The sequence below is a fragment of the Oncorhynchus keta genome, unplaced genomic scaffold (genome assembly GCF_023373465.1).
Source record: "Oncorhynchus keta strain PuntledgeMale-10-30-2019 unplaced genomic scaffold, Oket_V2 Un_contig_1587_pilon_pilon, whole genome shotgun sequence".
In the NCBI taxonomy this organism is placed as follows: Eukaryota; Metazoa; Chordata; class Actinopteri; order Salmoniformes; family Salmonidae; genus Oncorhynchus; species Oncorhynchus keta.
Genome location: NW_026279572.1, coordinates 1 through 72,089, shown reverse-complemented (window position 1 = coordinate 72,089; position 72,089 = coordinate 1). Strand labels below are relative to the sequence as shown.

The window sequence follows — 72,089 nt, the reverse complement described above, 5'->3', positions numbered from 1 at the left end:
AACGTCAGTCGTGTATTGATATTATTTTCTGAGAGCAGAGGCTTCTTCCATCCTGACCTCCGATATGTAGGCCAAGTTTGTGCACTCTTTCTGACAGTTGACTCATGCACTTCAACATTTATTGTGGCAAGAGAGTTAAATTTGGTGGGACGATCTGTCCTAGGTAGATTGCCAGTGGTCTGGAATTTTCTCCATTTGTAGATGAGCCGTCGGACAGTGGAATGATGTATTTTGAATTGCTTGGAAATGGATTGGTAACCCCTCCCAAACTCATGGGCATCAATAATCTTACTTCTGGGGGCCTTGAAGGTCTTTTGATCTTGGCATGATGTGTTACCACACACCCATAGGGTTAAGACCAAACCATTTCAAGTTTCTAATCTATGGAAGGCTTGACCCTCCTAACTTTCTCACGTATGATTTTCTAATCATTTGCACCTGCTTTGGTGCACCTGATTCTACTTGTAGCCATTTTATGTGATGGTTAAGGTACAGGTGTACTAACTTTTTCTGCATAAGGAAAATAGATTTTTGTTTATTTTAATTGCATAACGTTTTCAAAGTAAACATTTTTGTGTGTGTGATTTGTTAATTGGGTTACCTTTATCAATGAATGTGTCGGGAATTTAGCTCAAATATCCATGTGTCCAAATATGTAAAAAAGAAATAAAAAGAATCCAGAGGGTGAACTTTTTCACATGACCATATTTGGTTGGATTTTTTAAAACGTTCACTTTCACTTAGTTAGCTTCAGAACAGATTCTTATTCACAATGACGGCCACGCAGTCATGATATGAAGGTTTTGGCTTGGAAAGGTTTTTTCGCCTGGTCACAGACAGCTGATTTGTCCACAAGTGAAGGGAAAAGATGAGAGGAGGAGAGCGCGTAGATACAGTAGTTGTGAGAAGGAATTATATATACAAGGAGCAAAGTGATCATGCTGTTTTTATATGGCTGCTGTGAGTATTCATTCTGCCGATTCTGTTGAAGAACGTTTCTTAACCTTTGTGCTGTCTTAAGTCAAACTGTGTTTAACAGCAGAGAAAACCCCCTCAATTATATTTTTTCAACTTGAAATTTGATGACTTTTCCTAGAGTGACTCCAACATTAGAAAAACTGAAACATCGCCTTTGTTCATATTTCCATGAAAGCTGTACACAACCGGGGTACAAAGACTGTCTTAGGTTCATTTTTGACCCAGCAGTTCGAAAATAATTTACTCAGCACAAAAATCACAAAGACACACACACACACAACACAATGAGAAATGTAGATTATGTGTGCTACTGATTGTACTCAGACAAAACTAAAACTTTCTTCTGCATGTGCAGCATCTCCCCTCCACGACCCCACACATGTCTCAAGTTCACAGACAAAATTAACAACATTTCAGACAAAATAAATACATTTGAAAGCATTGTTTACTACTGGGGAATGCAGTCAGAGGCCATAACTGTGCTGCAGATGACAGGCTCTCTTTGCTGAAGCCATGAGGACACGTTTCAGTGCCCAACAGGTCGTACATCAGATTTTTTCAGATATCCAGGAGGAACAAGAGAACAATCATTTAGAAGAGCGGGTATCTGAAGAAGAAGATGGGGAAGAATACAATCCAGAGCACAATTCATCATCTTCAGATGAATAACAAATCCCCCAAGCTGAACGAGAGACATTTTTGTCAAACAACAGCAAAATAACATGGTCCTTGTCAACATATGACAACCAGGGCAGACGGCAGCACAAAATGTCATAAAGATGACCCCAGGGCCCACAAGGCATGCAGTTGCCCATGCCCAGGACATCGCCTTAACATTCTACATGTTAATCACACCAGCCATCGAACAAATCATCCTGGAGATGACAAATTTGTAGAGTTTCCGTGAATATGGAGACAACTGGAAAAGGATGGATGAGATTGACCTGCATGCCTACATAGGGCTGCTAATCTTAGCGGGTGTGTATAGGTCCTGAGGCGAGGCTACATGTAGTCTCTGGGATGTAGAGAGTGGAAGAGCAATTGTCCGTGCCACGATGCCACTGAAAGTCTTTCACACTTTCTCAAGAATGCTACGATTTGATAACCGTGACTCAGGACCTGCAAGATGTGTGAGAGACAAACTGGCAGCCATAAGAGAGGTCTGGGAGAAGTGGGTGGAGCATCTGCCATACCTCTACAACCCTGGGCCTGAAGTAACAGTGGATGAGCAACTGGTTCCATTCAGAGGTAAATAATGTACATTTTATTATAATTTTGATTTTATTATGTATTGCTGTAATATCATTGATTTATGTGACTGTTTTCTGTGACACTAATACTAATTACTGATAGTAATCACTTTTGTCAAAAGGTCGCTGTCCTTTCCGGCAGTATATGCTCGGCAAGCCAGCAAAGTATGGCATCAAGATATGTGTGGCCTGTGACGCACAATCCAGCTACGCTTGGAAGATGCAAGTCTACACAGGGAAGCCGACCAGAGGAGGCCCGGAGAAGAACCAGGGGATGTGGGTTGTGCTTGATGTGACAGATGGGCTGAGGGGGCACAATGTCACATGTGACAATTTCTTCACCTCTTATGAACTCAGCCAGCAGCTCCTGAAGAGGAAGTCACCATGGTTGGCACAGTTAGAAAGAACAAGCCTGAGTTCCCCCCTGCACTCGCAACAATGGAGAGAGAGGCCTTCTCATCAAAGTTCGCCTTCACCCCCACCACCATTCAAGTTTCGTACCTCCAAAAGAGGAACAAGAATGTGGTCCTCCTGAGCACACAGCACAACACGGCTGATATCAGTGATCGTGAGGACAGGAAGCCATCATCCTGGACTACAACCACAACAAAGGAGGTGTGGACAACCTGGACAAGGTTATTGGAACTTACAGCTGCAGGAGGATGACTGCCCACTGGCCCATGGTCATCTTCCATAACATCATTGATGTGTCCTCATACAATGCCTTCGTGATATGGAACAAGATCAACCCTACCTGGATGCCTAGTATGCGGAACAAGAGGAGGGTGTTCCTGGAGCAGCTGGGAAAGGCACTTGTAACCCCACACATTCAAAGAAGGGAGAGCCTCCCTTGCACAGCAGGTGAATGGAATATGAATGACAGTCATCCAATATGCTGTGAAAGAAATAAGGCCATGCTCATAAAAAATTAAAAAACATCCTCCCTCATCTTAAACGGCACCGACCGCCACTGCTGCCTACAGTTAGCTACCATGTGGGTGGCTGCAAAATGGAGAAAAGGAGCAGAAACAGAGAGGGTGATCAAAACAGAGTGTTGTATAAAATCAAATTGTATTTGTCACATACACCGTTTACATCAGGTATAAAAGGTGCAGTGAAATGCTTGTGCACAAGCTCCCTCAACATTGCAGTACAATAATCAATATCTGTGGCAGCCCACCCATTGGGGCATTAGAAGCGACGCCCCACTTGTTTATTTATTTTAAATTTTACCTTTATTTAACTAGGCAAGTCAGTTAGACCAAATTCTTATTTTCAATGACGGCCTTAGGAACAGTGGGTTAACTGCCTTGTGATTGGTAAAGGTGTGTTAAATATCTACATTTTCCTCTATCACAAATATACTGTTCAAAACAAGCTGCTAAGTTACTTACTACTCTGCCCCTCAGTGACTGCCAGCAGCAGAAGCTCCACTCCCATGGGCACATAGGCATGCGAACATTGTTTGGATTGTTTTGCCAGCTATTTGATATGAGGGAGCACTGCTAGCACACTAGCTCTCATGGCGGATCTGGTAGGACAAAAAAGCATGACGGTGGCTTATTGTTTTCCCCCATGTTGTTTATCAGGTTCTACTGTAGCTAGGTGACAGGGCGACATGTTGTTTATCAGGTTCTACTGTAGCTAGGTGACAGGGTGACATGTTGTTTATCAGGTTCTACTGTAGCTAGGTGACAGGGCGACATGTTGTTTATCAGGTTCTACTGTAGCTAGGTGACAGGGTGACATGTTGTTTATCAGGTTCTACTGTAGCTAGGTGACAGGGCGACATGTTGTTTATCAGGTTCTACTGTAGCTAGGTGACAGGGCGACATGTTGTTTATCAGGTTCTACTGTAGCTAGGTGACAGGGCGACACGTTGTTTATCAGGTTCTACTGTAGCTAGGTGACAGGGCGACATGTTGTTTATCAGGTTCTACTGTAGCTAGGTGACAGGGCGACATGTTGTTTATCAGGTTCTACTGTAGCTAGGTGACAGGGCGACATGTTGTTTATCAGGTTCTACTGTAGCTAGGTGACAGGGCGACATGTTGTTTATCAGGTTCTACTGTAGCTAGGTGACAGGGCGACACGTTGTTTATCAGGTTCTACTGTAGCTAGGTGACAGGGCGACATGTTGTTTATCAGGTTCTACTGTAGCTAGGTGACAGGGCGACATGTTGTTTATCAGGTTCTACTGTAGCTAGGTGACAGGGCGACATGTTGTTTATCAGGTTCTACTGTAGCTAGGTGACAGGGCGACATGTTGTTTATCAGGTTCTACTGTAGCTAGGTGACAGGGCGACATGTTGTTTATCAGGTTCTACTGTAGCTAGGTGACAGGGCGACACGTTGTTTATCAGGTTCTACTGTAGCTAGGTGATAGGGCGACATGTTGTTTATCAGGTTCTACTGTAGCTAGGTGACAGGGCGACATGTTGTTTATCAGGTTCTACTGTAGCTAGGTGACAGGGCGACACGTTGTTTATCAGGTTCTACTGTAGCTAGGTGATAGGGCGACATGTTGTTTATCAGGTTCTACTGTAGCTAGGTGACAAGGCGACATGTTGTTTATCAGGTTCTACTGTAGCTAGGTGATAGGGCGACATGTTGTTTATCAGGTTCTACTGTAGCTAGGTGACAGGGTGACATGTTGTGAGGACTAAAACAGCGTAAAACCTGGTGTATCACAGAGCATGATCAAATGAATTAGCCAGATACAGTCATTTTGAGAAACAGTGAGAAATTGTTTGGTCAATTTTTTGTTAAAGTTATCTACCTTTGATAAGCAGCTAGCTACTGTAGCTATAGCTAGCTGGTAGCTTGCTAGCTATTTATATCCCATGCCAATTTCAAGTCTTTCAAGACTAATATCTGTCTGACCCAAAATGAAAAGCTAACTGGCTAGCACATCATGCTTTTTGACATTCTGTTAGCTCGCTATCCCCAGTTAGATAATGTGTTTTCACTTATTGCATCTGCATGCTTGTTGCGTTCTCACTGGTGCACCCATTCAATTTTGACCTGGCTGCTCGTTCTAAATAGTATAATATAATCTGTTCAAAACAGTGGAAGCATGTGCAGCAGTGGTCATTAGTAAAATAGGTGTATTTATGTTTTTTTTCACATGCACAGATCGCATATACACACTAACATTCAAAAGTTTGGGGTCACTTAGAAATGTCATTTTTTCTTAAGAAAAGCACATTTTTCATCCATTAAAATAGCATGAAATTGATCAGAAATACAGTGTAGACATTGTTAATGTTGTAAATGAATATTAAATCTGGAAACAGCTGATTTGTTATGGAATATCTACATAGGCGTACAGAGGCCCACTATCAGCAACCATCAGTCCTGTGTTCCAATGGCACGTTGTGTTTGCTAATCCAAGTTTATAATTTTAAAAGGTTAATTGGTCATTAGAAAACCCTTTTGCAATTATTTTAGCACAGCTGAAACTGTTTTCCTAATTAAAGAAGCAATAAAACGGTCCTTCTTTAGACTAGTTGAGTATCTGGAGCATCAGCATTTGTGGGTTTGATTACAGGCTCAAAATGGCCAGAAACAAAGAACTTTCTTCTGAAACTCGTCAGTCAACAAGGACATTTCTAAGCAACCCCAAACTCCAAACGGTAGTGTATATTCTCAAAGACACTTACAGTAGTTCGAAAACCTGGCATCATATTTCTGTCATGCTGCTTTGTTGACAACTCCAACCACCTCGCGCCCTGTGTATTCAGCCAACCAGCGGTCGCAACTGATCAATATCAATAATAAGAGTCAAAGCAAATAAAGTAAAAATAACACTAAAATTAACAAGACTGCAATGTTGGCTAGGAACAGTGAAACCATGTCTGTCAGAGCCATCTTGTCATCAATGTTTAGCAAAACATTTATAGGCCTACTGTGCAATGCTATTTGGAGGAATGTACCTGGCTGTACATATGGAAGTGGGGAAACAAAGACAGTCTACAAACATGATAGACCAGAGGCCTGGAAAACATCAGTCAATACACAACCAGACAGATGTTTGGACAACATTATACTGTAAATCCACCATCTGACAATCAAGCAATGAAATTACAGTTGAAAACAAGCTCATAAGCTTTCACTGTTGCACTCTCTCTCTAACCCCAAACCCACTCAACCCCCCCATTGTGAACACCCTATTTCTAGTCATCCACCGACCCTCTTTTCCCTCTTTACACTGTGATGCAGCACACGTCGCCTAGCTCTCTCCCTCTTCCAGGACGCTGGTGGAGAGGAGAGGGCGTGGGCCTCCGGAGCCCAGCGTTGTGCTGCGTCTCCCCCCAGCAGGCTCTCTGCCTCTCTGTGGGCCTCCCCTGGGGCAGAGGGAAGATTAAAACAAACAGGAGTTTAATCAGTAGGGCCCCCGCTCTCTCCTCCACTCAGCCGCCAACAGAAGAAACCCCTCTCCAGGAAGGCTGCCTCAAATCAAAGCTTCCTGCTCGCCACTCGCTGCTTTGCCGATCCGTATCACAACAACAAAACCAGCAGAAACAATTATTTATTCCTTTTGATGTGGGTTTTTGAAGTTACCCCATCTCCCCTCCTCCCTACCCCTACCGAGTCTGCTCCCCTCCTCCCTCTCTTTACCCTCCTCCTCTCTGCTCTCTCTCCGTTTTTTTAACTCCAAGGAAACAAGGTCACACAGAAAGCTTCTCAAGAGAAAGGAGGAGGCTTCTGCTTCTTTTTAAAGAGGTAGAAAGTCAGGAATTATCATCCACCCACACATCTCTTCATGGAAAGAGCAGCTTTCTTGTTCGATCCAGTTCAATTAGAGAAAACATGTTTCTGTGCAATGCTCTTCCTTGTAATGGGGTATGAAGCAGGCTGATGGACTGCTTTATTCAGGCTGTCGTCTGCACACATCCTGCAGAGAAAGACTAGAGACAGTCAGACAGATGCTGCTGGGGTGCGTGTGTGTTTTTTGGGGGAGGGGGGGGGGGTTGATATGCTTCTATGGATGTGCATGCCTGGGGGTGTAATTGTGTAAAAGTGTGCAGGAAAAGAGGGACCCAGTTATGGCTCAAAGCTTCAACCAAACCAACAGTAACGCCACCTGATAGTGATGACATTAATAAACAAACAAAAGATAGAAGAAAAAGGAGTTGCAAACAATTGATCCTTTTATTACATAGTTGTACATAGTATGACAAAAAGTGATGTGAAAAAAAATGTATACAGTTACATATCACAATATTAGTAGATACACACTGAGTGTACAAAACATTAAGAACACATTCCTAATTTTGAGTTGCACCCCGGGCATGGACACCACAAGATGTCGAAAGCATTCCACAGGAATGCTGGCCCATGTTGACTCCAGTTGCGTCAAGTTGGCTGGATGTCCTTTGGGTGATGGACCATTCTTGATACACACAGGAAACTGTTTAGTGTGAAAAACCCATCAGCGTTGCAGTTCCTGATACACCTACTACCATAACCCATTCAAATGCATTTAAATATTTTATCTTGCCCATTCACACTCTGAATGGCGCACACACAGTCCACGCCTCAATTATCTCAAGGCTTCATTTGATGTTTTACCTGTCTCCTTCCCTTCATTTACTCTGATTGAAGTTGATTTAACAAGTGACACAAGGGATCATAGCTTTCACCTGGATTTATCTGGTCAATCTATGTCATAATGTTTTGTCCACTCAGTGTATATATTGTTTTACAGTTCAGGTCAGAAGTTTATATACACCTTAGCCAAATAGATTTAAACTCAGGTTTTCACAATTCATGAAATTTAATCCTAGTAAAAATTCCCTGTCTTAGGTCAGTTAGGATCACCACTTTATTTTAAGAATGTGAAATGTCAGATTAATAGTAGAGAGAATGATTTATTTCAGCTTTTATTTCTTTCATCACATTGGGACAGAAGTTTACATACACTCAATTAGTATTTGATAGCATTGCCTTTAAATTGTTTAACTTGGGTCAAATGTTCCAGGTAGCCTTCCACAAGCTTCCCACAATAAGTTCGGTGAATTTTGGCCCATTCCTCCTGACGGAGCTGATGTAACTGAGTCAGGTTTATAGGCCTCCTTCCTCGCACACACTTTTTCACAAACTTTCTATAGGATTGAGGTCAGGGCTTTGTGATGGCCACTCTAATACCTTGACTTTGTTGTCCTTAATCCATTTTCCACAACTTTGGAAGTGTGCTTGGGGTCATTGTCCATTTTGAAGACACATTTGCGACCAAGCTTTAACTTCCTGACTGATGTCTTGAGATGTTGCTTCAATATATCCATATAATTTTCCGTCCTCATGATGCCATCTATTTTGTGAAGTGCACCAGTCCCTCCTGCAGCAAAGCACCCCCATAGCATGATGCTGCCACCCCCGTGCTTCCCTCTGTTGCAATGGTGTTCTTCGGCTTGCAAGCATCCCCCTTTTTCCTCCAAACATAACGATGGTCATTATGGCCAAACAGTTCTATTCTATTCTTAATCCCAAAAGTACGATCTTTGTCCCCATGTGCAGTGGCAAACCGTAGTCTGGCTTTTTTTAATATTGGTTTTGGAGCAGTGGCTTCTTCTTTGCTGAGCGGCCTTTCAGGTTATGTCAATATAGGACTCGTTTTACTGTGGATTTAGATACAAGGTCCTTTGCTGTTGTTCTGGGATTGATTTGCACTTTTCGCATCAAAGTACGTTCATCTCTAGGAGACAGAATGCGTCACCTTCCTGAGCAGTATGGTGGCTGTGTGGTTCCATGGTGTTTATACTTGCGTACTGTTGTTTGCACAGATGAACGTGGTACCTTCAGGCATTTGGAAATTGCTCCCAAGGATGGACTTGTGGAGGTCTGTAATTTTTCTCTGAGGTCTTGGCTGATTTCTTTTGATTTTCCGATGATGTCAAGAAAAGAGGCACTGAGTTTGAAGGTAGGCCTTGAAATACATCCACAAGTACACCTCCAATTGACTCAAATTATGTCAAATAGCCTATCAGAAGCTTCTAAAGCCATGACATACTTTTCTGGAATTTTCCAAGCTGTTTCAAGGCATAGTCAATTTAGTGTATGTAAACTTCTGACCAACTGGAGTTGTGATACAGTGAATTATAAGTGAAATAATCTGTCTGTAAACAACTAAAAGGAAAAATTACTTGTGTCATGCACAAAGTCGATGTCCTAACCGACTTGCCAAAACTATAGTTTGTTCACAATAAATTTGTGGTGTGGTTGAAAAACAAGGTTTAACCTAAGTGTATGTAAACTTCCGACTTCAAATGTATATACACACTATATATAACACTATATTTACAAAAGTATGTGGATTTGGCTATTTCAGCCACACCCGTTGCTTACAGGTGTATAAAATACTCAATCACTTTTTTTAGCTACTGTTTACAGGCCTCCTTGGCCATATACAGCATTCCTCATTGAGTTCCCTGAATTCCTATCGGACCTTGTAGTCATAGCAGATAATATTCTAATTTTTGGTGACTTTAATATTCACATGGAAAAGTCCACAGACCCACTCCAAAAGGCTTTCGTAGCCATCATCGACTCAGTGGGTTTTGTCCAACATGTCTCTGGACCTACTCACTGTCACAGTCATACTCTGGACCTAGTTTTGTCCCGTGGAATAAATGTTGTGGATCTTAATGTTTTTCCTCATAATCCTGAACTATTGGACCACCATTTTATTATGTTTGCAATTGCAACAAATAATCTGCTCAGACCCCAACCAAGGAGCATCAAAAGTAATGCTATAAATTCCCAGACAACACAAAGATCCCTTGATGCCCTTGCAGACTCCCTCTGCCTACCCAAGGACGTCAGAGGACAAAAATCAGTTAACCACCTAACTGAGGAACTCAATTTAACCTTGCGCAATACCCTAGATGCAGTTGCACCCCTAAAAACATTTCTCATAAGAAACTAGCTCCCTGGTATACAGAAAATACCTGAGCTCTGAAGCAAGCTTCCAGAAAATTGGACCTAGAAATGGTGCCACACCAAACTGGAAGTCTTCCGACTAGCTTGGAAAGACAGTACCGTGTAGTATCGAAGAGCCCTTACTGCTGCTCGATCGTCCTATTTTTCCAACTTAATTGAGGAAAATAAGAACAATCCTAAATGAATTTTTGATACTGTCGCAAAGCTAACTAAAAAGCAGCATTCTCCAAGTGAGAATGGCTTTCACTTCGGCAGTAATAAATTCATGAACTTCTTTGAGGAAAAGATCATGATTATTAGAAAGCTAATTACGTATTCCTTCAAAGCTCATTTGTCCTGAGTCTGCACAACTCTGCCAGGACCCAGGATCAAGAGAGACACTCAAGTGTTTTAGTACTAAATCTCTTGACACAATGATGAAAATAATCATGGCCTCTAAACCTTCAAGCTGCATACTGGACCCTATTCCAACTAAACTACTGAAAGAGCTGCCATGCTGTTGCTCCAGTTTCAACTGTTCTGCCTGTGGCCATGGAATCCTGACCTGTTCACCGGACGTGCTACCTGTCCCCGACCTATTATTTCACCATGCTGGTCATTTATGAACATTTGAACATCTTGGCCATGTTCTGTTATAATCTCCAAGTGGCACAGCCAGAAGAGGACTGGCCACCCCTCATAGCCTGGTTCCTCTCTAGGTTTCTTCCTAGGTTTTGGCCTTTCTAGGGAGTTTTTCCTAGCCAATGTGCTTCAACACCTGCATTGCTTGCTGTTTGGGGTTTTAGGCTGGGTTTCTGTACAGCACTTTGAGATATCAGCTGATGTACGAAGGGCTATATAAATAAATTTGATTTGATTTGAAAATTGGCAGTAAAATGGCCTTACTGAAGAGCTCATTGACTTTCAATGTGGTATCATCATAGGATGCCACCTTTCCAACAAGTCGGTTTGGCTAAAGCTGCCCCAGTCAACTGTAAGTGCTGTTATTGTGAAGTGGACATGTCTATGAGCAACAACAGCTCAGCCACGAAATGGTAGGCCACACAAGCTAACAGAACGGGACCGCTGAGTGCTGAAGTGCGTAATGCGTAAAAACTACCTCTGGAAGCAACGTCAGCAAAATAACTGTTAGTCGGGAGCTTCATGAAATGGGTTTCCATGGCCGAACAGCCACACACAAGCCTAAGATCACCATGCGCAATGCTAAGTGTTGGCTGGAGTGATATAAAGCTCGCCGCCATTGGACATACTTTGGTCATGTAGTGTATATATGCTACTGTAGGTAGCGTTATCTAGCGCTAGCCAGTTGTACCTCTGCCAAAACTTCAGCATAGCTTCATCCTGTAGCTTGTTCTCCATATTCTTTGTAAATAGTGAGCCTATTTATTTCCCTGACAGATCAAAACTTGTTTTCTCATGCTTTCTCATCTCTCTGAATCGCAGTATCGAATCGCAATACATATAGAATCGTGAGAATCCCAAAACATAACGTATGTTACTTAAGTATCATGACAATATCGTGAGGTCCCTGGCAATTCCCAGCCCTTATGACAAATGTACACAGAGGGAGAGTTTGTATACGTATTGGCTTCAACAATGGATCTGTCACCCAGGTGTAAAAGAAAGCTGTTTTTCCAAGAGGATAAAAAGTTCTTAGATTTGCCTTTGCCAAAGTCTTCCCAGTTGAGTATACCACAACATCTGCTAGAGGTATTAAATGGCTCTGTTGCCTCATCAAAAGGTTTAGCAACGACCTCTTCAAAAAACAGATGGTAATCATGTTTTTATCATTTGCTGAAAGTTGTGATACACTAAATATAATTTGTCTTTAGTTAGGCACTACACAATTCAAACCTTAACAACTGTTTATCAAACATGTTTTTTTAGGTAAGATTTTATTATGCCAGGAAGAAACATCATTCAATATTCATACATTTAGACTGATATCCATATGGCACATATTTTCATGGTGTCACACCCTGACCATAGAGAGCCATTGTTTCTCTCTGGTGTAGTAGGTCAGGGCATGACTAGGGGGTGATCTAGTATATTTATGTCTATGTTGTGTTCTAGTTTATTTTTCTATGTCGGTGTTTTGTATGAATCCCAATTAGAAGCAGCTGGCAATCGTTGTCTCTAATTGGGGATCATATTTAAGTAGTTATTTTTCCCACCTGTGTTTGTAGGTTCTTGTTTATGTGTAGATGCCTGTGAGCACGCCATTGTCGGCACGTTTTGGTCATTCTTTATTGTATTTGTGCGGTTCAGTTAATAAACATGTGGAAACCATATCACGCTGCACCTTGGTCCGATAATTCTTACGAACGTGACACATGGTTGGGTGGATCGGTTTCATATTTAAACCACTTTTAATGAGTTGAGAGATTAGATTCAAATCAATTCTGATCTAAAACTGAGGGGAAACAGCCAAGATCTGCACATTGTCTGGCTCTGTGTTGCAGAACTGTACATCTCTCTATTGAACGGGCCGCCATTCCTCAGAATTAATTCATAATTTTAGGTCCAATATCTATTTTATTTTGTCAAATTATTAATTTCAAGAGATTTGGGCAGACTTTCCCTGTCTCAGGACACCAAAAAACAATCGCTACATATCTCTGAACGTATGCTCCCCAGTGGCGCCCAGCTCAGAGCCTGCCCAGTACATGGAGTGATGACAGGCTCACTATATCTTTGACAGGAACCGGACCGGCTGTGGCCTGCTGGCCTCTCTCAAGTGAGTTCCCGGAGCATGTTCATGCAACACTGCTGTTTGTCCAGTGAGCACTGAGTGCTCGTGCGCAGACATAGTAATCCCAGTAAGAACAATTGCAGGAACCTCGAAATGGCGTATGCGAACGTGAATAGATTACGTTGAAAACAACGGTCGGCCGTCTTGGACGCAGTCTCTAGTTCTTTTATACCCAGGGTGAAAGTAAGACGGTACAGTCGGGTATTGCGTCCTGGCAAAATAAATAGTGGGGGTATGCCGTACCGGTAAAACATGAGCCTATCGCAATAATTAAAACAAAATGTCAAGAAAACTGTAGGCAATTAGATCACTTTTTATCATTATTGCAAGTCAGAGGCATGTCAAATGTGCAAATAGACGGTGGTATAATCTACGCTCCAAAATGCGATGTGGTTCCACAAGAACACTGACATTTTACCAAGGCAGAGATGAGTGGCCAAAGTGCTGACAGCAGTGGATGCATAAATTCTGGCTTAATGACTATCGCCAAATGTCATTACACTTGTTGGTGTTTTGTGTAACAGAAGTCTCTTTCCATTCACCACTCTTTGGAGGCTGGTAATAGGTTGTGAGTGGATGAACATGTGCAGGTAGCCTTGTAAAGGAGCCCTTAGAAGTGATTGTTTGACAATCAGATGAAAACATCATTACTGGTTTTGTTTTTATGCCACAATAAAAGGTAGTACATTTTAAAAGTTAAATGACAAATTACGACTAGGCCCACAGAGATCATATTGAATTAATAGGGATTCTACACTGTATTTAATTCTATGATTAGGCTGATAAAAAAATGGTCCATGCGTGCACATTTAGGAGCTCCCATACCGCAAATAAATGAATTCTACTTTCACCCCTATTAATATAGCTCAATATTATAAATACCTAACAGCCATAGTGAGGATAGAGACTCATTGGAAACATGTACAGTGTCTGATTTAAACAAGTGGCTCTTTCTACATGCCTGCTCCAGCATTCCATAGTGGATGGGAACCTGCACCCATGTGCCTTTTTTTCTGAATGGATGCTTGCTGGAGAGTGGGCTATTCATGAGTTAATGTAAGGATACAGTGTCTCGTAAAAACAAATTGCATTGCCTAAGTCAATGTTTATATATATTTTTTTTTTTACATTTGCTTCGATTCAATTTGTTGTATTATTTGATTTCTGTGTCAAAATTATTCTCACAGTAGGAGAAAGAAAGCTTTTGACATGTTATAAAATATTTTAGGTCTCATATTTTAAATATAGCATCAGTTTTATAACAGTGTAGTAACATGGAACCCACAAAACTGTAAACATTCTAACTGTAAAAACTGGCATTTAAATAATGTTGCTGAAGAGCGATATTGAGCTTGTTATTCTGTTTTATAAGCCTTTTTAATTAGCCTTTCAGTCTGCCCATTTCAAATTGGTCTTTAATTAAACTCTAGCTAATTACACACCTCTTGAATCTTTCAAAGGAAAGTATGTAGGGAGGGCCTGGGCCTGTATGTGTTGTTGCTGAAAGTGAAACACCAGCTGACACCCAGACATTTTCAGCTTCTACTTTCTTAACTCAGAGCCAGCTACTACAAGTGTGTCTCCCAAATGCCCCTCCCCGCCCTCAGAACAGCCTCAATTCATTGGGCATGGATGGACTATACAAGGCGTCAAAAGCGTTCCACAGGGATGCTGGCCCATGTTGACTCCAATGCTTCCCACAGTTCTATGAAGTTGGCTGGATGTCCTTTGGGTGGTGGACCATTCTTGATACACACGGAAATTGTTGAGTGTGAAAAACACAACATCATTGCAGTTCTTGGCACACCGGTGTGCCTGACCTGGCACCTACTACCATACCCTGTTCAAAGGTACTTAAATCTTTTGTCTTGCCCATTCCCACTCAATTGTCTCAAGATTTACAAATTATTATTTAACCTGTCTCCTCCCCTTCATCTACACTATTTGAAGTGGATTTAACAAGTGATATCAACATGGGATCATAGCTTTCACCTGGATTCATCTGGTCAGTCTCATGGAAAGAGCAGGTGTTCTAAATGTTATGTACACTCAGTGTATAGTGCACTACTTTTGACCAGAGTCCTGGGACCATAGGGCTCTGGTCAAAAGTAGTGCACTATAGAGGGAACTGGTTGTCATTTGAGACACAGCCTCAAAAATATAGATGGAAAACAGATTTGTGAATATGGGATGAACTCTGGTCTTCACTTTATGACATTTTACAACATCATGTGTAGTTTATATAGTAATCAAATTCCCAAAGTGGTACTAGTGTGGTACTGTAGAACTCCAATGTCAATTTCAGGTGATACTATGTTAAAACGTAATTATATCTAAACCCACAAGGAAGACACTGTTGCCATTACTGTATCTTCATAATAATATATATGTAAGGGGTGTGAACTGGTGGCAGAGCAGTCAGACGCAGGAGAGAAATAACTGTGTTTCCAACGGCGCAGTTTATTAACAAAACCCACCGGGAAACAGAATAATAAAATAAATGGGTACATAACCCAACGCACACCAGGACAGACGTGCACAAGCATTTACAATAAACAATCACCCACAAGAACATGAGGGGAAACAGAGGGTTAAATACACAACATGTAATTGAACCACGTGTGATGGAAGATGAGACAAAACCAAAGGAAAATGAAAAGAGGATCAGCGATGGCTAGAAGGTCGGTGACTTCGACCGCCGAACGAACAAGGACTGGGACTTCGGCGGAAGTCGTGACATATTGTCACATTTCTTCACCTTTATTTAACCAGGTAGGCCAGCTGAGAACAAGTTCTCATTTACAACTGCGACCTGGCCAAGATATAGCAAACAGTGCGACACAAACAACAACACAGAGTTACACATGGGATAAACAAACGTACAGTCAAAAACACAATAGAAAAGACAATATACAGTGTGTGCAAATGTAGTAAGATTAGGGAGGTAAGGCAATAAATAGACCATAGTGGCTAAATAATTACAATTTAGCAATTAGACACTGGAGTGATAGATGTGCAGAAGATTAATGTGCAAGTAGAGATACTTGGGTGCAAAGGAGCAAAAAATAAATAACAATATGGGGATGAGGTAGTTGGGTGGGCTATTTACAGATGGGCTGTGTACAGGTGCAATGATCGGTAAGCTGCTCTGACAGTGAGGGAGATATAAGACTCCAGCTTCAGTGATTTTTGCAATTCGTTCCTGTCATTGGCAGCAGAGAACTGGAAGGAAAGGCGGCCAAATGAGGAGTTGGCTTTGGTGATGACCCGTGAAATATACCTGCTAGAGTGCATGCTACGGGTGGGTGCTTCTATGGTGACCATTGAGCTGAGATAAGGCGGGGAATTACCTAGCAAAGACTTATAGTTGACCTGGAGACAGTGAGTTTGGCGACGAATATGAAGCGAGGGCCAGCCAACGAGAGCCTACAGGTCGCAGTGGTGGGTAGTATATGGGGCTTTGGTGACTAAATGGATGGAACTGTGATAGACTGCATCCAATTTGCTGAGTAGAGTGTTGGAGGCTATGTTGTAAATGACATCGCTGAAGTCAAGGTTCGGTAGTATGGTCAGTTTTACGCGGGTATGTTTGGCAGAATTGATGAAGTATGCTTTGTTGCGAAATAGGAAGCTGATTCTAGATTTAATTTTGGATTGGATATGCTTAATGTGAGTCTGGAAGGAGAGTTTACATTCTAACCAGACACCTAGGTATTTGTAGTTGTCCATATATTCTAAGTCAGAACCGTCCAGAGTAGTGATGCTAGACGGGCGTGTGGGTGCAGGCAGCGATCAGTTGAAGAGCATGCATTTAGTTTTACTTGCATTTAAGAGCAGTTGAAGGCCACGGAAGGAGTGTTTGAAGCTCGTCTGGAGATTTGTTAACATAGTGTCCAAAGAAGGGCCAGAATATAAACAGGGGAAGGTGGCTGAGGACCAACCACAGATGGAGGATGACTGCTTTAAACATTAAAGCATCCCAATGGGCACAGACGTCAGTTCAACATATAGTTTTGATTTACATTTGGTTGAGTTGTCAACTAATGTGTATTCAACGTAGGCATACAGAGGCCCATTATCAGCAACCATCACTCCTGTGTTCCAATGGCTGGCCTTCTAGGCAGAGTTGCAAAGAAAAAGCCATATCTTAGACTGGCCAGTAAAAAGAAAAGATTTAGATGGGCAAAATAACACAGACACTGGACAGAGGAACTCTGCCTAGAAGGCCAGCATCCCGGAGTCGCCTCTTCACTGTTGACGCTGAGACTGGTGTTTTGCGGGTACTATTTAATGAAGCTGCCAGTTGAGAACTTGTGATGCGTCTGTTTCTCAAACTAGACACTCTAATCTACTTGTCCTCTTGCTCAGTTGTGCACTGGGGCCTCCCACTCCTCTTTCTATTCTGGTTAGGGCCAGGTTGTGCTGTTCTGTGAAGGGAGTAGTACACAGCGTTGTACCAGATCTAAAGTGTCTTGGCAATTTCTCGCATAGAATAGCCTTCATTTCTCAGAACAAGAATAGACTGACGAGTTTCAGAAGAAAGTTATTTGTTTTTGGCCATTTGAGACTGTAATCAAACCAACAAATGCTGATGCTCCAGATACTCAACTAGTCTAAAGAAGTCTTACTTAGATTTGTGTGTATTAGGGAATTGTTAGATTACATGTTAGATAATGCTGCACTGTCGGAACTAGAAGCACAAGCAATTCGCCACACTGCTGACCATGTGTATGTGACCAATAACATTTGATTTTATTTGATGCTTTGCCTGTTTGATGGTTCGTCTGTGGGCATAGCGGGATTTCTTAATGCAAGAATGATGTACTGTATGTGACTGATGTTAAACTGAGAAAGTGAAAGGATGGATCCAGTGCTGCCAAGAGTAGTAATCTCTATCATGCGGGAAGTTGTACTGTATGAAGTACTGCTCGACTTTTGACACTCGTTAGGCCAAATAGCCCCCAAAATCCTTTGAATACATTGGGCTGCAAGGGTTTATGGTTTGGAACCAGCTCCATCTTCCATTATTCATCTTAAGGTGTACATTATACTGAAGCCTATCTGCACTACCGCCCTGAATAAGTGTGGTTCTTAACCCATGGAAGGATGGGGAATGAAACCTGAAAAATCTATGTTTTGAAAGCTGGAACCATTAAGAGCTTTGACAGGCTGGCACAGTCCAGTTGCTTGTCAAGGCGATAGGGAAATCTGCACTGTAGGCCTACCATAGGAGTGGAGAATAGCTGCCCAGACAAATGGTAGCTAAGCTAACAAATCCCCAGGCTCTGGAGCAGAGTGGGAGGCTGCAGACAATGACGGATCCATCCATGCGAATCTAGACCACTGAGCAGCTCCAGCTTCATAGACTAGCTGTTACCCCCAGTCTAGAGCTGGTCTCCTGGGACAGAGCTGTCTACTACATCCCCCATCACACCACGTCAAACATGTGGAACATTAGGGATCAAAAAGAGTTTCAGAGAGAGGTGGAGAGGATCCTTGTTCCTGTATAAACCAATGAGATATACAGTGTAGCTAGTCTCACACAAAGACTATTAGCGCCAATGTGTATCTATAGCAATGCCTAAATGAATGCACCATCCATACAATTGCTATAATTATCAAATATTCTCCAAGAATTTCATCCCCTTCCAAATTAGGAGGAAGGTAGTCTTGCTTGTAAGACTCATGGCGCTCCACAGCGGCTGTGGGGAGAGACTAGGGGAAGATAAAGTAGGTCTACATTTGACATTGTTCGCTTATAAATCATAAAATCATGGTACAACTGGGGAGAAGGAAACTAAATTATACTACGCTATGCCTTTGATATTGCTGGTATCATCAGGCACCAATGTGTCCCTGGAATAAGACATAAACCTGCAGTGAACTGGGAAGTCACTTTAAAGTCAGATGTAATTAGTCCAAATGAAGTGAGGGATCCACACAGTAGTCAGCAGGTGGCATATGAATACAACATGGAGGTGACAAAGACCTGAGTTCCTGTCTGATTAGTACTGTGGTTGACAGCAGGCATCAGGCTTGACTGGCACATCAAAAGAAACTGCAACACTTGTAAGTAACCTGTGATATTCATCATGCTTCCTTCCACCACTGAGTTTACCCCATACCCCTACCTTGTGTCCATTTCTTCGACTGAATCAAGTAATTATTTGTCGTTCGCTGTATTCGTGTTTTTTGGGGGTGTAAAATAACTGACTTGATCATTTATCTGCAGATTCTTAAAAGAAAAAGAAAAGCGTGAAAGAAGAAGAAAGACTATCTTACCTCTCTACCTGATGTTCTTTTTGTGTGTGAGGCTTAGTCGGCCCTGGCTGCCTGCGCCTAGCGATCCCAACAATCCCTTTATCTGCCTTTCATTACGGTCTCACTCGCCCTCTTAGCAGAGCGGGTGTCTGGGAGAGACAGTCACTTTCTCCCAGCCTGTGATGTTCCTGCAGATTACAGAGGCGCTTTGAAGCCGCTGCACTCCTCGATGCCGGGGCCTCAGACAGACCCATGCCATCTGCCAGATTGACGCCGAAGCAGCAGAATGGGGCAGAGACGCCCTCTGTTGATCTAGGCCTCTTTTGTCTTTCATGTGTCACATTCGGATGTCGCACCAAAGCCACACCTATGCAATCTGAATCTGCAGCGGGGCCCGCCTGCCCGAGAGACCAGCACACAAACACATAGACCAGATGTACGGACGGGATGGGGAGTAATGGGCCTCTGTAATTACTCTTACCTGTGGGCATCTGTCTAGAAATGAGACAATTACTGCGGTCTTCCCCACATGGTATTCTCCCTCCCTCTCTGCCAAGGCCTTGGAAATCACATTAACGTGAGCTATTTATCCCTTACCGGCAGATAGAATTTTATAACACCGTAAGAGCATTAGAGGACAGCATGCAGGCTCCTTTTCTAACAGTCCCGGTCAATGCTGCAGAAAGGTATAGATGTTACGACCCTTAGGGCAGTTAGTATAGCAGGTGGAAAGATACTGTTAAAGTTGCTGCCCTGGAGCAGTTAATTATTCACTCAGATAAAATAGGCCTTACAGCTTGTTTTGTTACAATTTGGGATGAGTCCATACCGCCTCTCATTATTGGGTGTCAAATTGGGAGTCACAACCTTCGATTGGAATGTCAGGTTACCACCCAAGTTGGAAGTTCTTTCCCCATAAAATGTGGAACATCAATGAGTGCACAGACAGTGTTACCCCCTCATACAGTACAAATTGGTGTGTCTGGATGGTAAACTCTCATTGTGTTTGCAGACTCCGAGACCATTTCCTAATGGCTGCTACACGATTTATATGAACTTTTCATACAGCTTAGGATCTGAAAGAGGACCATCACCAGGCTTTGAACACTGGTCCCCTGTATTCTCCCCACCCCAGGACTACTGTCTTCAGAGGCTTATGGAGAAGAAAAAAGGCCAAGAGCGACATAAATCACTGGTTGCCCCCCCCCCCCCCCACCCCCACCTTTTTGAACGCACACACACACACCTCCTCCCCCTCCTTCTCTTTGTCATATAAACACGCAGACACTGTCAACCCCCAACCAGACTCCCCCACAGTCACACATCAGAGAACTCTCCACTCAAACAAAAAATAACTTCCACATCCATTGAAATGGAGCTTTCAAAAACAGAATAATACATTAAAGCACCTTAAAGCACAAGACATTAAACTATAAAAACATTAAGTAAAGCCCAATAAAATATACATTACAGTAATTGGATCAGAAGACAGCACATCAAATGACCTCATGCAGCACTTCAAACGTGGCTCTGCATTGATTCTCCTCTATCTGTAGCAGCACATGGTACCCTGGCTGTTGAAACTAGTTTTACAATATGTTTGAGAAAATAATCACAAAATGAACACAGTACAGACTACAGTAGATGATGATTTCATCACCATAGTGATGTACAGTGCTTTGCTCCAAGTTGGAACTTCTAACACAGAGCCAGGTCATATCCAGTGGCTCATGACTGTATTAGAGAAATTGGGACCTCTGCCATGGTAAATGTACAGTCTTATAACAATCTAACAGAAAACCAAAGCTACACACAGACATCGTGAAGACCATAGATAGTAGGAGAGTTAAACGTCATTCTGTGATTGAGTGAGTGATGGAGTCTCAAAGCAGCCATCACAGTGACAGATTGGCAGCAGTCAGGACAGACAGGCAGGAGAGAAAGAATGATTGGCCTTCGAATCTTTGATGTTTATATCTCTTTTATCTGATTGCTGGTTATACATCTTCAAACCCTGTTCGTTGTTGACAAGACATGGTGACCCTAAACCATCATCTGTGTCACATCTGAATAGGATTCAGCTTGCTTCCCTTTGAGTTTAAAGAAGAAAAAGTTAATCTGCTTCGCAGTGTTCATCTCTGTCAGGGAACAACTGATGTGCCATTCCTTCTGTGTACACGACCAATAACATTTTCTTTGATTTGATTACATGGCTTCAAGTCATTTAGAAATAATGATTATGTGCTGGAGATCCTGGATGATAGTGCATTGCAAAAGCTTATAGAGAATAACATAATATGACCATTTTCAATGAACAATAGCAGAAAACTGGGTTGTCCAAGGTCATAAAAAAGCACTACCAATGTCTGTACAAAAATGTTACAACACGGTTCTCTGGTATTCTAAAACTGTAGAAACTGGATTGTTCCACTGGTTTAAATTTCAAATGATGATAGTATTTTGGCCCTACAATGGCATATAAGCACTGTGCATATCTCGAGTGCTGATTGGTTGGTCAAACCCAAACCATGTGCAAGACAGATAAACCATTTCAAACCCTTTTTTGTGTCCCCTTGTTTGTGTTTTTGTTGTGAATGTATGGAGACCAAACATGTTCATTCCATACAGGCCACAGAGTGGAAAGCGGTTTCCCATGGTTCCGTTAGGATGCTGCATGCTTTCATGTGGAAAAGAATCTCTGGGTCACCTCAGCCCCTCTGTTGTGACAGGGGATAATGAATTTCACAACATCTGCCATTTGTTAGCCCTATTCGGTGTAACCGATCTCCTTTTAATCCCGAGACGTCCATGGACTTCCAAAGCGTGTGCAGAGCCACAGATGAAATGAAACAGATGGATCCCATGGCCTCTCTGGACTGGGAGTAGGAGTACAGAGTACCGACAGGCAAGCAGGCAGAGGAGGGGGCTGGGAATAAGAGATGGGGCTGGGAGTAGGGGTACAGAGTACAGACAGGCAAGCAGGCAGAGGAGGGGGCTGGGAATAAGAGATGGGGCTGGGAGTAGGGGTACAGAGTACAGACAGGCAAGCAGGCAGAGGAGGGGGCTGGGAATAAGAGCTGGGGCTGGGAGTAGGGGTACAGAGTACAGACAGGCAAGCAGGCAGAGGATGGGGCTGGGAATAAGAGATGGGGCTGGGAGTAGGAGTACAGAGTACAGACAGGCAAGCAGGCAGAGGATGGGGCTGGGAATAAGAGATGGGGCTGGGAGTAGGGGTACAGAGTACAGACAGGCAAGCAGGCAGAGGATGGGGCTGGGAATAAGAGCTGGGGCTGGGAGTAGGGGTACAGAGTACAGACAGGCAAGCAGGCAGAGGATGGGGCTGGGAATAAGAGCTGGGGCTGGGAGTAGGGGTACAGAGTACAGACAGGCAAGCAGGCAGAGGATGGGGCTGGGAATAAGAGCTGGGGCTGGGAGTAGGGGTACAGAGTACAGACAGGCAAGCAGGCAGAGGATGGGGCTGGGAATAAGGGCTGTGGCTGGGAGTAGGAGTACAGAGTACAGACAGGCAAGCAGGCAGAGGATGGGGCTGGGAATAAGAGCTGGGGCTGGGAGTAGGGGTACAGAGTACAGACAGGCAAGCAGGCAGAGGATGGGGCTGGGAATAAGGGCTGGGGCTGGGAGTAGGGGTACAGAGTACAGACAGGCAAACAGGCAGAGGAGGGGGCTGGGAATAAGAGCTGGGGCTGGGAGTAGGGGTACAGAGTACAGACAGGCAAGCAGACAGAGGAGGGGGCTGGGAATAAGGGCTGGGGCTGGGAGTAGGAGTACAGAGTAGAGACAGGCAAACAGGCAGAGGAGGGGGCTGGGAATAAGGGCTGGGGAGTAGGGGTACAGGTTGGGACACACGCTATACAACTTTCTATTGAGTTACAGTACATCCCTTCAAATGCACTGAAAGTGTCGGACCTCTGTCATATGTTTATAGGTATTCAGTGTAGCTTTAGTGATTTTCAGCCGTAATGTTAGCTTATTCAAGCTCTTGCCTCAAGAAAAGTTAAGATTTGACATGTCAGTGTTGAATGGTTTGAGCCTTATCTTAGTTTCAAGGGACACAGAGTACTGGACAGTGATTCTCTCTCCCCAAGGCTTGTGAGGGATAGAGAGTGACAACACAGGCAGATAACAGTCAAGACTATTGATAAAGAAGCTGCGACACTGCTCCTCCTTTAGGCTTCTGTATCAGAACTCACCAGACAGTGACAGTATTAAGCCTGAGCTGAACCAGAGTGATGGGTTTTTAAATCAACTGTCATGATTTACCTCACTGCTTAAAATGATTATCCTTAAGGCCAAAAGAAAAATGGTATTTGCTTGCGTGGGCCAGGCAGTGATAACGCTAAACTGTACAGCTGTACAGATAGAATACAACTAAAATCCTCAATGATCAACTTGAAATGTAAAAATATGATCACTTCACAAAAATGTAGAGGAGTTGATATTCAGATAAATCGGAATTTGTTGAGGATTATTTTGCTTAGCCATTGATGAAAAATTATACATTCATCAGAGCCTAAGAATCTCCTTTCCATCTGAAAGGAAGGTATGGTCGGAATGGCCGATTCTGTTTCTTTTCGTTTCCACCAATTCTGAATATGAGCAACTGGATTCTCGGCCCCCATCCTCTGCCTCTTCATAAAACCTGGAATGTGCTTCAAAGAATGCACACTATCTTCCCTCCATGAATAAAACATCTGTCATTCATCGGCCTGTAAAATATGTGGCGATTTAACAGAGCATAACAGCTCTGAAGGGGATAGAGGAGGCAGAGCAGAAGCCTGTGCAGTGTCCTAATAATAAGCCATGTACAAGAGTTTGCTTAGGCTATCTCTCCCTTTGGACAGTTCACAGTTTACTGGTCTTGGGCCCAGGCCAGGGAAAGTAAAACTACTATTTGTGATCCATAATGACAATAGGAGTTATTACATGATAGAGAAACAATCCAGTGTTTCAAAGCAGGTTCACGTTAGAGTATTATCATCTATCTGTTGTAGAGTGTGGGCATCCACACTAAGACAGTCCAACAGAGGACTACAGGCAGACTGGACTGGTGGAAATGTAAAGTAAACTATGTAGTGAATGGCCTGGGGGGGGCTGCCTCAGGGAACTCTAAACATACAGTAAAAATGTGTCCTGGATCGGTTGCCCTTTCGTGCTGGTCAAAGTGAAAAGTCACAGAGAAGGGGAATGGAAAGTGGGACAGGCAACCGCCATGAGGAAGTTAGTGGGTCAAAGTTACTGTCTCTGGACCTAATTTATTTCTATACATTTTCTCAGAGTAAATTAACTTATTCACTCCCTATCATGTCTCCAATGTGAGGCTCCATAAACAAATAGGTGAGAAACAGTGGTCTAGCTGTCTATCCTAGTTGGCTCCAGAGAGGGCACGGAGGGGAAGCCTGTTACTCACACATCAGAGGCTGCATTCACCCTCCGTTCCTCTCTGTTTGGGTACCCTCTCGGCACTGTCTGTTTTAACCAGTCTGCCTGACTATTCGGGCCAGGGGAATCTGATAACCTTGGGCTGCTTCACCTTCTAAAGCAAGTGCCCATTTATTACTATACACAATTACTCAGTAGGAGGATGTGATGACGTCAGAGGGAGATAGGACAATCACATCATTATGTACTATAGGCCAACACTGCTTTTGAATCTGCTGTCCAGTTTAAAAAATCTAGGAAAACCTTGAGACTAATACTGTGTTAATCACGCCCCCTACAGGTGACTAAAGTTGATACATTCTTATGTCCTTTAAAAAATATATATTTAACATTTATTTAATTAGGCAAGTCAGTTCACAACAAATTCTTATTCACAATAACGGCCTACCGGCCGACCCGGACGACGCTGGGCCAATTGTGCACCGCCCTTCGGAAGATCCAATCACGGCCGGATGTGATACAGCCTGGGACCAATTCTGACACAATAAAAAATTAACTACAGTAAAAACATACAACATGGACACTGGACATGTTATGTAGGTCTGGCTTAAGTACAAATAAACATTGCACATGGTTATAAAATAATGTGATTTTAACTCCAGCCGACATGCGGCGCTGCACCAAACAAGCACTCTGCAATCGATTGCTATCCCTTCCAGGAGAGAAAACAAAGAACTTGGTTGTCACCTAGCGTAAAGATTCAAACCATATAAATAATGGGCAAGAAGCATAAAAAGCACAAGTCTGAAAAATATGAAGGTAAGACACATTTAGATATCCAATGCGCTGGTATTGGTTGAATTCCTTGGGCCACTAAAAGGCTTGCGCTTCGGTTAGCTAACGCATAATCACCCATTTGAATTCACTGCAGGTTAGCTAGCTAACTTATCCAGCTAGCTTAGCCATATGTACCGAGCTCATTAACAGATGTTAAAATTAATAGATATCTAATTCGATTATTGCTGATCGCCTTATCATGTATCCTATATGCATTGAACCAAAGATTGAACTTTGAAATGGCTTGCAAGTTATTTACATATTTTACTAATTTACATATTTTAGCCGATGGAGAGGTAACGTTAGCCAACTCGCCATGTTGGTGATCTGTTTGCAACATAGCTAGTTATGTCGGCTAACTAGTTGGCTACCTCACAGTTGAGCTAGCCGGATAGCGAACTGTCAGTAGCAACTTGCGTTGGTTACAATAAAATATTTGGGAATATACACTGCTCCAAAAAAAGGGAACACTAAAATAAAACATCCTAGATCTGAGTGAATGAAATATTCTTATTAAATACTTTTTTCTTGACATAGTTGAATGTGCTGACAACAAAATCACACAAATTATCAATGGAAATCAATTGTATCAACCCATGGAGGTCTGGATTTGGAGTCGCACTCAATTACAGGCTGTTCCAACTTTGATGTAATGCCATTAAAACAAGTCAAAATGGGGCTCAGTAGTGTGTGTGTGTGGCCTCCACGTGCCTGTATGACCTCCCTACAACGCCTGGGCATGCTCCTGATGAGGTGGCGGATGGTCTCCTGAAGGATCTCCTCCCAGACCTGGACTAAAGCATCCACCAACTGTGGTGCAGTCTGTGGTGTTGGTGGATGGAGCGAGACATGATGTCCCAGATGTGCTCAATTGGATTCAGGTCTGGAGAATGGGTGGGCCAGTCCATAGCATCAACGCCTTCCTCTTGCAGGAACTGCTGACACACTCCAGCAACATGAGGTCTAGCATTGTCTTGCATTAGGAGGAACCCAGGGCCAACCGCACCAGCTCATGGTCTCACAAGGGGTCTGAGGACCTCATCTCGGTACCTAATGGCAGTCAGGCTACCTCTGGCGAGCACATGGAGGGCTGTGCGGCCCCCCAATGAAATGCCACCCCACACCATGACTGACCCACCGCCAAACCAGTCATGCTGGAGGATGTTGCAGGCAGCAGAACGTTCTCCACGGCGTCTCCAGACTCTGTCACGTCTGTCACATGTGCTCAGCGTGAACCTGCTTTCATCTGTGAAGAGCACAGGGCGCCAGTGGCGAATTGGCCAATCTTGGTGTTCTGGCAAATGCCAAACGTCCTGCACGGTGTTGGGCTGTAAGCACAACCCTAACCTGTGGACGTCGGGCCCTCATACCTTCCTCGTGGAGTCTGTTTCTGACCGTTTGAGCAGACACATGCACATTTGTGGCCTGCTGGAGGTCATTTTGCAGGGCTCTGGCAGTGCTCCTCCTTGCACAAAGGCGGAGGTAGCGGTCCTGCTGCTGGGTTGTTGGCCTCCTCCACGTCTCCTGATGTACTGGCCTGTCTCCTGGTAGCGCCTCCATGCTCTGAACACTACGCTGACAGACACAGCAAACCTTCTTGCCACAGCTCGCATTGATGTTCCATCCTGGATGAGCTGCACTACCTGAGCCACTTGTGTGGGTTGTAGACTCTGTATCATGCTACCACTAGAGTGAAAGCACCCCCAGCATTCAAAAGTGACCAAAACATCAGCCAGGAAGCATAGGAACTGAGAAGTGGTCTGTGGTCACCACCTGCAGAACCACTCCTTTATTGGGGGTGTCTTTCAAATTGCCTATAATTTCCACATGTTGTCTATTCCATTTGCACAACAGCATGTGAAATATATTGTCAATCAGTGTTGCTTCCTAGGTGGACAGTTTGATTTCACAGAAGTGTGATTGACTTGGAGTTACATTGTGTTGTTTAAGTGTTCCCTTTATTTTTTTGAGCAGTGTACTTAAAGCTAACCCAATGTGTCCCATCTACAGAGTACGGGGAGAGACCACTTAAATTGGTTCTGAAGGTTGCTGGAAATGAGGTGACGACTGGAAGCTCGAGCTTTGAAAACGCATTTGACGAACATCCAGATTTAGAGAAACACAAGGACAAGAAAAAGAAGAAGAAGAAGGATAAGGAAAGGAACGATACCATGTCACCAGTTGATAAAAAGAAAAAGGTGAGTTTGTGAATCCATATTTTCATTACAGCCCCTGTTTACCTTTGTACTGTTTTTTTTTTAGGGAAATATCTAGGGGAGACCATGGCATGGGTGGTGCTAGCTGACTAAGCTCCACCTACAGTGCCTTGCAAAAGTATTCATCCCCCTTGGTGTTTTTCCTATTTTGTTGCATTACAACCTGTAATTTTAAATGGATTTATTTGGATTGCATGTAATGGACATACACAAAATAGTCCAAATTGGTGAAGTGAAATGAAAAATAAAATAACTTACTCTAAAAAAATGGAAGAGTGGTATGTGCATATGTATTCACCCCCTTTGCTACGAAGCCCCTGAATAAGATCTGGTGCAACCAATTACCTTCAGAAGTCACATAATTAATTAATTGCACACAGGTGGACTTTAAGTGTCACATGATCTCTAATGTATGTGTGTGTGTGTGTTCTGAAAGGCCCCAGAGTCTGCAACGCCACTAAGCAAGGGGCACCATAAAGACTAAGGATCTCTCCAAACAGGTCAGGGACAAAGTTGTGGCGAAGGACAGATCAGGGTTGGGTAAAAAAATCAGAAATATTGAACGTCCCACAACACAGAGCACCATTAAATCCATTATTAAGAAATTGAAAGAATGTCACCACAACAAACCTGCCAAGAGAGGGCCGCCCACCAAAACTCACGGTCCAGGCAAGGAGGGCATTAATCAGAGAGGCAACAAAGAGACCAAAGATCACCTTGAAAGAGCTGCAAAGCTCCACAGCGGAGATTGCAGTATCTGTCCATAGGACCACTTTAAGCTGTACACTCCACAGAGCTGGGCTTTACAGAAGAGTGGCCAGAAAAAAAGCCATTGTTTAAAGAAAAAAATAAGCTAACACGTGTGGTGTTCACCAAAGGGGATGTGGGAGACTCTCCAAACATATGGAAGCAGGTACTGTGGTCAGATGAGACTAAAATGTAGCTTTTTGGCCATCAAGGAAAATGCTGTCTGGCGCAAACCCAACACCTCTCATCACCCTGAGAACACCATCCCCCACAGTGAAGCATGGTGGTGGCATCATCATGCTATGTGGATGTTTTTCATCGGCAGGGTCTGGGAAACTGGTCAGATTTGAAGGAATGATGGATGGTGCTAAATACAGGTAAATTTGAGGGTAACCTGTTTGTCTTCCAGAGATTTGAAACTGGGACTACGGTTCACCTCCCAGTAGGACAATGACCCTAACATACTGCTAAAATAACACTTGAGTGGTTTAAGGGAAACCTTTAAATGTCTTGGAATGGCCTAGACAAAGCCCAGACCTCAATCCAATTGAGAATCTGTGGTATGACTTAGAATGCTGTACACCAGTGGAACCCATCCAACTTGAAGGAGCTGGAGCAGTTTTGCCTTGAATGGGCAGAAATCCCAGTGGCTAGATGTGCCAAGCTTATAGAGACATACCCCAAAAGACTTGCAGCTGTAATTGCTGCTAAAGGTGGCTGTACGAAGTATAGACTTGAGGGGTGAATAGTTCTGTTTTTTTTTTTTTGTCTTGTTTGCTTCACAAAATATTTTGGATCTTCAAAGTGGTAGGCATGTTGTGAAAATCAAATGATACAAATCCCTAAAAATATTTTTATACCAGGTTGTAAGGCAACAAAATAGTATTCTCCCCTTGGCATTTTTACTTTCGCAAGCCACTATGTTTGATGAACTCCACCAACTGAGTGGAGCAGAGACCATCTTTTAGGGGAATTCAGCTCTGACCACATGGATTTGCCCAATACTTAAACTTAAGTGGCGTTTGATTTTCAGAATTCAAATAGGGGTTTATTTGGCCCATAGACTGACAGACAGGTAATGTTTCAAAAATGAAAATTAAGTGTCAACAAACATGCTTATGGTGCATTTAGATGACAAAGAAGAAGAAGGGACAGGACGCTGATACAGACTGGGATGATAGGGAGGCGAGCAGGACCCCTATCCGTTCAGATCTGGCGTCCTCTTTGAATAAAGTGGAAGGTAAGTTACTTGCCAGTTTCTACAATGACTGCAACTTTTCCATAATGCTTTCTTTGCCTTTCATTTCTATTGATATATGAAGTCATTTTAACCATTATTTATCTTTCTTACTCTTCCTCTCGCTCCCTCACTCTCGTGTGCTTTTTCCCTCTCTCATTCTCAGAGAAAGAACTGACCCCACTGCAGGAAGCATTGAGTCAGCTCATCAGACAGCTCCAAAGGTGAAGCTTGTTAATAAGAAATTGACAATGAATTGATTAGCAGTCTGTTTCCTCTGGTCTATAAAAAAATATCCCGGTGCCATCTTTCGGGTTTTAACCGGGTGACCTGACTCTCTCTGGTCAAAGATCCCATGGCAATTATCATAGACTGAATCACCCAAACTCTTAAGGCACTGCATCGAAGTGCTAGAGGCGTCACTACAGACCCTGGTTTAATTCCAGGCTGTATCACAACTGGCCGTGATTTAGGAGTCCCATAGGGTGGCTCACAATTGGCCCAGTGTTGTCCGGGTTTGGCTGTAATTGTAAATAAGAACTTCTTCTTAATCGACTTGCCTAGTTAAATAAAACACTTAAAAATCTGGTGTCCTAGCTAAATTCCCAATCTGGCCCTCACACCTAATAAACCCTAGCTTCCAATTGGCTCGTTCACAAAGCAATAACTGACTTTCTCCTGTAGGAAAGACCCAAGTGCGTTTTTCTCGTTCCCTGTGACTGACCTTATCGCTCCTGGCTACTCCACGATCATCAAGCGGCCCATGGACTTTGGCGCAATGAAGGAGAAAGTCAAGAATGAGTATTACCAGTCACTAGAGGAGCTCAAGGTACACCTGTCAGCTGCTCTACCTTCTTGACAAATAACTTTCAGAATAGCTTTATTTTTTTAGTCTCATTCTAAAGCAGTGGGTTGATTGACAATCAAGCCTGAGGTGTTGCTTTAAATAGAAACCCAAAGTTAAACATATGCAGAGTCCAGTGACTGACTGCAGTGTGTCTCCATTGATACAGGTGGACTTCAGAATCATGTGTGAGAATGCCATGATCTACAACAAGCCAGAGACCATTTACCACAAAGCTGCCAGGAAGCTGCTCCACTCTGGCATGAAGATTCTCCGCCCGGTAAGGAGAGTGCGCCTACAGAAAGAAATTTGACACATCACACATGCATATGGGATTTTGTCCTGGATTGGGCTTAATCTGTGTCTAGGAAACTGGCCCTATATGTGTGCCTGAGTGAAATAATCGCTAGTTGCCACATATGAACAGCAGAGGGTGCCATATCCATACCCCTGAATGTTTAGATATGAATCTTCACCACAAAGTTTATTTTGTTTTATAATTGGAGCTCTGCAATCACAACACCCCTTGGTTGGAACAACAAGGGATTGTGGCTTAAATTGCGGTGAAACAAAGTCAACTCTCTCGCTGTCCCACAGGAGAGGCTTGAGAGCCTGAAGCAGAGTATTGAGTTCATGGCTGACCTAGAAAACCCAGCCAACCGGTCAAGTAAGACTGGAGAGGTGGGAAACTCAAGCATGGACCAGTGTAAAGATGGCCCCGGCCCCACAGATCCTAGCGAGACTACCCAGTCTGCACCAAACACTCCCAGGTACCGTGTAACTTTACCCTGCACATGAACACTGACAATATGCTTTTAGGTATTAATTGCTTAGTTAACATGGATTTCGATCTCAGACACAATTTACATAACCCCTATCTGTAGTCTATGTATTAGTTTAAGGTGCTTGTTCATAGCTTAGACTGTGAGAAGCTGTTCCCGGCCATTTGCCAGACAGATCCCAACCAGGAAGCAAGCAGTATTACACACTAATGTTATTAAGTCATGGATAGTGTCCAAGTTCTGTGGGCTTGTTCTCCCAAGTGTTTGGATCAGTTCTTTCTACAGAATCTGGCTGGAGGATGAGCGATGATGAAAGGAATGCCTCTGAGCGTGTCAGGTCTTGTGTTCAGTCAGCACTATGCAGCACGTTTCACACCAATCACTCTCTGAAACCTACGAGTTGTTGTCCTTGTAAACCCCACTGAGGTGTAATGAATAGAAAATGTCTTCTTACTTTTAGGTGTTTTTTTAAACTGCATTGTTGGTTAAGGGCTTGTAAGTAAGCATTTCACTGTAAGGTACCTGTTGTATTTGGCGCATGCAACAAATAATATTTGATTTGAAATGCTTTCGCAAATAAGACTACAGCATGAGGACTTAAGATTTGATGTGAAGTTTGATTGAAAGTATACTGGCAGCATATTCATTGGGAACATGTACTGTAGCTATAGCATGAGATGTATTCTCTATGAGATTTAGATGTTATGACTGTTTCAAAATGTATTGTAATCACTAATGGCTGCCAGCAAAAGAAATTCATATTTTCTGCTGATCCTTTTTTTGGTATTGAACAATGAAACCCTATGAATCAGTTAAGTTGAAAGTCTCCTACTCCTCTATAATCTGTTCTCCAATACTTCCAGGAAAGACAACGACTCCAAAGACGAAGTGTCCAAGGTCGTCAGTCAGGCAGAGAAGGAGCTTGAGGAGATCCGCAAGCTCATTGACGATTCAGGAGGCAAACTGTCCAACAGAGGGCTGGAGAGTGAGGTGAGAGCTACGGGCTATGGAATTGGCTTAAACTGCTTAGGCCAACCAAGCTCTCTTACCCCATCTACTATATAGGAAATGTATGGTCCAATTTAGTGAACGTATTCATTATGTTCACTAATGTAATAATACAACTATTGTTTTATTTGGTTATGTAGCTGGACTTTGAGAGGAGAAAGTATGATGGTTCCACCACACTGGCAATCCTGAATCCAGTCGACCTTGTGGCTGGAGGTAGGTCCAGTCATAGTCACGCCCGCAATTAGCTCGTTGCGCTATATCCATTTCTATTTGTGCAACATGGGAAAAACAGGAATCCATGATTGATTCCAACTTAACTATATCAAGTGTAATAAAATCTGATTTTAATTGTAAATGAGCCTCTATTTCTCAATCTACTCTTATCTCTATAGATGTGGGCTACTGCCCTGTGAAGCTGGGCATGATGTCCAACCGGCTGCAGAGTGGCATCAACACCCTGCAGGGCTTTAAGGAGGACAAGAGGAACATGGTCACACCAGGTAAGCTGAAGGGGCCTTAGTGACAAGGTTTAATAATCAAAAGGCTTTTTATATCGTCTCCCAAGAGGGGCTGAATAACCTCTTCATCTGAACCCAGAGCTTGTATAGAAGCGCATTTATAAAGCCAATGTTCAACCAACATACCAGTCTTAATGTATCCATTCATGGACAACATTGTTTTTCCCCTAAGGTCATGTAGCCATGTTAGATTGTGATTCTATAAAAAAACTGTTTTTCATAGTCCTATAAATGTATCTCTGTGAGAGGCTGAGCTCTCAGCCTGTGGTCCTGTATCTCCATCAGTGTTTACGAGCTGTAATGTAACCCAACCTCAACTCTCACAGTATCGTACATGAACTATGGTCCGTACACCTCCTACGCGCCCGCCTACGACTCGAGCTTCGCCAACATCGGGAAAGAGGACTCTGACCTGATCTACTCCTTCTATGGAGAGGAAGCCAGCCTCCAGGGATCTGAGAGGTATATGCATGTTGCTCCTCATTACGGTGTAATATTATGGTCCGGATCTGACATTTACAATAACAAGAGCCTACTTTACAGTAAATAATTCCAAACAAACAAAGCTTTGAGCATTCCAGCATGCTCATAACAGTCCAGATGCCCCTGTATTTCATTGGGTTTGTATATGAGAGTAGGCATTTTATGGTTCTGTTGGCGTGGATGAGATTCACTGTGGTGGAGGCTAAAACCACATGGTAAACCTGATACGACCCTACTGCTGCTTCTGAGAGGAGACCAAATGTGACTACCATACACACACACACACACACTGATGTAATGTGTTTGTCTTTGTCTGCAGCCTCTCGGAGTTCCTGTCCAAATCGGAGGAGCACATGTACAAACTGGCAGACAACCTCCTGGACGCGTTGACTAACGGGGAGCACTCCAAAACCCTGAGAGAGGTAGAACCATTAAGCATGTATCTGCATGGGAATTATATGGCTACAGTTATTTTAACATTTCTTTGGACAATACTAACTTGATGTGTTCTTGCCTGTCAGACCCGTCCAGATGAGCAAGAGCCAACAGAAACCGCTGAGACTGGAGACAAGGACATGGAGGTAAGTCTCAGATACACTGGACAACCTCAGCAGATAAAGGAGAGGCGCCACACCCTAGGTCTCAACTACACCCTCCTGAAATGAACCCCAGCTATCCTGCTCTACCCCCACACAACCCAACTCCTTGACATATTGCCCGCTTAACCCAGAAGCCAGCCTCGCCAATGTGTCGGAGGAAACACTGTGCACCTGGTGACCGTGTCAGCGTGCATTGCGCCCGGCCTGCCATAGGAGTTGCTGATGGGACAAGGACATCCAGACCACTGCGCCACTCGGGACGCCCAGTATTAAAAGCTTCTGCACATGCCATAGCTGTTCTGTTCCAGCTGTGTCAACAACATGGCAAGCTCATTAGCTAGCTGCCATGATCCAACACATGGAAAGAACATTTCCCCTTCAAAACACCGCCTCTCTCCACCAGCCCCTGACACCAGGTCTGTTCACACACTGTCAGGGATGTGGAAATGTCTGTTTTATTTCTGCGCCTCCTTCGTTGGGTGGCTGAATGGCTCCTCAGTCACAGCAGCGTAGAGGCTGGAGGAAAGAAAAGCATCAGGTGTCTCAAGCACACAGCAGCTCTCTGTACCTGGCTGTTTACTGTGCTTGGCCAGTGTCCAGTTTATTCTCATTCCCTGGTTGGGTGTTGCTGCTGCTCTTTATTTTATTGGAAAGGGCTTGGCAGAGGTATCGACTGGAGCTACCAGAAAAGAGCTGGCCTGGCTGATGGGCCTCCTTTCAGGAATGCAATTTTAAAGATTCACTGACTACAGCACTGGGTGACTTGGAATCCAAACAAAAATGTGTTTTACTAACCTTCATCCTTCTGTTTTTCCCACAGGTGGTTGATCCGGAGGCCAGCAAGCAGACTGAAAGCAGACTAGCCTCCCTGGGCTCTGTGGTCGGCCTGGACCTCCAGACTCCACCGGACCTCCTCTCTGAGGGTAAAGATCAGCTCTAACTGAGCAAACCGACAGCATGCCAGTTAATTCTCTAAAACTACTGAGAGCGTTACATTTTAAATCCCCTAGGCTTAAACCTTTCCTCAAGGTAATTGAGGCGTTTCTGACTCCTGCAGCCTCCCTGGGCTGTTGTAGGCCCTATGCAGTCCCAGTTGAATGTAGTCTATGAAGATAAGAGGGTGGATTCAAGAAATAGAACACATTGTAGATGATCCTGCACAGGTCAATGCAAGCTTCCTTAGGATATTTAAGTGTGTGTATATGTCTCTGTGCACCAGAGGCCCAACACTTCCAGCAGAAGTTGGATGAGACTACAAAGCTCCTTCACGAGCTGCAGGAAGCGCAGAGGGAACGCTTGAGTGTCAAGCAGCCCCCCAACATAATCTGCCTGCTAGCCCCAACCACCAAGGAGCTGCAACTGGGTAACGCTTCCTTTTTTTCTTTTTAAAGGAGAATGTTCCACTCTGTATTTTATGGTGGGGGGGGCTCTGATTCAAAGGGTTGAGGAAGACATTTCATTGTTGTGCAGCTGACTAGATATCACCTTTCCCCTGTAAAAAAAAAATAGTGCAACCAGAAACGACTAAACATGAATTTCTGTCAGAGCTATTTCCTTTTGACTATGTTAATTCCAGTGGAAGAAATGCCTGGGCCATCCATTTCAGCTACACCACTACCAGTGATCTTTATTTGGACTCCACCTTTGGCTTGAAGTTTCCCATTTGTCTCTCTGTAGCGGAGAAGGTGACTGGTAACCTGGCCCAACTGACCAGTCAGGTGGCTCCAGGAGATGTGAGCAGTGTGTACGGGATCAGGAGGGCCATGGGCATCGCTATACCCCTAGAGGCAGATGAACCACTCATAGACCTCACCACAGGTAGGCTTAAACCACCCGGCATCTGTTTCCCTGGTTATTTAGGTCATGGGTAGTAAACATTCTAACCATATACTGGTTGATTTTGTGAAGGTGTTCAGTGAAGTAGTAAGCCTACTTGCAAAACTGACTTACCTTCTTAATTGCCCCTGAGGTGGTAAAGTTGTATTGAATGGTGTTACGGTGCATAAAATGTTATGGCTACATATGAATTGAAATTTCAAAGCTATTCCCCGTTATCTTGATTCCAGTTGATGCTGAGCCAATGGATACCTTGCCTGAAGTTCAGCAGATTCCAGTCATCACAGTATAATGGAATTTCACAGCAGCCATCCTCCTGATAACATCCCATCTCTGTTGTAGTGTTCAAAAAGGTTCTTTGTTTGCATTTCTTTTAAACCTTTTTATATATAAAGCCATTTGGCACCTTATCCATTCTGATATTCCATGTCTTTGTAAATCAGCCTTTAAAAATATCAACTTGCGAAACAATTTATCGCAACTGTACAAAATGCAAACTCTCATTTAGTCCTCGGACAAGATGAAAGCAACACAACAAAGGTTGAGTAAGGCCACAGGACAAGTCAGTGTTCCATATCTTAAACATCTTCCTTTGACCTTTTATGTATCAAATAATTTATGGGTAACAGTTAAGTATGTTACTGTGATTGTTTCATTAAACAATGCTCAAACAGCTTAGTTAAATTTGCTCTTTGCTCGGACTGTCAGTGGTGTGATTGGGGGGAGCTGAAAACAAGCTGTTATTGGCCTTTACTAATTTACTGCATGGTCAAAACTCCATCCCACCAAACAGGCTGAGATTTCAAGTGGTCTTTTCTAAAATGGCGCTTATACTAAAAGGACATTGTCATAGTTTCATTCTAACCTGTGTGTTTAGGTACACAAGACACCAAATAGAATATTAGTTTGTTGGCTAGTCAATGCAATCTCTACCTTTACAACTAATATGGTTGAAGCATACTGCACAGCACTGAGTTAGGCTCTGAAGATCATTTTGTTTCAGTCAAATTAAGCTTTTCATTAGTCACCAGAATGTTTTTTCTGTGCATATAGCACTTATTTGTCATTTATTTTTGAAAGACATACCATATAAACTGTCCATCGGTCTCAGCTGTTTCAGTAGGCAGGATATTTGGCTTCGATATTTACATTTAGTCCCATGGTCGTAGAAACCAAAAAAAAAAAAGAAATTATTAGAGGGTGACTGTTCACGGTAGACTCAGCGATATGACGTAGATGCCCAAAGTAAACAGCATAGTGGGTCAATTTCCCCCCCAACATCAAGTTTAAACTTCTCCGCTGGTTCGGTTGCTACCACGCTGTAACAGCGTGAAGGGAACCCATGCACAAAGTCTTGCAATTTTGCTTAGTCTACCTTTAAGGTCTAGAAAACCATGGCAGCGAGTGTGTACTGTACACTGTCACTACACATGCAGCAGCACTCACTCCATTGTTTTAGTCACCATTTGCTTGATAAACAGCTCAGTTTTGAGCAGACTGAAGATGTTTTTGGTGCATCTCATGATTCCAGCAAGGTTCTAGGAGGATTAGGTGATAGAATCCAGTATGACGACGACCAGTGCTTGACGTAACCTCCATGTCAGTCTAATTGAATGCATACATTAGAACTGGATCTCAATTTTCTTTTTTTATAAATCAGCAGCACTAAGCATTTATTTCCAATGAAGAATCTCCCAAAGGAAATCTCCCTGGAAACAGGAATAATCCAAAATATAACCTCTAGGACCACGTCTTCAAGTCTTGATCTGGTTTGGTCAGGATCATCGCTGACTGAAGCACTGGGATGAATTATATTTGTGTGCTCCGGTAGGTTTAGTCTAAGCATGCTAACTTATGTGCGTTCATGTAATTAGTTTGTGCTGAATGCTAGACTGTGTCCTGTAACCGACCCAGCACACATATGCGCTACCAGGCCCAGAGTCCACACACAGTAGTGTGCTCACCGTAGACCTCAGCTCAGGCCCATTCCTTGCTGCTTGCTCATGTCCGTGCACACAAAGAAGGTTGTCAGCTCGCCTTTTCCCTTCACGTTGATGAGGCCTCGGCACTCGCAGGAGTAACCCAGCTTCTGGAGCACGTCCGACGTCTCCTCTGTGACCTGGAGCAGAAACAGACGAAGCAAGGAACAAGACAAACATTACTATGCTGAATGTATGCAGCCATGATTTTAGTGTGGTTATAGTTAAATCTCTCCAGCCAGACTAGCAAGGACAATACTAGGTTGTTGTACTGAACCTGAATCTTGCCCAGCTCTCCAGTGCTCTCCATCCTACTGGCCACGTTGACGGTGTTGCCCCAGATGTCATACTGAGGTTTTCTGGCTCCAATCACCCCAGCAATAACAGGCCCATGGTTAATGCCTGTGAAAAGCAGGCAGACAGTGACACAAAGCACAACATAACGAGATACCTGCTGGGAATAAACCAGTCACATACTGTAGAGTAGTCTACTAGAATGTGATGAATAAGACACTGACTATCAGCTAGACTGACCCAATTGTATGCCTGAGAAGAGCATGATGACACAGAAAACTGGAAATAAAATACAAATGACATGCTCAATTCAGTGATGATATACACTAACAGGGTCAAACAAGTGCCATCAGCTTGTCTGGCTGAGTCAACCACAGGGAGCCAAAGCCATTTTACAATTCTGTTTTAGTCATTTAGCAGACACTTTTATCCAGAGCGACTTACATGAGCAATTGGGGTATCGCAAGGGCACCACGACAGAATTTTCACTTCGTCAGCTCGGTAAGTCGAACCAGCAACCTTTTGGTTACTGGCCCAACTCTTAACCGCTAGGCTACCTGCCACCACTGCCAGTTGTTCATGTTGGAATCTGCGTTTTAATAAAAAATGTCTTCCAAGGAGAATTATGTGGACTTCATTTGTTATTTAGATTTTTCTTGGTACACATGAATACGTCCTTTGAATGTTATTTTCTTCTATTTCATGCCAGCTTTCTGTGTTTGTATTAAAGCCCTAATGTGTGCTTTTATCTCTCAAGTATTATAAATGTTTTCCTAAAGCCTGGGGGATCTGCTCAGAATGAGCTGTCTGAGAACCGTCTCAACAGTACACAGGGAGACCAGAGGAATCATGGAGTCAATGTTAGCTATTGTGGGGACAGAAAGAATGTCCTACGTGGTTAGATAGACTGGGTATCACAGGGCCAGGAGTGTTTTGTTCTATAACTAGAGCTCACAATTTCTCCTGACCAGGTCAGGTGCAGGTGTTCAGGAAAAACTCTTAGCACTAGAATGAAACTCAAATAAAGATGGATGGAACTGAACGCATTGCAGACGTAATGGGTAGTTAATGAATATAGTTCATGTGCCCAAGCTTTACTCACCCACACGCAGTCTAAAACTGTTGAAGGAGTGTCTGTTGATGCCATCCAGCTTGCCAATGAGGGCAATGGCAAACTCTACCATGTTCCCCATCTGTGCCTGCTGCCTATCTCGGTCCTGAAACAACACAGTTCATCATGAAGTCCACACACAGGACACTACTACTTACAGTTAAAGTCGGAAGTTTACATAAACAAGTTTTAATGACTCCAACCTAAGTGTTTCAACCACTCCATAAATGTATTGTTAACAAACTATAGTTTTGGCAAGTCGGTTAGGACAAGCAATTTTCCTAACAATTGTTTACAGACAGATTATTACACTTATAATTCACTGTATCACAATTCCAGTGGGTCAGAAATGTACATACACTAAGTTGACTGTGCCTTTAAACAGCTTAGAAAATTCCTGAAAATTATGTCATGGCTTTAGAAGCTTCTGATAGGCTAACTGACATAATTTCAGTCAATTGGAGGTGCACCTGTGGCTGTATTTCAAGGCCAAGACCTCAGAAAAAATAGTGTAAACCTCCACAAGTATGGTTCATGCTTGGGAGCAATTTCCAAACACCTGAAAGTACCATGTTCATCTGTACAAACAACAGTATGCAGGTATAAACACCATGGGACCACGCAGCCGTCATACCGCTCAGGAAGGAGATGCGTTCTGTCTCCTAGACATGAACGTACTTTGGTGCGAAAAATGCAAATCAATCCCAGAACAGCGAAGGACTTTGTGAAGATGCTGGAGGAAACAGGTACAAAAGTATCTATATCAACAGTAAAACGAGTCCTATATCGACATAACCTGAAAGGCCGCTCAGCAAGGAAGAAGCCATTGCTCCAAAACCACCATAAAAATGCCAGACTACGGTTTGCAACTGCACATGGGGACAAAGATCGTACTTTTTGGGAAAATGGTCTGATGAAACAAAAATATAACTGTTTGGCCATAATGACCATCTTTATGATTGGAGGAAAAAGGGGGAGGCTTGCAAGCAGAAGAACACCATCCCAACTGTGAAGCATGGGGGTGGCAGCATCATGTTGTGGGGGTGCTTTGCTGCAGGAGGGACTGGTGCACTTCACAAAATAGATGGCATCATGAGGATGGAAAATTATGTGGATATATTGAAGCAGCATCTCAAGACATCAGTCAGGAAGTTAAAGCTTGGTCCCAAATGTGTCTTCAAAATGGACAATGACCCCAAGCATTACTCCAAAGTTGTGGAAAATGGCTTAAGGACAACAAAGTCAAGGTTTTGGAGTGGCCATCACAAAGCCCTCAATCCTATAGACATTTGTGGGCAGAACTGAAAAAGCATGTGCGAGCAAAGAGGCCTACAAACCTGACTCAGTTACACTAGCTCTGTCTGGAGGGATAGGCCAAAATTCACCCAACTTATTGTGGGAAGCTTGTGGAAGGCTACCCAAATCAAATTTATTTATATAGCCCTTCATACATCAGCTAATATCTCAAAGTGCTGTACAGAAACTCAGCCTAAAACCCCAAACAGCAAGCAATGCAGGTGTAGAAGCACAGTGGCTAGGAAAAACTCCCTAGAAAGGCCAAAACCTAGGAAGAAACCTAGAGAGGAACCAGGCTATGAGGGGTGGCCAGTCCTCTTCTGGCTGTGCCGGGTGGAGATTATAACAGAACATGGCCAAGATGTTCAAATGTTCATAAATGACCAGCATGGTCAAATAATAATAATCACTGGCAGAACAGTTGAAACTGTAGCAGCAGCAGCACGGCCAGGTGGACTGGGGACAGCAAGGAGTCATCATGCCAGGTAGTCAGGGAATTTTTACTAAGATTAAATGTCAGGAATAGTGAAAAACTGTGTTTAAATGTATTTGGCTAAGGTGTATGTAAACTCCTGACTTCAAATGTACATACACAACTTAATCTATACTGCGTCATTAACCAGGTTTTATGGTAAAGTTCTATAGTATAGAAAATTAAAAGGTATGCACAGTTGCATGCTGTGTAACCCACCTCCCAGCCACATGACCTGGGTCAAATAGTTAGTAGCTACCTGGTTATTCTCCTGTCCTGGGGTGCCACTCAGCCCTGCGGCTGCCATATAAGTGCTTCCGATGGTCTTGATCTTCTCAACTCCACTGAACTTGGGCTTGGAGAGCAGCTGTGTGTGGGTAAACAAGTGGATGTGTGAGCCAGGGTGAGCTGTGTACTTATTTCTATTACTGGGACATGTGCCATTTTTGTTTGTTGACAGCTGCCAGCGGTTCTCTGACCTCATCAAAGTCTGCTATGATCTCATTGAGGAGCCTCAGACACTCCAGGCCTTCCTTGTTGATGTCACACTCCGTGTAGAACTCTTTGAAGTCTGGTACCGAGGCGAACATCACACACACACAGTCATATGACTTGTAGTACAGGTCCTGAGGAGGAAGGAGGTGTACAACTTAAGAGGCAATGCCATGTAGTAACACTAAGCAGAATAACATAGACATACACTTCACAACAGAGATACAGGGAGGCTTCAGGTTCCCACAAGAAATATTAGGAGACATTAGAGCACAGAGCCACATCTTTAAGAAAAAGCCAATTCAGAATGCTGAGACAGACAGCACAACAGTTCCTCCAGTGCCAGACGTTCCTAACTGTTTTCACTGTGTTGACATCTGGCAAGGAAATGGCCAGTGATTAGGCTGTACAAGAGGAGCCAATGTTAAACAGGGCCTCTAAAACCCATTCTCTGGGAGAGAGGGAGGCCATCGAAGTCCCATGCTTCTGCTCCTAGATGTCAAATCTCTGAGGAAAACTTCAAAGCATATTTATTCTTGTTTTTTTTCCTCATGCTTTTTGTTGTGTTGTTTGTTTGATTTGACAATGTGTCATCAATTGGGATTACTATTGTTAGGTATATGCAGTGTTCAAGCTAAACTGATTAACACTCATCTTTAACTGAAGCAGCTTCAGTAGACTACTTCTCAGGCTGTAACCTACATGTCAAACACAAATAGCTGTTCTGTTGTGTTTGTGCTTCCAGAAAAACATGTCAAGAGTAAATAGTTCAACCAGATTTATACAAAGGCTGAATTATTTTCCCCGTCACTGACTTAAAGACCTTAGTCAAAGTGTGTCAGTGTCCATGGTGATTTAGAGGTAACACGCTGGTCATAACACTGTGACTGGGCTGTGGAGGGCTGGAGTGAGGGAGACATCAGTGGAGGTGATGTCCATGGCCTTCAGCGGTAGAGGTGACACATAACCCTGTGACTGGGCTGTGGAGAGTCGGAGTGAGGGAGACATCAGTGGAGGTGATGTCCATGGCCTTCAGCGGTAGAGGTAACACATAACCCTGTGACTGGGCTGTGGAGAGTCGGAGTGAGGGAGACATCATAGAGGAGGTGATGTCCATGGGCTTCAGCGGTAGAGGTAACACATAACCCTGTGACTGGGCTGTGGAGGGCTGGAGTGAGGGAGACATCATAGAGGAGGTGATGTCCATGGCCTTCAGCGGTAGAGGTAACACATAACCCTGTGACTGGGCTGTGGAGAGTCGGAGTGAGGGGGACATCAGTGGAGGTGATGTCCATGGCCTTCAGCGGTAGAGGTAACACATAACCCTGTGACTGGGCTGTGGAGAGTCGGAGTGAGGGAGACATCATAGAGGAGGTGATGTCCATGGGCTTCAGCGGTAGAGGTAACACATAACCCTGTGACTGGGCTGTGGAGGGCTGGAGTGAGGGAGACATCATAGAGGAGGTGATGTCCATGGCCTTCAGCGGTAGAGGTAACACATAACCCTGTGACTGGGCTGTGGAGAGTCGGAGTGAGGGAGACATCAGTGGAGGTGATGTCCATGGCCTTCAGCGGTAGAGGTGACACATAACCCTGTGACTGGGCTGTGGAGAGTCGGAGTGAGGGAGACATCAGTGGAGGTGATGTCCATGGCCTTCAGCGGTAGAGGTAACACATAACCCTGTGACTGGGCTGTGGAGAGTCGGAGTGAGGGAGACATCATAGAGGAGGTGATGTCCATGGGCTTCAGCGGTAGAGGTAACACATAACCCTGTGACTGGGCTGTGGAGAGTCGGAGTGAGGGAGACATCATAGAGGAGGTGATGTCCATGGCCTTCAGCGGTAGAGGTAACACATAACCCTGTGACTGGGCTGTGGAGAGTCGGAGTGAGGGAGACATCAGTGGAGGTGATGTCCATGGCCTTCAGCGGTAGAGGTAACACATAACCCTGTGACTGGGCTGTGGAGAGTCGGAGTGAGGGAGACATCAGTGGAGGTGATGTCCATGGCCTTCAGCGGTAGAGGTAACACATAACCCTGTGACTGGGCTGTGGAGAGTCGGAGTGAGGGAGACATCATAGAGGAGGTGATGTCCATGGGCTTCAGCGGTAGAGGTAACACATAACCCTGTGACTGGGCTGTGGAGAGTCGGAGTGAGGGAGACATCATAGAGGAGGTGATGTCCATGGGCTTCAGCGGTAGAGGTAACACATAACCCTGTGACTGGGCTGTGGAGAGTCGGAGTGAGGGAGACAACAGTGGAGGTGATGTCCATGGCCTTCAGCGGTAGAGGTAACACATAACCCTGTGACTGGGCTGTGGAGAGTCGGAGTGAGGGAGACATCAGTGGAGGTGATGTCCATGGCCTTCAGCGGTAGAGGTAACACATAACCCTGTGACTGGGCTGTGGAGAGTCGGAGTGAGGGAGACATCATAGAGGCGGTGATGTCCATGGCCTTCAGCGGTAGAGGTAACACATAACCCTGTGACTGGGCTGTGGAGAGTCGGAGTGAGGGAGACATCAGTGGAGGTGATGTCCATGGCCTTCAGCGGTAGAGGTAACACATATCCCTGTGACTGGGCTGTGGAGAGTCGGAGTGAGGGAGACATCAGTGGAGGTGATGTCCATGGCCTTCAGCGGTAGAGGTAACACATAACCCTGTGACTGGGCTGTGGAGAGTCGGAGTGAGGGAGACATCATAGAGGAGGTGATGTCCATGGCCTTCAGCGGTAGAGGTAACACATAACCCTGTGACTGGGCTGTGGAGAGTCGGAGTGAGGGAGACATCAGTGGAGGTGATGTCCATGGCCTTCAGCGGTAGAGGTAACACATAACCCTGTGACTGGGCTGTGGAGAGTCGGAGTGAGGGAGACATCATAGAGGAGGTGATGTCCATGGGCTTCAGCGGTAGAGGTAACACATAACCCTGTGACTGGGCTGTGGAGAGTCGGAGTGAGGGAGACATCATAGAGGAGGTGATGTCCATGGGCTTCAGCGGTAGAGGTAACACATAACCCTGTGACTGGGCTGTGGAGAGTCGGAGTGAGGGAGACATCATAGAGGAGGTGATGTCCATGGCCTTCAGCGGTAGAGGTAACACATAACCCTGTGACTGGGCTGTGGAGAGTCGGAGTGAGGGAGACATCATAGAGGAGGGGATGTCCATGGCCTTCAGCGGTAGAGGTAACACATAACCCTGTGACTGGGCTGTGGAGAGTCGGAGTGAGGGAGACATCAGTGGAGGTGATGTCCATGGTGATTTAGAGGTAACACGCTGGTCATAACACTGTGACTGGGCTGTGGAGAGTCGGAGTGAGGGAGACATCAGTGGAGGTGATGTCCATGGCCTTCAGCGGTAAATGTAGGCCAAGCTCTGAATTTCTGCAAGTTTGTCATATCTTATGAAGTAAGACAAAAATATATTACAGAGTATTGTCAAACTTGTTCAGAATAAATATTGTTAATTTCTTTTAACTTTTATTAAGTGACCCTGCTTATCAGTGGTTTGTCTAGTGTGTTTATGTCTGTATCATGTGGACTATTTGAGAGTGGCTGAGGGTAGGGGTAGCAGGAGTTGAGGATGTTGATGTGGACTATTTGAGAGTGACTGTGAGTAGGGACAGTAGGAGTTGAGGATGTTGATGTGGACTATTTGAGAGTGACTGAGTAGGGGCAGTAGGAGTTGAGGACGTTGATGTGGACTATTTGAGAGTGACTGTGAGTAGGGGCAGTAGGAGTTGAGGACGTTGATGTGGACTATTTGAGAGTGGCTGTGAGTAGGGGCAGTAGGAGTTGAGGACGTTGATGTGGACTATTTGAGAGTGGCTGTGAGTAGGGGCAGTAGGAGTTGAAGACGTTGATGTGGACTATTTGAGAGTGACTGTGAGTAGGGGCAGTAGGAGTTGAGGACGTTGATGTGGACTATTTGAGAGTGGCTGTGAGTAGGGGCAGTAGGAGTTGAGGACGTTGATGTGGACTATTTGAGAGTGACTGTGAGTAGGGGCAGTAGGAGTTGAGGACGTTGATGTGGACTATTTGAGAGTGGCTGTGAGTAGGGGCAGTAGGAGTTGAAGACGTTGATGTGGACTATTTGAGAGTGGCTGTGAGTAGGGGCAGTAGGAGTTGAGGACGTTGATGTGGACTATTTGAGAGTGACTGTGAGTAGGGGCAGTAGGAGTTGAGGACGTTGATGTGGACTATTTGAGAGTGACTGTGAGTAGGGGCAGTAGGAGTTGAGGACGTTGATGTGGACTATTTGAGAGTGACTGTGAGTAGGGGCAGTAGGAGTTGAAGACGTTGATGTGGACTATTTGAGAGTGACTGTGAGTAGGGGCAGTAGGAGTTGAGGACGTTGATGTGGACTATTTGAGAGTGACTGTGAGTAGGGGCAGTAGGAGTTGAAGACGTTGATGTGGACTATTTGAGAGTGGCTGTGAGTAGGGGCAGTAGGAGTTGAGGACGTTGATGTGGACTATTTGAGAGTGACTGTGAGTAGGGGCAGTAGGAGTTGAGGACGTTGATGTGGACTATTTGAGAGTGACTGTGAGTAGGGGCAGTAGGAGTTGAGGACGTTGATGTGGACTATTTGAGAGTGACTGTGAGTAGGGGCAGTAGGAGTTGAAGACGTTGATGTGGACTATTTGAGAGTGGCTGTGAGTAGGGGCAGTAGGAGTTGAGGACGTTGATGTGGACTATTTGAGAGTGACTGTGAGTAGGGGCAGTAGGAGTTGAGGACGTTGATGTGGACTATTTGAGAGTGACTGTGAGTAGGGGCAGTAGGAGTTGAGGACGTTGATGTGGACTATTTGAGAGTGGCTGTGAGTAGGGGCAGCAGGAGTTGAAGACGTTGATGTGGACTATTTGAGAGTGGCTGTGAGTAGGGGCAGTAGGAGTTGAGGACGTTGATGTGGACTATTTGAGAGTGGCTGTGAGTAGGGGCAGTAGGAGTTGAAGACGTTGATGTGGACTATTTGAGAGTGACTGTGAGTAGGGGCAGTAGGAGTTGAGGACGTTGATGTGGACTATTTGAGAGTGGCTGTGAGTAGGGGCAGTAGGAGTTGAAGACGTTGATGTGGACTATTTGAGAGTGACTGTGAGTAGGGGCAGTAGGAGTTGAAGACGTTGATGTGGACTATTTGAGAGTGGCTGTGAGTAGGGGCAGTAGGAGTTGAGGACGTTGATGTGGACTATTTGAGAGTGACTGTGAGTAGGGGCAGCAGGAGTTGAGGACGTTGATGTGGACTATTTGAGAGTGACTGTGAGTAGGGGCAGTAGGAGTTGAAGACGTTGATGTGGACTATTTGAGAGTGACTGTGAGTAGGGGCAGTAGGAGTTGAGGACGTTGATGTGGACTATTTGAGAGTGACTGTGAGTAGGGGCAGTAGGAGTTGAAGACGTTGATGTGGACTATTTGAGAGTGGCTGTGAGTAGGGGCAGTAGGAGTTGAGGACGTTGATGTGGACTATTTGAGAGTGACTGTGAGTAGGGGCAGTAGGAGTTGAGGACGTTGATGTGGACTATTTGAGAGTGACTGTGAGTAGGGGCAGTAGGAGTTGAGGACGTTGATGTGGACTATTTGAGAGTGACTGTGAGTAGGGGCAGTAGGAGTTGAGGACGTTGATGTGGACTATTTGAGAGTGGCTGTGAGTAGGGGCAGTAGGAGTTGAGGACGTTGATGTGGACTATTTGAGAGTGGCTGTGAGTAGGGGCAGTAGGAGTTGAGGACAATGATGTGGACTATTTGAGAGTGGCTGTGAGTAGGGGCAGTAGGAGTTGAGGATGTTGATGTGGACTATTTGAGAGTGACTGTGAGTAGGGGCAGTAGGAGTTGAGGACAATGATGTGGACTATTTGAGAGTGACTGTGAGTAGGGGCAGTAGGAGTTGAGGACGTTGATGTGGACTATTTGAGAGTGGCTGTGAGTAGGGGCAGTAGGAGTTAAGGATGTTGCTGTAAGAATGCAGTGGCTCTGTCTCTTCCATGCTGACACAAAGATGACATCACAAATCACAATTCCGATGAAGGGGCTGATTCATGGAGCTGTGGGTTGGTAGGTGGGGTGAGACAGGCACTGATATACGGTACAATGATCCATAGAAGTGGGACTGTCCTTGTTACCCTGGGGGTTCCATCCCTTAACCACACTACTGGAAATCATCATGAACCATTTATGGGTAAATCCAAACAATTCCACGACTAAGTGTTTCCCACTAAGCTTTAGTGGGTGCAGGCCAGTGGAGATGGGACCCCAGTGTAGATAGGAGGAGGAGGGAAGGATGAGTTGGACTCAGTCGACTACCAGTCATCCGTCCTGGACTCCTACCTTGTACTTCTCAGTAAGTAAAGTGTTTGTGAGGAATCCCACCTCGTTCTTTTTATTCTCCCCAACGAACAGCGCAGCCACATGGGCCGGCAGCACGTTCTCCAGGAGCAGGCGGTTCAGGTTCTCCCTGGTCTCGATCTCATCCTGCTCCGTACGGTTCTTATTCTTCAAAAGGAAGTCCTGGCGGAAGCATGACTCATTCTACGGGACAGAAGTGATGTGGTCATTTAGTAGTACAAGGAAAGAGGTAGTGGAAGAGGGGGGTAAGGCAAGAGGGGGGTAGGGGAAGAGAGGGGGTAGAGGAAAATAGGGGTAGGGGAAGAGAGGGGTAGGGGAAGAGAGGGGTCAAGACAATGAGAGGAGAACAGAGGCCAACAAAGAAGAGGAACATGTACTCACCTGTTGTGAGATGATGAGCATGGTGACCAGGAACAAGGTGATGTATATGCAGCTCATCACCTCAGGGTGTTTGACCAGCCCCAACGCTCTCAGGATGGTCCCAGAGTCCTCAGTTCTGGAACACAGAGCTCAGGGGTTAGAGGTAATCTAAAGTAAAGCTCAGTATAAACCAGGTAGGATATAGTACCAGGTGTTTGATGCACAGTACAGAACAGGGTTGGGGTCAATTCAGTACGTGGATTGAAATTCAAATAATGAATTGAAACGAACTTCATAGAAAACAAATCAGAAATGACTTAATATATAAATGTTACTGAATCACTTCTTGAAATGAAAACTGAATCTACCCTAGGCCTGGTACACAACACATATATAGTACCTGTTTTCATTGAGTTGGTTGTAAAGCATTTGTCCATAGCAGCTGAAGAGACCAGCCTTGGCGCTGAGGATGATGATGTAGTAGGCTGTGGAGGCCAGGGTGAGGAAGACCACTTTAAGCTCAAAGCTCACCCTCAGGAACACTCCACAAGCTATGAGAGCCAGGATACAGCTGAACACAGAGTACTGAGAGAAAGATGGGGAGAGAGAGACCGAGAGAGAGAGCGAGAGATAATGGAGTGAGGAGACCATGAAAACCATCAATGGAAAGTGCCAGTTCTTCATTTCAATGTTTATTATTTCTAATTTATTATATTTATTTGAAATGGCAGAGTATATATTTGCAAACAATAAAAACACTGAAATGGAAAGTATAATTTCAGAACTGTGTGTTGCAAGCGTGCCATGCTATATCAACTGAGCTACAGAAGACCTGTTAGTGAGGGATATTGTAGGCATCACTCACCGGCAGGTAGAACAGGCTGCCTGGATGCTGCTCACTGGAGTTGTCAGATCGAATCAGATCAGGGTTACCATTGATATCACACGGTGACTTCGTCTGGATGAAGCACTAGAGGGAACAAGAAGATTTCATTGACAGTCAACCGCTAAGTGGGTCTGACTCCGAAAACAAAAAGGCTGTGAAGCATGTGTTATTGGCATGTCTGTTGATGACTTGATGTTCTTCTTACAATAAGAAGCTAATGCTCTTATTGCTATAAAAAGTTGATGTAATTACATGTACACGTTAGGGCATTCTGTTCTATGTTTAATCAGTGAGATAGTGAGTTGTTTTTTATTTTTTATTTTATTTCACCTTTATTTAACCAGGTAGGCTAGTTGAGAACAACTGCAACCTGGCCAAGATAAAGCAAAGTATTGTGACACAGACAACAACAGAGTTACACATGGAGTAAACAATAAACAAGCCAATAACACAATAAACAAGTCAATGACACAGTAGAAAAAAGAAGGTCTATATACAGTGTGTGCAAAAGGCATGAGGAGGTAGGCAATAAATAGGCCATAGGAGCAAATAATTACAATTTAGTAGATTAACATTGGAGTGATAAATGAGCAGATGATGATGTGCAAGTAGAGACACTGGTGTTTAAAAGAGCAGAAAAGTAAATAGAATAAAAACAGTATGGGGATGAGGTAGATAGATTGGGTGGGCTATTTACAGATGGACTATGTACAGTTGCAGTGATTGGTAAGCTGCTCAGATAGCTGATGTTTAAAGTTGGTGAGGGAAATAAAAGTCTCCAACTTCAGCGATTTTGCAATTCGTTCCAGTCACTGGCAGCAGAGAACTGGAAGGAAAGGCGGCCAAATGAGGTGTTGGCTTTGGGGATGATCAGTGAGATAAACCTGCTGAAACGTGTGCTACGGGTGGGTGTTGTTATCGTGACCAGTGACCTGAGATAAGGCGGAGCTTTACCTAGCATAGACTTATAGATGACCTGGAGACAGTGGGTCTGGCGACGAATATGTAGCGAGGGCCAGCCACAGAGCATACAGGTCATACAGGTGGTGGGTGGCATAAGGTGATTTGGTAACAAAACGGATGGCACTGTGATAGCCTGCATCCAGTTTGCTGAGTAGAGTGTTGGAAGCAATTATGTAGATGACATCGCCGAAGTCGAGGATCGGTAGGATTGTCAGTCTTACTAGGGTAAGTTTGGCAGCGTGAGTGAAGGAGGCTTTGTTGCGAAATAGAAAGCCGTTTCTAGATTTGATTTTTGATTGGAGATGTTTAATACGAGTCTGGAAGGAGAGTTTACAGTCTAGCCAGACACCTAGGTATTTATAGTTGTCCACATATTCTAGGTCGGAACCGTCCAGGGTGGTGATGCTAGCCGGGCGGGCGGGTGAGGGCAGCGAACGGTTGAAAAGCATGCATTTGGTTTTACTAGCGTTTAAGAGCAGTTGGAGGTCACGGAAGGAGTGTTGTATGGCATTGAGGCTCGTTTGGAGGTTAGTTAGCACAGTGTCTAAGGAAGGGCCAGAAGTATACAGAATGGTGTCGCCTGTGTAGAGGTGGATCAGGGAATTACCCGCAGCAAGAGCGACATCCTTGATATATACAGAGAAAATAGTCGGCCCGAGAATTGAACCCTGTGGTACCCCAGAGACTGCCAGAGGTCCAGACAACATAACCTCCAACTTGACACACTAAACTCTGTCTGCAAAGTAGTTGGTGAACCAGGCGAGGCAGTCATTAGAAAAACCAAGGCGTTGGTTGCGTTAACTTACCAGGTTGAAGACTGCTAGGATGATGATGACCGCAGTGGTGATAGTGACCAGAGGGAGGCGCACACACGGCCTCTTGACCACTGCCTCGGACACAGCGGGCAGCCACTGGCAGGACGACAACTTCTCCGGAAACAAGCGCTGAGGGGTGAGAGGAGCGAGGCATCCAGCCATGGGAGAGGAGGAGTGGATAGGAGGGGGAGAGGGGAAGGGATGAGTGTGTATATGGGGGGTGAAATGCATGGAAGAGACAATGTGTGACTTACTAACACAGCAGCACTGAATGTTCAGTTTATTTTCAGAAAGACATGATAATACACTGAGTGTACAAAACATTAGGAACACCTGCTCTTTCCATGAAATAGACTGACCAAGTGAAAGCTATGATCCCTTATTGATTTCTCCTGTTAAATCCACTTTAAATTAGTGTAGATGAAGGGGAGGAGACCAGTTCAAGAAGGATTTTTAAGCCTTGAGACAATTGAGATATGGATTGTTTATGTGTCATTCCGAGGCTGAACGGTCAAGACAAATGATAAGTGCCTTTGAATGGGGTATGATAGTAGGAAGGTGTTCCTAATGTTTTGTACACTGTGTATCTCTGACTACTGAATGTAATAACTACACTGCCTGTCTGTCTGCACCATGGCATTGAGATGGTATGCACCAGCTGTCAATGGCCACATAACGTCAATGTACAACTTCTCAGGAAAAGACCCGGGGATAGATGGAATTGCTTATGCATCCTAGCCAGAAAGCGTGTTTCCACTGTCACAGTAAGAAATACACACAGTACACACACAGTACCCCACCCCCACACACAGTCAACTAAGCCTTGCCCTGTCCAGAAATAGGGCTTGTTGTGACCTCAGCCTAAAACTCCCACTGACCTGCAGGTGACCTGCGAAACAGATGCCCAGGGTCAACAGGAGGACACAGGCCAGCACTCCAAATGACATTCCCAACATTTTGGAACTGAGGGATGAAGAAGGGAAAGATCCAACACTGAATACCAAAAGTTCAAATAATGGTTGTCATGCAATTATTGTTTCCATGGTTTCAGAGGAACAACTATTATTACTACCGGTTTGAGAAATATGTTTCTTATAGCCACAAGGGAAAATCACTCACTCTTTTGTCATAAACATCTGAACCACAAAGATGCAGAAGAAGATGAAGGTGGCACAGCCGATGTAGTGCTTGAACATGGGCAGATCAATGGCTCGGTACTGGGGAGGAAAGAAGAAGTCATGTTTGAACCTCTCACAAATACTAAGTACACAGTTTTTACAGTATGTATAGAGCATTCGGAAAGTATTCAGACCCCTTGACTTTTCCCACTTTTTGTTACGTTACAGCCTTATTCTAAAATTGATTTTAAAAAAGCATTTCCTTATCAATCAACACACAATACCCCATAATGACAAAGCAAAAACAGGTTTTTAGAAATGTTTGCAAGTTTATTAAAAACAAAATAAAAATATTGCATTTACATAAGTATTCAGACCCTTTACTCAGTACTTTGTTGAAGCACCATTGGCAGCGATTACAGATTTGAGTCTTCTTGGGTATGACGCTAAAAAGCTTGGCAGCGTAGCCTAATGGTTCGAGCATTGGACGAGTAACCGGAAGGTTGCGAGTTCAAACCCCCGAGCTGACAAGGTACAAATCTGTCGTTCTGCCCCTGAACAGGCAGTTAACCCACTGTTCCCAGGCCGTCATTGAAAATAAGAATGTGTTCTTAACTGACTTGCCTGGTTAAATAAAGGTAAAATTAAAATTAAATTGTGGGAGTTTCTCCCATTCTTCTCTGCAGATCCTCTCAAGCACTGTCAGGTTGGATGGGGAGTGTCTCTCCACAGCTATTTTCAGGTCTCTCCAGAGATGTTTGATCAGGTTCAAGTCCATGCTCTGGCTGGGCCACTCAAGGACATTCAGAGACTTGTCCCGAAGCCACTCCTACATTGTATTGCTGTGTGCTAAGGGTTGTTCATCTTTCCCTTGATCCTGACTAGTCTCACAGTCCTTGCAGCTGAAAAACATCCATACAGCACGATGCTGCCACCACCATGCTTCACCGTAGGGTTGGTGCCAGGTTTCCTCCAGACTTGGCATTCAGGTCAAAGAGTTCAATCTTGTTTTCATCAGACCAGAGAATCTTGTTTCTCATTTGCTAAAATTTCTAAAAACCTGTTTTTGCTTTGTCATTATGGGGTACTGTTTGTAGATTGATGAGGGGGAAAAAATGATTTAATCCATTTAAAATAAGGCTGTAACGTAACAAAATGTGGAAACAAGGAAAGGGGTCTGAATACTTTCTGAAAGCACTAAGAACAGGTGCGGTCTGTGTAGGCTAATCAGAGATATCAAGAGATTGAACCAAAGAAATAGATTCCGATATAACATTTAGCATGTTGTAAGGGTTAGGAACTAAAATGTCATGTATGAATGTTTTTCTTTATACTGTATCTTACATAAAGACATTGCCATTGTACAGATGTACATGTTGTATATTAGGACAGTATAAGGCTCCTTTCCACAGTGTATAGAGACCATAGAGTCTGTCAATTGATAGTTGCATGTAGTTATTCCAGAGACAACTGGTATGTCTTTATATTGTATCTATAAGGTTCTAGAGATTTTCATTGTGGAGATGTAACTACTACAGTGTATACTAGGACAGCAATGCTCCTCTCAACAGTGTCTAGACAGCTCTGAGACAAACACTCACCTGTTTCTCCAGCTCTTTCTTAGGGAACCACACAGCCAGACTGCTAATCTCCTCAGACTTCACCCACTGTCTGGAGGTCACATGGGGAGAGAGTGTGAGGAGAAGTGTGAAAGAGTGAGTGGGTGTGTGTGAGTGAGTGAGTGAGTGAGTGCAAGCTCTCTATTTTTACAACTCAATATCTAAAATACATTTTCTGATGACTTTGACTCATCTTTGTCAATATTATTCCCAATTGGCTAAATAAGACTTTTCTCAGAGGATATGTTGGTGGCTCGGAAGATTAGATAACATTAGACCCTTCATTCTGAGATTAGGTTTAAGCTTGTGGTCCTACCTAGTGACTCATCTCAGAATGTATTTTGACTATTTAGTGACTATAGAGACTCACTTGCTGCTGAGCTCATCGATGGTGGTGGTCATCTCATTGTGCAGCTCCTCATCAAACTTGCTCTTCTGGGACTTGTTCCTGTAAAACACTCAGACAATAAGGAAGAGGTAGACCAGCAGACACACAGAGCCCAACAGACAGACGCAGGCAGACCGACACGCAGGCAGACCGACCGACCGACACGCAGGCAGACCGACCGACCGACACGCAGGCAGACCAACCGACAGACCGACCGACACGCAGACCCAACCGACACGCAGACCGACCGACAAGCAGACGGACCGACCGACACGCAGACCCGACCGACACGCAGACCCGACCGACAGACCGACAAGCAGACCGACCGACACGCAGACAGACAGACAGACAGACAGTCACGCAGACCGACACGCAGACAGACCGACATGCGGATAGACCGACCGACACGCAGACAGACCGACCGACACGCAGACCGACCGACACGCAGACCGGCACGCAGACTGACCGACAGACCGACCGAACGACACGCAGACCGACCGAACGACACGCAGACAGACACGCGGACCGGACGGACGGACAGACACTCAGACAGACCGACACTCAGACAGACCGACACTCAGACAGACAGACCGACCGACCGACACTCAGACAGACACTCAGACAGACACTCAGACAGACACTCAGACAGACACTCAGACAGACACTCAGACAGACAGACAGACAGACAGACAGACAGACAGACAGACACTCAGACAGACAGACAGACAGACAGACAGACACTCAGAGAGACACTCAGACAGACAGACAGACCGACAGACAGACAGACAGACAGACCGACACTCAGACAGACAGACAGACAGACAGACAGACAGACAGACAGACAGACAGACAGACAGACAGACAGACACTCAGACAGACAGACAGACAGACAGACACTCAGACAGACAGACAGACAGACAGACACTCAGAGAGACAGACAGACAGACAGACCGACACTCAGACAGACAGACAGACAGACAGACACTCAGACAGACAGACAGACCGACCGACACTCAGACCGACAGACAGACACTCAGACAGACCGACCGACCGACCGACACTCAGACAGACCGACAGACCGACCGACACTCAGACAGACCGACACTCAGACAGACAGACAGACAGACAGACACTCAGACAGACAGACAGACCGACCGACACTCAGACCGACAGACAGACCGACCGACACTCAGACCGACACTCAGACACTCAGACAGACCGACCGACACTCAGACAGACAGACAGACACTCAGACAGACAGACAGACAGACAGACAGACAGACAGACAGACAGACAGACAGACAGACAGACAGACAGACAGACAGACAGACAGACAGACAGACAGACAGACAGACAGACAGACAGACAGACAGACAGACAGACAGACAGACAGACAGACAGACAGACAGACAGACAGACAGACAGACAGACAGACAGACAGACAGACAGACAGACAGACAGACAGACAGACAGACAGACAGACAGACAGACAGACAGACAGACAGACAGACAGACAGACAGACAGACAGACAGACAGACAGACAGACAGACAGACAGACAGACAGACAGACAGACAGACAGACAGACAGACAGACAGACAGACAGACAGACAGACAGACAGACAGACAGACAGACAGACAGACAGACAGACAGACAGACAGACAGACAGACAGACAGACAGACAGACAGACAGACAGACAGACAGACACAGACAGACAGACAGACAGACAGACAGACAGACAGACAGACAGACAGACAGACAGACAGACAGACAGACAGACAGACAGACAGACAGACAGACAGACAGACAGACAGACAGACACCGACAGACCGACAGACAGACAGACAGACAGACAGACAGACAGACAGACAGACCGACACTCAGACAGACAGACAGACAGACAGACAGACAGACAGACAGACAGACAGACCGACAGACCGACAGACAGACCGACCGACACTCAGACAGACCGACCGACACTCAGACCGACAGACAGACACTCAGACAGACCGACCGACCGACCGACACTCAGACAGACCGACAGACCGACCGACACTCAGACAGACCGACACTCAGACAGACAGACAGACAGACCGACACTCAGACAGACAGACAGACAGACAGACACTCAGACAGACAGACAGACCGACCGACACTCAGACCGACACTCAGACAGACCGACAGACCGACCGACACTCAGACAGACCGACCGACACTCAGACAGACAGACAGACAGACAGACAGACAGACAGACAGACAGACAGACAGACAGACAGACAGACAGACCGACACTCAGACAGACCGACCGACCGACCGACACTCAGACAGACAGACCGACAGACCGACAGACAGACAGACAGACAGACAGACCGACACTCAGACAGACAGACAGACAGACCGACACTCAGACAGACAGACAGACAGACAGACAGACAGACAGACAGACAGACAGACAGACAGACAGACAGACAGACAGACAGACAGACAGACAGACAGACAGACAGACAGACAGACCGACAGTCAGACAGACAGACCGACCGACAGACACTCAGACAGACAGACCGACCGACCGACACTCAGACAGACAGACCGACAGACCGACAGACCGACAGACAGACAGACAGACCGACACTCAGACAGACAGACAGACAGACAGACCGACACTCAGACAGACAGACAGACAGACACTCAGACAGACAGACAGACAGACCGACCGACCGACACTCAGACAGACAGACAGACCGACCGACACTCAGACAGACAGACCGACCGACCGACACTCAGACAGACAGACCGACAGACACTCAGACCGACCGACCGACACTCAGACAGACAGACAGACAGACAGACAGACAGACAGACAGACAGACAGACAGACAGACCGACACTCAGACAGACCGACCGACCGACCGACACTCAGACAGACAGACCGACCGACCGACACTCAGACAGACAGACCGACAGACCGACAGACCGACAGACAGACAGACAGACCGACACTCAGACAGACAGACAGACAGACAGACCGACACTCAGACAGACAGACCGACAGACACTCAGACAGACAGACAGACAGACCGACCGACCGACACTCAGACAGACAGACCGACCGACCGACACTCAGACAGACAGACCGACCGACCGACACTCAGACAGACAGACCGACCGACCGACACTCAGACCGACCGACCGACACTCAGACAGACAGACCGACCGACCGACACTCAGACAGACAGACCGACCGACCGACACTCAGACAGACAGACCGACCGACCGACACTCAGACAGACAGACCGACAGACCGACAGACAGACAGACAGACAGACAGACCGACACTCAGACAGACAGACCGACAGACACTCAGACAGACAGACAGACAGACACTCAGACAGACAGACAGACAGACCGACAGACCGACAGACCGACACTCAGACAGACAGACAGACAGACACTCAGACAGACAGACAGACAGACCGACCGACCGACACTCAGACAGACAGACCGACCGACCGACACTCAGACAGACAGACAGACAGACCGACACTCAGACAGACAGACAGACAGACACTCAGACAGACAGACAGACAGACACTCAGACAGACAGACAGACAGACACTCAGACAGACAGACAGACAGACAGACAGACAGACAGACACACTCAGACAGACAGACAGACCGACCGACCGACACTCAGACAGACAGACAGACAGACAGACAGACAGACAGACAGACAGACAGACAGACAGACAGACAGACACTCAGACAGACAGACAGACAGACAGACAGACAGACAGACAGACAGACAGACAGACCGACCGACACTCAGACAGACAGACAGACAGACAGACAGACAGACAGACACTCAGACAGACAGACAGACAGACAGACGACCAGACACAGACAGACAGACAGACAGACAGACAGACAGACACTCAGACAGACAGACAGACAGACAGACAGACAGACGACAGACAGACAGACAGACAGACAGACAGACAGACAGACAGACAGACAGACAGACAGACAGACAGACAGACAGACAGACAGACAGACAGACAGACAGACAGACAGACAGACAGACAGACAGACAGACAGACAGACAGACAGACAGACAGACAGACAGACAGACAGACAGACAGACAGACAGACAGACAGACAGACTCAGACACAGACAGACAGACAGACAGACAGACAGACAGACAGACAGACAGACAGACAGACAGACAGACAGACAGACAGACAGACCGACCGACAGACAGACAGACAGACAGACCGACAGACAGACAGACAGACAGACAGACAGACAGACAGACAGACAGACAGACAGACCGACAGACAGACAGACAGACAGACAGACAGACAGACAGACAGACAGACAGACAGACAGACAGACAGACAGACAGACAGACAGACAGACCGACAGACAGACAGACAGACAGACAGACAGACAGACAGACCGACAGACCGACAGACCGACAGACAGACAGACAGACAGACAGACAGACAGACAGACAGACAGACAGACAGACAGACAGACAGACAGACAGACAGACAGACAGACAGACAGACAGACAGACAGACAGACAGACAGACAGACAGACAGACAGACAGACAGACAGACAGACAGACAGACCGACCGACCGACCGACACTCACAGACAGACAGACAGACAGACAGACAGACAGACAGACAGACAGACAGACAGACAGACAGACAGACAGACAGACAGACAGACAGACACTCAGACAGACAGACCGACCGACCGACCGACACTCAGACAGACCGACCGACCGACACTCAGACAGACAGACCGACCGACACTCAGACAGACCGACCGACCGACCGACACACAGACAGACCGACCGACCGACCGACACTCAGACAGACCGACCGACACTCAGACAGACCGACCGACCGACCGACCGACACTCAGACAGACCGACCGACCGACCGACACTCAGACAGACCGACCGACCGACCGACACTCAGACAGACCGACCGACCCTCAGACCGACCGACCGACACTCAGACAGACCGACCGACCGACCGACACACAGACAGACCGACCGACCGACACTCAGACAGACCGACCGACCGACACTCAGACAGACCGACCGACCGACACTCAGACAGACCGACCGACCGACACTCAGACAGACCGACCGACCGAAACTCAGACAGACCGACCGACCGAAACTCAGACAGACAGACACTCAGACAGACAGACCGACCGACACTCAGACAGACCGACCGGCCGACACTCAGACAGACCGACCGACCGACACTCAGACAGACAGACCGACCGACACTCAGACAGACCGACCGACCGACCGACACGCAGACAGACCGACACGCAGACAGAGTGACACGCAGACAGAGTGACACGCAGACAGAGTGACACGCAGACAGACAGATTGATGCTGGTAAACCAGCCAAGATCATGCAGGTTATTCAGTCCCAGTGTGCTGTGCAGGGAGGCAACTGGTTTAGGCCATTCTCAGCATTAGTGGAAACAGAGAGAAGGGGGGTGGGTGTGTGTCATTCATTCTATAATGTGTGTGTGTGCAGGATGTTGTGTGTTAGTTGAACTTGGGTGACTGAACAGGAGTCTCCCAGCAGTACCCCTGCTCTGTGCCCCCTGCCCCACCAGGAAGGAAACATACACACAGACACACAAAGACAGACACACACACAGACAGAGAGGCACACACACGGTATTTATAACAGCACATAACTCCAGTAGGAAAACAAAAAGACACTTTAAACACTTAGTAGAGAGTGGTTACTATGCCCTGCTTGCTTTGTAAAGGTGTGGGAATCCCTGTGATGCCCTGTTACACAGAAGAGGGAGGCTGCTCTAGGCAGTATGGGGGGGGGGTGTTAACCCAGAAAGAAGGGTTGGAGGTTAATGGTGCTGTGAAACATCAAGATTCTCCTCCTCCACTCAGAAGGGAGCAGTTGCGTTGTGAGCCATGCTGGCTCCACTCACTTATAGGTGCTGAGCGGAGGGGCCGGTGAGGAGAAGGGCTCCTCTACAGACTCATCAAAGCTGTCAGGGACCAACAGTGAGAGATAGATACATTCAACATGGTGACATCGTTGTCCCTGTATGGGACTGTTGTGTGTTGTATGTGAGGATTCATGTGTACTAAAACAACAAATGTCTGTCTCCGTAGAATGGATCAAATATTAATAAAGCTTGTATTGTAACTGAATAAAGAAACTATTTTGTTTTTATTAAACATTACATGAAGAGGGACTGTTTCTGACCAAATGAAAGACCACATCGGAAGCAACACAGCCGGTTCCTGTTAAGTGTCCATTCACAGTATCGGTGTCCACTAGAACCACAGCCGAGACAAAAGGTCTTTCGGGGCAATTTTCTTATTTCTCTGTCCTGTCTACTGCACTCACGTGGTTCAGCTTTTGTCAGTAAGGAGGAAAAAGAGACAACTTCTAAGCCCTTTGCGACCAAACCTGATGACCTTATAAAAAGTAAATGTGTTTGTGTTTTTATATACAATACATGTAACATTAAGTGGACTTACAAATCGCTTAACATTTACTGTACAGTGACTGATCTGTTGTTTGCATTTGGTAATTCAAAAAAAAGAACTGGCTTCCTAAATACACCTCCACAACCATAAACACCCACTTTATCAATAGACTGATGCATAGCAGGAGTACCAATCCAGTAAGGAGAGTCTGACGTCACCACTCTGACATGATGCCAGTTCAGGGCTCTTGTTAACATATAAACAAATGAACTCATCCTCTCCGTGTTCTCAGACTTGGCCTTCCTTACCTCTCAGTGATCTTCGAGTGAACTGTGCGCAGAGGGATGTCCTAGATTTTTTTTTAAAACAACTGTTGTTAGACACATCGTGCGTAAAACAGCAAGAAGTAAATCACCATTTAAACATGCCATCAACAGTCGCAACAGTCTTCCATAGGAAATAGTGATGTTTGTAGCAATACATTTCAACCTATTATGCTTGATTTGATGTGTAAAGTGGACTATTTCTGTTAGAGGAAGTCTGGTAATCTTTTCATCAGTTATAATGCAGTGGCCCCCCAGTCGTCACTCACCTTGCAGCATGATTTTCCATTGACCATGGTGTCTTGGGTGTACCCCTCTCTGCTCTGTAGGTGGGCGAAGGGTTTGACGGCGCCCCAGGACTCCAGGTAACGGGTCATTCTCACTGACGCCCGCATCTTCAGCCCGTCATTCACACGCGGCTTGGGCATGCTGTGGCTGTTCAGAGCCTGGTTCTTAGACTGATGACACACACACACGTTAACGAGGAGTACAGTCTCACATATACAGATAAGGCCCTTGTCAGGGATTCTGGAGGTAATGCATTAAATGAGGTAGCTCACCCGAGGATCGATGACAAGGTATGTCTGTATGTTGAGCTCCTTCAGGTAGGCATCCCTTAGCCCACCGTTCCCCTCCTCCACCTCATAGGCCTTGTTCAGGTGCTTCAGGGTGGCCTCAGTGATGTGGACACGCCTGATCAAGACAAAGATGGGGGTTACTATTAGTAAAATGGACTTACTCGGACTAGGTTACCACTAGTAACTTAATTATGAATGCCACCATTAGGATTAAAGATTTACCATATATGGTTAACTCAACTACTAACATACCCAGGTAAGCCTCCAGACTCCATATAATTGGCCAGGGTGACGTCATGTGACCAAACGTCAAACTGCCACTTGCGGAGGCCAATCACACCGCAGAGCACGTTGCCGGAGTGCACGCCCACTCTCATGTTGATGTCCACACCTGTGGCCTCGCGCACTCGTCTGAGGAGCGGGATCAGAATATGTCAGATGTGTGTGTGTGGGTTCATTTAGGTTTCCCTGGGATTCCTTCTTATTGCTTTGACATCAGAGCCAGCTGAACAAATCAACTATTTCCGTCTTGTCATAACATGCACACACATGCATACTGACGCCACACATACTCACCACATGCGCTGCTGCTACGGTCTATTATCTATACTGTTGCCTAGTCACTTTACCCCTCCCTATATATACAGTACATAACTACCTCGATAACCTCGTACCCCTGCACATCGCCTCAGTACTGGTACTTCCTGTATATAGCCATGTTATTACCTCGTACCCCTGCACATCGCCTCAGTACTGGTACTTCCTGTATATAGCCATGGTATTACCTCGTTCCCCTGCACATCGCCTCAGTACTGATAATTCCTGTATATAGCCATGTTATTACCTCGTACCCCTGCACATCGACTCAGTACTGGTAATTCCTGTATATAGCCATGTTCCATGTTATTACCTCGTTCCTCTGCACATCGACTCAGTACTGGTACTTCCTGTATATAGCCATGTTATTACCTCGTTCCCCTGCACATCGACTCAGTACTGGTAATTCCTGTATATAGCCATGTTATTACCTCGTTCCCTGCACATCGACTCAGTACTGGTAATTCCTGTATATAGCCATGTTATTACCTCGTTCCCCTGCACATCAACTCAGTACTGGTAATTCCTGTATATAGCCATGTTATTACCTCGTTCCCCTGCACATCAACTCAGTACTGGTAATTCCTGTATATAGCCATGTTATTACCTCGTTCCCTGCACATCGACTCAGTACTGGTAATACCTGTATATAGCCATGTTATTACCTCGTTCCCCTGCACATCGACTCAGTACTGGTAATTCCTGTATATAGCCATGTTATTACCTCGTTCCCTGCACATCGACTCAGTACTGGTAATACCTGTATATAGCCATGTTATTACCTCGTTCCCCTGCACATCGACTCAGTACTGGTACTTCCTGTATATAGCCATGTTATTACCTCGTACACCTGCACATCGACTCAGTACTGGTACTTCCTGTATATAGACATGTTATTTTATTTGTTATTGTTACTGACTGTGTATTTATTCCTTGTGTCACTTTGTATTTTGTATTTCATTCATCTTTAACTCTGCATTGTTGGAAAAGGAACCTTAAGTAAGCATTTCACTGTTAGTCTACACCTGTTGTTTATGAAGCGTGTAACAAATTAAAAGCGATTTGATTGTCCAACAGGGCAGAGAGGAGCCATGATAAAGCCTTCCTTTGACAGACCCTCCAGTCCTCCACAACACCTGATTATAGAACTAACTCACTCTCATAACCATCATTGACCCAGACAACTCATGTTAACACATACTACTTAGGCCAGAAAGTCCCCCTTGCGTTATACAATAACACTACCCTCCCTACCCGACTTTAACACATTTGATTTACTATACGCTATTTATCTCACAATCTAATGAGAATACATGTTGCTAAAGTCCTGGAACTAACCAGAAGGATCACATGTTTTAGTAATTGTCTTCCCCCCAGAAGGCCTCCTCTGAACTCACTTGATGGCCTCACACATGTCCAGACCCATCTTCACACAGTTCTTGGCATGCATGGGCAGGGAGACAGGCAGGCCAGACACACAGTAGTAGCAGTCTCCCAAAATCTTGATTCTCATGCACTCGTTCTCCTGAAGAATAAAATAGAAAAATACCACAGACCATGAAGACCATCCAAGAAGCAGATATGTCAACTGGATTTAGCATTAACACAAACAAGGTATCAGAAGTTCTCCTGAAGAACCAAACACACAACACATCCATACGTGTCCAGCCCAAGAACTACATGTACTTGTTTTTAACTATCTGAGGTTATTTGTATCATGAAATGCACTCTATAAAATAAATATATTATTAGAATTATTATGATGAAGCAAGCACTGATTAATGCCACATAACAAGTGGATTATGCATTACTACATTGGATTATGCATTACTACACTGGATTATGCATTACTACACTGGATTATGCTTTACTACACTGTCGTGTTATCATAATAAGCGTAAAAGTGTAGCTAAATATGAAATACAAGGTGAAAAGTCCGTGTTAATTTAATTAAAGGTGGAAATCTTACAAATTATTAACTCACCTTTGCAATCTGGTCAAACTTCCCAAACAGCTCGTTGAGCATGATGACCAGCTCCTTCGGAGAGCAGTCACTGGCCAATCGGGTGAAGCCCACAATGTCAGCATACAGAATACTGCAAAAAGAGAAAAGCCAAGGGTGTGTTCATTAAGACACACGGTTTCCAAATAAAACAAGAAGTATTCATTATTGGACAAGTTTAGATGGTCCCTCCCTGTTGCACATAGTTTCCAAGCATTTTATTGCGTTTCATGCTTACTGATCACGACCGACTCAGGACATATGGGGTCAAGACATCAGTGTCATAATGAAACCTGTTGTCTGCATGGATACGGCCGGGCTGGCCGCTACACTGATTAATCCCTCTGATGTTGTTGTATCACTAAACAAGGGTGTCATTGTCAGATAACAGTTGACTCCTGGGGTGTTGAAATGGAGTGGGGATAACTGATTACAGCTGGAGGTCCTATCCTGGGTGAACAGGAGGTGAAGACTGAGTTGAAGGGAGATCGTGCTAAGAGGTTTGGCTCAAAGACATACTACAGCAGTGTTTTTCCTACATTCATTTAGCAGCACCGTTGCCTCCACTCCAAAATATATGATTAAAACACACAGTACCAGTCAAAAGTTTGTATACACCTGCTCAGTCCAAGGTTTCTTTATTTTTACTATTTTCTACATTGTAGAATAAGAGTGAAGACATCAAAACTATAAAATAACATATATGGAATCATGTAGTAACCAAAAGTTTTAAATTGCAGAGAACTAGCTTTAAAACTGTAAAATGTTCTCTCCGTCCATGGCAAAATGTGTAGAACAGCCACTAAAATGTGTAAAACAGCCACCAAAATGTGTAGAACAGCCACTAAAATGTGTGTAGAACAGCCACTAAAATGTGTAGAACAGCCACTAAAATGTGTGTAGAACAGCCACTAAAATGTGTGTAGAACAGCCACTAAAATGTGTGTAGAACAGCCACTAAAATGTGTAGAACAGCCACTAAAATGTGTAGAACAGCCACTAAAATGTGTAGAACAGCCACTAAAATGTGTGTAGAACAGCCACTAAAATGTGTAGAACAGCCACTAAAATGTGTGTAGAACAGCCACTAAAATGTGTGTAGAACAGCCACTAAAATGTGTGTAGAACAGCCACTAAAATGTGTAGAACAGCCACTAAAATGTGTAGAACAGCCACTAAAATGTTTGCCATTGGCCACGTCCAGTAACACGCCCCCCCACCACCACAATGCTAACTTCGCCACAGCTGCTGACAAAAAATAATGGGGGAAGCACTGCACTGTACACTGATTGGAAGTGCTATAAGCATATTTTTAACCCTATCCTCCACACAGAGCACCTGACCCAGGCCACCACACATTCAGCCGCCACAGCCTAATCACTGGCTCATTACCAGGGCTCAGAGGGCTAACTGCTGCCAAGGTCAGTCCTCATTAAAGTAGCTAACATTAGCCTGTTGCTTGCCAAGCAGACCAGAGAACCATTGGCTGCCCAGTAACTCTGACTGACAACAACCAGGTGTTTTCTTGGAAAGAACATGTCTAATGACAAGAATGTCTTGTGTCATTACAAGGATCAAATGTGGAAGTGGTTGGGCTATAATTCACAGTAACACCAAAGGGTTTAAATGAGGATTCATCACTAGCCGAGCCACAGCAGCACATGATACAGTCTGATCTTCACAAGGCCTTCTCAGATCAGACCGTTTTAATGTTCCTCCTTTTCTATGAAATCATATTAATTATGGGTCTAAACTTATCATTATTATCAAATCAACCAGGTAGTTACAAATGTCCGTTTGTTAGGCTACTGAGAAGATCGAAGAGTGTTACCGTGTTGACCTTAATTTGGGCAACAAATGGGCTCCCTCTCTATCCAGGAAGGTAGAAGGTACAGTACAGTCTGTAAGCAATTACAGAGTCTAAAACTTAGGGAATCTATTGAGCCATCTGCCAAGGTTCACTGGATAGGCTACAAAGCCAATGTCTGTCAGCACTTTCTAAATGAATGCCCATAAAACAAAAGGCCTCATTTGGGTCAAGGCTCAGCTAACACTGTCATGCTAAATTCCATGAGAACTGACTGGGCATTGTGAGTGTAAATAGACTGCCCAGAGCAGTGATGGGCAACTCCAGTCCTCGGGGTCAGAGGATGTTAGGGGATAATTAAATTAATACATTTAGAGAACACAAACTAACTATTCAAAGCACACATGCAACATATGTGTCACGTCCTGAACATAGAGAGCCCTTGTTTCTCGATGGTGGAGTAGGTTAGGGTGTGACTAGGGGCTAGTCTAGTTTAATATTTATATGTGGGGTCTAGTTGAATTTTTCTATGTTGGTGATTTGTATGATTCCCAATTAGAGGCAGCTGGTAATCATTGTCTCTAATTGGGGATCTTATTTAAGTAGTTGTTTTTCCCACCTGTGTTTGTGGGATATTATTTTGTGTTTTGTGCACCACGTAGTCACGTTTCGTTGTTTCTTTATTGTTTTGTTGTGCGGTTCACTTACTTCAATAAATAAGATGTGGAACCCAGATCACGCTGCACGTTGGTCCGAGTATGCTTCCAACGAAGATCGTGACAATATGATTTAACCCAGTGTTCAGACTATTGTTTCCATCTTTGCGGGCCGGCACCGGGTCTCACTAGGCCATGAATCCGGCGGACCTGCTCTCACTTGGGGCCAAAGCCAGGCCACTGGTACTTTTCAACTGGCATTTACATAACAATAGCTAACTGTGAACTTTAACACCTTCTCACAAAGCAACTGATTCTGCTCTTCTCAAGTCCCTAGCTATGGAATCACAATTTCAAAACCAAATCAAATCGTATTTGTCACATGCACCGAATAAACAGGTGTAGACCTTACAGTAAAATGCGTACTTACAAGCCCTTAACCAACCATGCAGATTTAAGAAAAAAAATCAAAGTAAGAGATAAGAATAACAAATAATTAAAGAGCAGCAGTAAATAACAATAACGGGACTATATACAGAGTCAAAGTACGGGGGCACCGGTGTCCAGGTAATATGTACATATAGGTAGAGTTATTAAAGTGACTATGCAGAGATAATAGAGAATAGCAGCAGCGTAGAAGTGGGGAGGGGCAATGCAAAAATTCTGGGTAGCCATTTGATTAGCTGTTCAGGAGACTTATGGCTTGGGTGTAGAAGCTGTTTAGAAGCCTATTGGACCTAGACTTGGCGCTCTTGTACCATTTGCAGTGCGGTAGCAGAGAGAACACCCTATGACTAGGGTGGCTGGAGTCTGACAATTTTTAGGGCCTTCCTCTGACACCACCTGGTATAGAGTTCTTGGATGGAAGAATGCTTGGCCCCGGTGATGTACTAGGCCGTTCCAGAAGCAGAAAAAGAGCCAAAATGTAAAAGCTAAAGCCAAAAGCGGAGTTTCGTTCAAGAGGACATTTGGGTTGGGTAAATATTTTTCATGTGTGTTATTTGGTAGACTGAAAACCATGCTTAGTTTGACAGGCAATGAGTGACAGGCAAAGGATAGGATTCTACTGTGTTTCTTAGTAATTTTCTTAGAATATAACAGGTTATTTCAACATGCTGTATGTTTCTCAGTCATATTCTTAGTCCTTGACAGGCTATTGTTGTACTGTACCTGACGTTCTCGTGTCTCTTGACGTAGAGACTGTGGAAGTTGTTGTCTTTGACGAGTCGTTGCTGCTCTTCTTTGTCCTTGCAGTCTTGCAGACGCTCCATGATGGCCAGCTTCATCTTCATGGAGATGTAGACAGGTAGCACAGACTGCAGCAGGTTCTCCTACGCACACACACACACACACACACGTTAGCATCAACACACCACACCCACCCAACCACACACACTGTCCGATAGACAAAAGGTCATGAACCCAACCCAATCCGAGTATCAACCAGCTGTCAGAGTGTCTTGCTGATCTAGTAACTCCACTAACAAGGGCCCTATTCATTCAGATTACTGTTAAAAGCTTTATAATCATTGTGCTGCCAGTCTGGTTGTACAGCCAGTCAACAGACAGATAGGACATTGCATTGAGAGCCTCTGGAATGGAATAGAGTCAGGTGAGATGAGAATCTAAGAAGTTAATAAGGAGATGTCTCAGGAAATCATTCTTCAATACCCATTGACCCCATCATAATTCCTGTTCACCCGTATGATGCAATACTGAGGCACTGGACTAGTATCTTTCCTCTCTGGTTTGGCTGCATCCATGGGGGGGGTTGCCCCTAGGTACAGATCTAGGATCAAATCCTAACTTTAACCATTAGTGGAAGAAATGTAAAACTGCCCCACGACTAGTGTCACGGGGCAACTGGTTAGGCCTACATACTCTCCCAGATAGATTACCACCTGCTGGTTCAAATGACTGGAGCAGGTTTTCCAGTAAACCGTAAAGCATGGAAAATCATTCTGCACAAAGTGGCCTTGATTTGGTTCAGTCAGCTCAGCCCTGTGCTGTAATTGATCTGGCAGATTCTATCTGACTGGGTCTAGAGAACAATGCTCTGTGGGAGGGAGAGAGGGAGGGAATACTGTTCACCTCAGCGTTGAGACCCATTTCAAACACTCCCTTCCCTCTTCTCTTTATTTATGGTGCCTGTGCTCTTTGGCTAACGCCTGTGGCACTGCTCCTTTTTTCGGGCTCAATACAACAGAGTGGAACAGAGCCGGTTCAAATGTTAGCGATTATATCATTCCATTCTGTCCTGCAAGACAACAGAGCAGCCAGCAGCCTCCTCTCTCTCATGGTGTGTGGTTTCACTTCCTAAGCAACTATTATTCTAAATGAAAAACAATTATGGTTAAAAATCCATTTGAAACAGACACCCGTTTTTACTAACGGAGCACACACAGACATCTACTTAAAAAAATCATTAATTAAATTTGATTTCAAGGGATTTGATCATCGTAATGAAAAATACAAGCCAGAAAACAACAAGGCTGCTGGTCTTAAATTAAGTAAAAATTAGCCAGTGCTATTATGACAACAAATATTTTAGCCTAACACTATTAACTTTTATTAGTCTTTCATACTTCCTGTATTCAGTCGGGTGTGCCTCTGTTCAGAAAGAGACACCCCTGGGAGATCGCCTTTGCCAAGTAGATTTCTATTCTCAAGGGACTTTCCTTAAAGGTAAATAATTCAATCAAGAATATAGCAGAGTGTCTGATAAGATGTTCTCACCTGTTGTCTCTTTTCTATCTCCAGCTTCATGCGGATGCCCAGACATCTGAGTGTATCCTGGAAGGTCTGTCTTAGTGCTCTCTCCATCAGGACCTTATGGAAGGCCCCCACCACACTGCCACACAGAAACACCACCGCATTGGACAGCAGCTGGGGACAGAGGGACCGACATTACATCCTAGCTGCACAGCATAAGCATTGTCTGTTTTCACAGAAATGTGTCTTATGACCTTAAAAACTCCTTACAGGAGATCAAAAACAACACTATAGCACACAATCTCGTTGAAACAAACATGACACATGAGTTATTAAAAAACACACACACACACACTTCCTGTTTATAGAAAACTATTTAAAGCACAACATTATGAGCATACATAACGTTATGCATCACCAGGAGATCCCGTAACACATGTATAATTGTTACTAACAGCATAACAAATAACACACCTGATTGGCCAGAAAGGGGCTGGGATCTTGGGTGTTGAAGACAGTGAGGCGTAGAGTGAGGACCATGATGTGAGAGAGTGAGGAGATCACACTGAGTACCACAGCATAGCACATCTGGAAAGGCAGCATGGTGTACACTGTGAAGATGATGAACAGGAAGAAGGGAACCTACAGGAGAAAAGGAGAGAGAGAGAGAGAGATAGGTCAGACTGATGTGACATGAAACACTGTGTGGGGAAAGTGTCTCGGATTGGCAGCACTATCCAAAGAACAAGTGGTTTTACTGGACAACTGTCACCTCAGTGTACTGGCAAGATATGCTATAACTAGACAAATATAACTTTTTGATGCTTCTGTTCATGTGTGTATATCATATATGTACACTCAGTGGCCAGTTTACTAGGTAGGCCACCCCGTTCTCAAAAATGGTTCGCTCTTACAGTGAGTCATGTAGTCATGGCTTGCTATATAAAGCAGGCAGACAGGCATCAAGGCATTCAGTTACTGTTCGTTTGAACGTTAGAATGGGCTAAATAAGTGACCTAAGCAACAGAGAGTGGCATGATCGCCGTTGCCCCTTGGCCTGCAGAACAGCCCGAATTCATCAGGGCATGGATTCTACAAGGTTTGGCATTCAAAAGTTGCTCAATTGGTATCAAGGGATCTAACGTGTGCCAGAAAAACATTCCCTATACCATTACACCACTGCCAACTGATGTGAATTTCAATTCACATCAGAATTCACATCAGTTGGCAGTGCTGTAATGGTGTATTCTGCCCATTCTAACATTCAATCAAACAGTAACTGAATGACTTGATGTCTGTCTGCATTCTTTATATAGCAAGCCACAGCTACATGACTCACTATCTGTAGGAGCGAACCATTTTTGTGAACGGGGTGGCCTACCTAATAAACTGGCCACTGAGTGTTTTGTTTGTTATCACATGGAGAAGATTGCATGCTCTGTGGGGTAGATCTTAAATCAGATAACTTCTTCAGGGAAGGAACAGAAACTGTGTGAAACATAATTCTGCAATAATGACCAGAGTAAGCAACATGAGTCCATGGCCCCATCCTGCCTGGTGTCAACAGTACAGGCTGGTGGCGGTGGTGTAATGGTGTGGCTAATGTTTTCCTGGTACACGTTAGATCCCTTGATATCAATTGCACAATGCTTGAACGCTACACCTTGTAGAATCCATGCCTGAAGAATTCAGACTGTTCTGGAGGTAAAGGGTGGACTGACCTGGTACTAGATGGGTGTACCTAATAAACTGTCTGGTGCGAAGATGGAGGAAAAGAGTAAGAGGACAAAAGAAGTGGGTGTCATAGAAATACAACATTATGTTAATCACATTACTTATATATTAGAATGTATTCTTATATTAGTACATTCATACTGTTTTTCTTAGAGGCAACAGAATAGGGCTCTTTGAACTCTCATGTGTCTGTGTTAACGCTGACAGTAGATTTACCATGGCTTGGTGATAACCTAAAGACTGCATTCCATTCCATGATTAGTGTCTGTGTGCCTGTCGGTCGGTGCCAGGGGGACCCAATCTCCAGTTTATTTATCCCATACAGCAGATGAATACTATGTTGCATTAGTATTTCTGTATAAACAAGCAGTAAATGAACTAGAGACAGATATCTGTTGAATGAGAGCGCAATGTACCTTTGTATAATTTCACGTATCTGTTCTTTGTCACAAGGACTCAGGAAGACTATGAAAAGTTGTAAACAAATCCTGTTTATTTGGGCTTTAACTCTACACCATTGGGTGACCATTAACACTATTACTGCAGTAATTATTAATAAAGTTTGATGGTTTTGAAGAAATCTAAAAGTCTCTCCTTTGATTAGAATAAATGGCACGACATGGGCTTGAAACATTTATTTTGAAAGCCAACAGGCTTTGTCGTGCAACCTTTATTTAGAGCGAGAGTGTATACCTGGTCCCAGGGCAGAATGAGGGGTCCGCTGAAGATGAAGGTGAATCCCATGGTGAGGTGAGTGGCCCAGACCACCAGACCCAGCAGTCTCCTCCAGCGCTGGGTCAGGGTCTCTGTACACACCAGCACAAACACAGCCAGGAACACACACAGGCTGCAGCTCACCACGCTGACAAATGCACAGTGCTCCTCCGCACTCTGAAACGGAGAGGGAGAACATAACGCACACTGAATCACAATCATGGAATTTAAATTATACTCTACATTGAGATATACACACATTCATAGACACGGACGCCATATCAATCTACACACAGCCATACAGACAGACACACAATGCTCTACTGCTCTAATGAAAAGACAAGGATTAAAAAACAGGCTATAATATACATTCTGTCTGAGGAGAGGTTTTGAAATGTTATATAGGTCAGGTACAATGATATGTCGAAACAACATTCACTCAACTTCCCTTCAACATCATTCAAGTCCCTTTATTATGCCTATGTACGGTCTAGTCATGAGAGCAGCCTATATCTAATTCAGCATCGTGGCTTATTCAGGCTTATTGCACATCTGTCTCTGCGTCATGTCCTGTTGCTAGAGGCCACAGCATCTTCCTGATTGAATTACACTGAGAGGGAAGAGGAAGGCTCAGATATAGAT

At 44.8% G+C, this 72,089-nt stretch overlaps 2 protein-coding genes and 1 long non-coding RNA gene across 8 annotated transcripts; 2 read left to right on the top strand and 1 right to left on the bottom strand.

Annotated features, from left to right (window-relative positions):
* Positions 1-25,191: 25,191 nt before the first annotated feature.
* Positions 25,192-36,112, top strand: brd7 (bromodomain containing 7). Its single transcript, XM_035746596.2, has 17 exons — positions 25,192-25,401; positions 27,430-27,617; positions 29,514-29,622; positions 29,786-29,843; positions 30,304-30,448; positions 30,633-30,743; positions 31,061-31,233; positions 32,109-32,235; positions 32,394-32,469; positions 32,649-32,756; positions 33,101-33,236; positions 33,577-33,679; positions 33,779-33,838; positions 34,677-34,779; positions 35,076-35,219; positions 35,534-35,674; positions 35,923-36,112. The coding sequence occupies exons 1-17, from the start codon at positions 25,359-25,361 to the stop codon at positions 35,982-35,984; spliced, it is 1,887 nt and encodes a 628-aa protein (XP_035602489.2). The 5' UTR covers positions 25,192-25,358; the 3' UTR covers positions 35,985-36,112.
* A 702-nt stretch (positions 36,113-36,814) lies between these two features.
* On the bottom strand, positions 36,815-71,679 carry LOC118365705 (adenylate cyclase type 2-like). 3 transcript variants are annotated; one of them, XM_052502561.1, is made up of 25 exons: positions 71,427-71,679; positions 69,474-69,641; positions 69,024-69,173; positions 67,458-67,618; positions 63,807-63,918; positions 63,220-63,347; positions 61,478-61,636; positions 61,208-61,340; positions 60,917-61,105; positions 60,633-60,673; positions 59,817-59,876; positions 53,809-53,886; positions 53,421-53,490; positions 51,821-51,918; positions 51,580-51,664; positions 50,693-50,830; positions 48,903-49,007; positions 48,438-48,622; positions 48,059-48,173; positions 47,702-47,860; positions 41,324-41,470; positions 41,104-41,211; positions 39,068-39,182; positions 37,949-38,073; positions 36,815-37,811 (listed from the first exon to the last, which is right to left on the bottom strand). In XM_052502561.1, the coding sequence occupies exons 1-25, from the start codon at positions 71,667-71,669 to the stop codon at positions 37,665-37,667; spliced, it is 3,219 nt and encodes a 1,072-aa protein (XP_052358521.1). In that variant the 5' UTR covers positions 71,670-71,679; the 3' UTR covers positions 36,815-37,664. The 3 variants fall into 3 exon arrangements, with proteins under 3 accessions (XP_052358521.1, XP_052358523.1, XP_052358522.1); XM_052502563.1 differs by lacking the exon at positions 47,702-47,860; XM_052502562.1 differs by lacking the exon at positions 59,817-59,876.
* On the top strand, positions 42,300-45,213 carry LOC127919147 (uncharacterized). Of its 4 annotated transcripts, XR_008102069.1 has the most exons (5): positions 42,300-42,442; positions 42,621-42,916; positions 43,005-43,716; positions 43,807-43,894; positions 44,521-45,213. It is a non-coding gene; the product is annotated as an uncharacterized LOC127919147 (long non-coding RNA). The 4 variants fall into 4 exon arrangements; XR_008102070.1 differs by lacking the exons at positions 43,807-43,894; positions 44,521-45,213 and having other exon boundaries at positions 43,005-43,422; positions 43,601-43,769; XR_008102071.1 differs by lacking the exons at positions 43,807-43,894; positions 44,521-45,213 and having other exon boundaries at positions 43,005-43,512; positions 43,601-43,769.
* Positions 71,680-72,089: the final 410 nt, after the last annotated feature.

Coding starts and splice junctions, on each gene's coding strand:
- brd7 (XM_035746596.2), top strand. CDS start 25,359: ATGGGCAAGAAGCATAAAAAGCACAAGTCTGAAAAATATGAAG. Junction 30,449..30,632: donor AGTCACTAGAGGAGCTCAAG/GTACACCTGTCA, acceptor CCATTGATACAG/GTGGACTTCAGAATCATGTG. Junction 35,220..35,533: donor CACCAAGGAGCTGCAACTGG/GTAACGCTTCCT, acceptor GTCTCTCTGTAG/CGGAGAAGGTGACTGGTAAC.
- LOC118365705 (XM_052502561.1), bottom strand. CDS start 71,669: ATGATTGTGATTCAGTGTGCGTTATGTTCTCCCTCTCCGTTTCAGAGT. Junction 53,887..59,816: donor CCTCCGCTCAGCACCTATAA/GTGAGTGGAGCC, acceptor AGTGTTTTACAG/GAACAAGTCCCAGAAGAGCA. Junction 51,919..53,420: donor AGAAAGAGCTGGAGAAACAG/GTGAGTGTTTGT, acceptor TTTCCTCCCCAG/TACCGAGCCATTGATCTGCC.